Source organism: Augochlora pura, chromosome 3, assembly GCF_028453695.1.
Source record: "Augochlora pura isolate Apur16 chromosome 3, APUR_v2.2.1, whole genome shotgun sequence".
NCBI classification, from domain to species: Eukaryota; Metazoa; Arthropoda; class Insecta; order Hymenoptera; family Halictidae; genus Augochlora; species Augochlora pura.
This window is the reverse complement of record NC_135774.1, coordinates 26,139,358-26,211,446: the sequence shown is the minus strand read 5'-3', so window position 1 is coordinate 26,211,446 and position 72,089 is coordinate 26,139,358. Positions and strand designations below refer to the sequence as shown.

The 72,089-nt window shown below is 48.6% G+C and overlaps 1 protein-coding gene across 1 annotated transcript; it reads left to right on the top strand.

The window, feature by feature from the left end:
• Positions 1-50,887: 50,887 nt before the first annotated feature.
• Positions 50,888-71,725, top strand: Hmx (H6 family homeobox). Its single transcript, XM_078197386.1, has 3 exons — positions 50,888-51,465; positions 65,951-66,297; positions 70,409-71,725. The coding sequence occupies exons 1-3, from the start codon at positions 50,888-50,890 to the stop codon at positions 71,251-71,253; spliced, it is 1,770 nt and encodes a 589-aa protein (XP_078053512.1). The 3' UTR covers positions 71,254-71,725.
• The last annotated feature ends 364 nt before the right edge of the window (positions 71,726-72,089 follow it).

The window sequence follows — 72,089 nt, the reverse complement described above, 5'->3', positions numbered from 1 at the left end:
TTAATTTCTGCTTCTTACCGTCGTCTTTTTATTTGATATAAAGATTTAATTATAATGGCAGAGAAATGCCAATTTAGCAGTTATGGTATTTGAACAAAACGGTATGTGAATATAGACTACCGAACGGTCTTTGCATTTAGCTTGTTTTCGCGGATGAAAAATAGAGGAATATTCGCCGGGGTTCCTAGGGTTCGTTGGCAGCGCGCGCCCGGCCGAGCATTATCGCGCGATGTACAAAAGAGTGTCGGCCGATTGTTCGGGCCGGGTCGGGCCGTCGATCGTCCCGCACGTGGGTCGCCTCGATAGGGTAATCGGTTTACGCGGGGTTGACGTGCAGAAAACGAGCGCGTCTCTTCGAGGATATTGTCGGGGCGTTTAAATTCCGTTCGCGAAGCGGGGGGGGGGGGGGGGGGTGGGAAAAAAAGGGGGGGGGGGGGGGGGGGGGGTCGGGGGGGGGGGTTCGACGGGGGTAGTATATATATATAGTGAAGGGGTGAAGCCGGGGAATCCATCGTCCCAGCGGAAAGATAAATACGCGGTGATACGTAAACGAAGAATAACAAGCGGTCGATTGCAGGGCCGCGCGTAAAACCCCGGAGCGGGCCGGATATAATTAAAAAATTAAACGGACGGAGTAACCGTGTATAAACCCGTCGGAGCACCGCGTTCGCCGTTATTTCGCGTTTCAATCCAATATCCGCGATGATGTTTGAACGAGCCGCAATGACGAGTAACGAAATGCGCGTGCAACGAAAAACAAAAAAAAAAAAAGGAACGCCCGTTCGCGCGCGCGCGCGCGCGATCTCTCTCGCTCGTGTTACGTTTCTATGCGTATATGCGTGTGCAGGTGTGTCTTTCTGTGTGCATGTGTGCGTGTGCGTGCATGGGAGGGAGAGAAACGTCGAATCAACGTTGAAAGCACTGTACTTCCCTCCGAACGGACCGGGTAAACTTCGAACGTTTTCGCCGCCATTGTAACATATTCCGTTGGTCGCTGCGAAGAGAGGAATCGTTGTAAAACGAAGTAGATTTTATCGGGAAAACGCTCGTAGCTCTAAGGCGCGCGTGAAAATTAACGACTAAGTGTGACAGAGAGATGAAGAGAGGGAGACAGAGTTGGACAGCAGACAGATCGAAAGAGAGAGAGAGAGAGAGAGAGAGCGTGTGTGTGAGAGAGAGAAAAATGGTGAGAGCGAGAAACAGTGTGTATGTTCGTGCTAGACGATAGAGTGGATGAGCGCGAGAGGATTTAGCCAGCAATTTTTTGTGCTGAACGCAAAACTGAACCACGTCGGGACGCGATGAAACGTTCCTGTGTAAAATAAATACCGTACGTTACACTCGTAAGCCTTTGCCAGTAAATACACACTGATAATCCCTGAGCATACGCGCCGCCCGAGGAAAGATCGATCGTTTAGTTTGCAATATGGCGCCAATTATCCGAGGATACTGCCCTGTCGGCTCTCTGGTCGACCCGACGTTTCCCTTGGCGACTGAATCTTATCGCTGCGAAGCAAATCCTCCGCGGAACTTCGCTCGAAGTCGAACGAATTTTCTGCTCGATTGATTTTCCATTTTGAACCGTTGAAAGTTGCTGGAAAATATCGCTGGCTACTGCCGAATTGCAGAGGTTTAAAATCTTTTTTAAGAGAAGCCACTAAAATTATGTTCATGTTGTTTTCAATCGAAACAGCAGTAATAAACTAGAATTTTTCTGGATATAGCAAAGAGTTAATTCCTTTGCATTACAATTCTTTTTCACAGCCGCGACGATTAATTGTTTTAAATCTCTTCTTGAGAAATAAAATTTGTGCTTTAATAACGTCTGCTCTAATTTTACCAAATATCGACCGCATTTGATGGATTATATTTATCACGTTTCAAGTATAGCTTTCAACAAAATACCGTGATGTATCAAATCCACCAGTTGCGATAAAACTTCCGCAAATTCGCGGCCATATTGCAATCACCGCGAAACAAAACAAAGTGTTCGGCTGCGACGCAAGGGATTATCAACCCCCAAAGACAAAACCCATTGAGCCGTCTCCAAAAAAAATCTCCCGTCCGAGATTCCTGTTACCGAAGGAGCGCCCCTACGCCGGGGGAGCGGAATTAGGATTAGAAGCCTAATTGTGTTCGTGGACCGCTTTTTCTTTATCAGTACGCCGGGTCCGGGCGATTTTTCCGCGCGTCTGTTGCCCCGGCGTATCCGGCGCTACTTCGTGGAAGAAGGAAGCGAGCCATTAGCCCGTAGAATATTCCCCGCGGCTTTGAGCTCGCGGTCCCCGCACGGACACGCTCGGTCCGCCACGGAACAGCCTCTCGGTTGTTGTCCCGAAAGAGCGGGCTCGCGTTCAATCGACGGAAAATCGCTCGCGCCTCGCTTTGATGCTGAAATTAGAAGCCAACGGGCTCGCCGATCCCGTGAATTACCGCGAACAGAGCCACCGGTTTGTCCGAGGCAAGTAACACCGTTCTACTCCTACAATTAACCGTAACCTTCCCGGGAGCGGGAACGGTTTCGGCAGCGGCGGGGGCCAAGTGAAAAATTGTGGGTTTTTTGTGCGGGATAGAGGAGGCGGCGGCCCGTGCAATCCCGCAGAATCGCATCGGCCCCGCTGATGGATGACTTTTCGACAAGCGACGGGCAAAATATCGCTCGATGCGTTCCAGAAGAGCTGTCCCGTTGGATGTCGTCTGTCATCGTCAGCGGACGTCGGTCAACGTAATGAGCACGACGCTCCGGGATGACGCGGTCGACGTGTCAGCCGCAGAACGGTTAAGCTCGCGTTATCATTTTACTACGCCGAAAAATACCGCGATAATTGCTGGCCGCACCGGCGCAGCTTTTCTTTAATCTACGCTCTCTGAAAAATCGCGTGCCAGTTATCTGGTTAATGCGACGAAACTGCGCGCACAGAGTTTGCCGGATATTAATCTTTCGAGCATTTTTGGAATCGAAAATTGTAACGAATATCGATCTGTTGATCGTGTAAAATTTCTCGAACACCATTCGCGAACTGGATAGAATATTTTTATAGACGTTACTATTTTATTAAGAATATTTTCGTCAAATTATTGCCGTAAATGTAGAGAGATCCGTGGTGAAATATTGAAGATAAATCTCCGCTGTCAGACTCAAATAATTGTTAGCATCATTTTTCTGGTGACAGTATTATTTTTGAACGGGAACGTCGGACATTTTGACCCAGTGTGACAGCGGCGAGTTAAAGCGGAAGAAGAACTAGACGCAATCACAAAGTTGAATCATCACAGACTTTATATGAAGTCGACTATTCACATGACACCCTAGTTCGAAAGGGGTGAACACTAGAGATGACCCGAAACCTGATTTTTAAAGTTACGAAACTCGAATCCGACACTTTGTGACATTTCGAAACTCTCAGACTGCTCATATTTTTCCTTTTTTAAACCGAGTATCTATTTTGTCAGAAAATAAAATTTCGAGCAACTGAATTAATATGAGCTGAGTAAAAATAAATTGGATAAATAAATTCATCTGCATTTCGAGATTTTCAAATAATAAAACTAGCACAAAGTGTCGAGTTGCAAGAGATTTTTAAGTTTTCAGCGCACCATCTGTAATAGTTACGCGAATCGGTAGCGAGTCGCGAGTGAAAATGGAAAGCGGCCGTTAATTGGCTGTGCCGGTTAGATAAGGCGTCCGCCTAACATCGTCGGCCCATCCGAGCGGAGAAATTAGCCGGTCTTATCGTCCGTTCATCCGTAGACAATGAAAAACCGTGTCCCCGCTTTTAAGGACGCCCCGGTCGCCCGAATTCAGGCCTCCTTTCCTTTATCTGTCGACCCTTCGGAACGGGCGGCGTTATCAAGCCAGGAGTCAGGAGGAAGTTAGATCGACGCGAACGGTAATGCGAAAGGAGAGACGAGAAGAAAGAAGGATCGCCGTAGAGGCTGGGAAACGAAGAGCGGCGGTGGGATGGGAGGGGGAGAGTGGGGGGAGAGGAAAATGATCCGAGTGGAAGCAGAAGAGGTGGCTGTCGCTCGGCCGCCGGACGATTCTCTCGAATTAATTCTTAGGGGTGGATTTGGAAAGGGGCTGCCACCGCCGCCGCCTGTAAGGGGTGTGAGTGGAGCGAGTGGACCGTGAAATAACCAACCCCCGCGCGCGACACTCGCACAGCCCCACGCTCCACGGAAGGAAGCCTCCGACAGTGGCGTAACCTCGCCGCGAACGCCTCCGCGCCGCCCAAGATTCTTTCTCGAGGACGCTTAAGCCTCGACGGCGTGAACACCGGTACCTGTGCGCGAAACTCGCAGAGGATGGGGAGGATGGAGTCGCGGCGGGGAGGAGGGCCGGGCACAGGCCCGCTAATTAACGATCTGTCTCGGGGACTCTTAGTGCCGGCCCGGCCGGTGTCTCCTGACCGTGGCTCATTAGCGGCGCGAATTAACGATGACGTCGAGTGACGCAGCCGCCGGGAAAAATCCGGAAAATCAATGCCGGCGTGCGACACGCGCGATCCCCGACCGCTGTTCCTCGATACTGCACTCTGCCTGCCTGCCGGGGGTAAATTGCGATCGGGCAAATTGGGGGCTGGAGCTGAGATCCGTGCGTTTTGTCGGAGTATTTTCGCACGCGGGCGAGGCTTGCTTAACCCCCGAGTGGAGGGTTGTCTTTCGCGGTGTGATAGAATTTTTTAGTTCCGTTGGTGTATTGAGATTTCCTTGATGAAATCTTTCACTATTTAGCCAGTTAAAACTTCACACAAAATGTTGGCGTTTCCTCGTGACGAGTACCCTCGCCAAAAACAGCTAACTCATTAAGGAGGACATATATTTCCAGATACTTTATTAAATTACATATCTTACATACTTACAAAAGAGATTATAACAGCTAACAGGTTAATGGTGAACATTTTTACTGAAGTGCATCGACAAGTTTGCATCGAACACCAGCATCAAATTTCTATCGATTAAAATTAGTAAACGACGAACCAACTTTAGACATTTCATCACCAGAAGTTAACAGCTGATTTATTGCATCTACAATTTACAATTTTTTGCAAATTGTAAAAATTCACTCGATATCTAACAGAAGTTACCACAAACCGTAACCGTACAACCTTAAAACCAGCAAGATACAGTCTATCCAACGATATTTTTACATCCAAGAAGCAGCGTGATTCGCCAAAAATCACATTACAATTTGTGCCAGCAAGAATCATGCGGTCCGTAAAGGAAACACATCATAAAACGAGGCACCCCCCCACAAAGCTGACGAGACGGTTGTTTATCGAACGCGGGTCGCGTTTTCCTTTCGCAAGCCCCCGCAGTAATTAATGACGCTATGGACGTTCACAAAACGTGAAAGCGAGCCCGACTCATCTAAATTCTGATTGTGGCCGTCCCCGGTCGTAGTCACCTCGTCGTCTTCCCGGCGCGATGCTCGCGGGTCTGTAAATTCCGGTGAAAATCAGCAATTAGCCGCCGTTCGGCCTTGTATTCCCTTTGTGTCCCGGGGTTTCTGGGTTCGTACTTCCGGTGCAGCGAACTCGGTAACCGAGCTCGAACACAGAGAGAGAGAGCGAGAGAGATAAAGAGAGAGAGAGAGAGCAGTCCTCTCGGCGTTGTGCCGCGCCGGATTACCAGTTTGAGGTCGCGGAGTCGCACGCACCGAAAGCAGCAAGGCACGCCACTGCAGTCAGGCTGTTCCACTTAAGCGTGTAATAGCTCAATAGCTGTCGGTCCCGTGTCTGCGAGCACGCCGAGGGTCACCACTGCGTTTCGCGCATACACACCGCCAGCACAAACCCGTGTATTTATAGACCTGCGCGTCGACCGAAATACTTAACCCGAGAAAGATGTTGTCTGCAGCTCTATGCACCCCTCCCCCTACACCCCCGTCACCGGCACACGCGCGCACACCGACGAGCCGACCCGGCTATCCCATTCGCTGGTTAATTGTTAGCGGTTAATTAGTCGGGTGTTGATTCAATATGAGCGCGGACGCGACGGTGGCGGCGGCAGCGGCGCGGGTCGAGAGGACTAATTTTAATCTGTTAATTGGTCGATCGAACCGCAGGGAATAGACGACGCGGCTCTGATTGGAGCGTGTCGGTTTAGACCGGGGCTCCGCGATGCTCGCTCCGGTTGCTTAGGATTGCTTCGTTCTGAGGTATAGCGGATGTTGCGGTGGTTTCTGAGGTAGGATTTGAAGTGCTGCGCAGCGGTGAAACGAATTTCTTGATACTGGACAGTGTGCACACGATTGCTGGTGAATAATCTAGCGTTTTGATTAACTCGTCATGGGGTGAACGCTTTAAGAAATATTATGAACTAGATGAATATGTCCACAATGAATAAATCCTTAATTCAGGATAGAAACATCCCCCTAGCTATTGACAGGTTAAACGCCGCGTCAATCACCGGTGACTGACGGTATAAAATTTAAATAATTATATCTTTGTATATAAATCGATTGTAAACAGTTTGGCGATCATAGGAGAATGTACTTAAAATTTTAATGAGCGTTATTAAAAGATACGCAGATTTCGCAGAAAGTTATAATGCGGATTAAATAAGGTTGAAGACGAAACAGGTTCGACGCTTAACGTGTTAATTTACTTAGACTCTTCGTCGTCGTCCGTGAAATTAATTCTAAATTACATAGCTCGAGGATGAGGTTCCAGAGAAAGATGCCCGAGACGCTTGGAATCATACTGAAAAAGAAGAAACGGTGCCAGGAAACGACAGGTGATCAACAAAGTTCTCGACACGAGGTAGATCTTCTGGTCGGGATATCGGCGGGGTCCGGCGACGCAATCAGAAATTCTCCAATTAAAGAGCCGCAGCCCGTTTCAACCAAATAATCGAACAGGCATACAATTACCGCTTAATTGGTCCGACTCCGTCCCTCCGGCTGTCCAGATAATCGGCGTTCTACGGTAATTGCTCGCCGGGTCGGACGTTTGCGCTCAAAGTCCAGGTTGCCATTAACGCTTCACGCCGAATATCACCGGCGATTAAATCGGGCACCGGCGATTTGCGACGTATCGCGGCGAGATACCCGGGCCGCGCTCGGGTCCTCCGCATCGAAGACAGAAGACGGCTTTCTCTCGCTCTCGTCCCCGGGTCCTCTCTATGCCCCGTAATCCTCTCGGTGATCTCGTTAGAGGACAACCGACGAGGTACGAGACAGAAGCCGGGGGGAGGCCGTCGCTGGATGGCTGGCTGGCTGGCTGGTTGTGCACTCTCTCGGCTCGGTACCGCGCGCTCACGCGAAACAACCGGCGGAACGTGGCGGAACAAGGAAAGAGAGAAGCGCGGACGCGAAAGATAACGGCTCGCTGCCAATCGATCGATTCGCGGAGGCTTTTGTTCCGTCTACGGTCCCGCTATCCGATTTAACTACCGAGCCGACGGGATCCGGCCGGCTCCCCGTAAGAACCGACTTTATCTCGCGCCACGCTCGAGGTACAAGCTACCCATTCTGTGCGCAACTTGGAAAAATATCGGCCGGTTTACTATGCAATCCCTTATGTTTGCCGGTACGAGCTTCGTTAACGAGGGGCTTGCTGTCAGATCGAGCCATAAATAACGCTGTTTCGTCAGCCATTTATTTTATTCTTCTTTTATTCCTTTTCTTTTTTTATTCATTTTCCTTACTTTATTTATTTCATTTACTTCGAATCCTTAACTATTTAACGAAAGTGGAAAATTGTTTATTACAATGATTCATTACTATGAAGACGTAGGTAGATACGAATGATAGTTATCTAGCTGAATTATGACTGGATCTAATATTTGCACCGCGTGGAATTATTCAATGCGGTGAATAAGTTATGCCAGATTCCTCTACAAACAGCGTTCCTGCTACACACTGCAAAAGACAGTTTTCAAAACAAGTACATACCCTAAAAATCGAGAAAAGTCCAATATATTTGATTCTAGTAAAAGCTTTGACCGCGAAGGGATGGATTTCGCACTGCGAGGAGGAATCATTGAATCTCCCTAGACTTTGCTACTTGCGAAACACACACTCCGAAAGCTTGACGGATAATTTTAAAGAGAAGTTCATTACTTGCCTTACAGTTATTGATGTTAATTCCGGACCGATGATGAAGGTTCGCTTTCCTGCCATCGTGCTGTTTCAATTTCGCTCAGGTAAAGTTCTGGTAAAAACCGCGGAAGAGATCTATGAAAAGGAAGAAAAGCTAAATTAAATATCTCGATAAATATCTCGAACAATTATTTTTAAAGTGGTAGAGTTGCTCGTTTCGTAGAACAAGGTCCTCAACTCCGACAACAGTAACTTAAAGCCTATCTTCGGGTAGGTTGATCGTAGAACCGTTTGCGGTTCTCTCTAGCGATCAGTAGAAAGGGACAATCCTGATCAGCCCCGGAAAAAAAGGGGCCGCGACGCGTCCGCTCTCCAGACAGAAGGCGGATGGATGGACGATGTGAGTCGAGGATAATTGATCGGCGTTGATACGAGTTTGACCGACGTCGGTAGAAGCATGGCGCTCGGTTGCAGCCGTCGCCGTCTACGTGCACTTTCACCTTAGCAGCATCGGTAGCAGGCAGCAGTAGCAGTAACAGCGGCGCTATATGTCGGCGAGCGTTCCTGTATCTGGCTGCACGCACACAGAGCGATCAGCGTCAGGCAGAGGCAGAGGCAGGCAGGCAGGCAGGCAGGAACGGAATTCGGTTCGACCTCAACAGTGCAAACAGAAGCATTGATTTCACCGCTTTCAAACACCCCCTAGCAAAGCGTCAGTCGCTCGGGGTGGTCCCTGTCCCCGTTGTAGGTATGCGTGAGGGACCTGCGCGTTCAAACGCGGCCCACCGGTTCGGTGTGTGCTCGTGAACGAGGACAAGGATAGTCAGAGACTGTCGGCGTCTCCCTCTCGTCCTCTACGTCGAGCTCACTCTCTATATCTCTCTCTCTCTATCTCTCGCTCTTTCTCTCTCTTTCTCTTTCTCCTTGTCGCCGATGCGGTTCTAATAATAATGCTAATTGAAATCAGCACGCCCGCGAAAATCGACGGCGCCAGCCCTTCGGGTTTCCACGCTCGAGTAGCTGCCGACTCCGGATCACGTTGCCTTCGTCTTCTCCATCTAAGCCTGACTCGGAGTCGCCGAACGAAAATTTCCCGACGACTTAATGCGCGAATTAAGGTAATGGAAGGCGGCTCCCGTTGCGCCGCTATTGCCCTAAGAAACTACATTTAGCGGGCCGAGACGCGATTCTGCGAATAAATCGCGTTTCCTTTGATGTTTATGCCGAATCCTTGAATCCTGGATCCCGGCGAGAACCGAAAACTTTGGATCCTCGAAACGCGACTAAATTTTTGACACGAAAGTATTATACATTAGAATTTTGACGCGAGCGGTAACAGCAGCAACTTTATGTTGCTTTGTAAAACTAACAAGCGCGTATTTATCTAGATTTTTAACGATTTTTATTGTAATATATATCCGATGAAACATATTGATAGAAAATGACGCGTTTCGTAAATCTGACGTTAATATATACAAAAATAATCACCAAATATATAATAATCAATATAATAAATCACCAAACCTTTGGAATCTGCAAGCGGACAGCTCGAATGGTTATTATAACAAATTAAATGAAATTAAATGAAACAGCTCTATCGAATGAATATTATACACTTCAAACAGCAACAAATCGTTGTAAAATAAAAGAAAATATAAAAATGCTACAAACTTATTCCCCAATCCAATATAAAAAAATAAATGACATAAAAATTAATAGGGGATGATTTTCTACACAGTCCAAAAAATTGCAGCTATATTCTAAAGCTTCTAAAATAATTGACGAGTTTCACGCGGAATTTTCTTAATAAAACATTTGACTTAAGTGAATGAAGCTTCGATTGGATATGTTCATTAACATTTCATTGCCTTGAATTTTAATTCTAGAAATTAATATCGTAGATAATTCCTTGGAATAAACTCGGTATCCCCTAAAATATAATCTACATCACTGAACCAGTTGTTAACAAAGGAACACCCTCGTTCCATCTTCTACGGCAATCTACACATCGTACTTTTAACAATGCAAACCACAGAGGAGGAATTACAGCACAAGCGTCCGCCTAATTTCTGTCAAGAAGCCTCTTTTAGGCGAGTCTCCGCAAAACGCGTATCCTCCATTTTCTCATTAAAACACGGCAACGAAAGTAATCTCTCTCTGCTGCTGTTCCCGGCCGCGCAGCCTGCCGAACCAGAGTACAAATGAGCTGGGTGAAACCTGGTTAAATTTTGTTTAAAAAAATATAATCTCAGGAAGAGAAACGTTGTCAACTTTTCTGTCGCAACGCGTACGTAAACGTATACATGTATACATAAATATAAATATGCTGTCTGTGCGATGTAATATATTAGTATGGTGCATATGAAATATCGAATTTTTAAGCGAGTATATAAAACTGCATATCTTTTTTCAAATATCATTGATTTAATCAAAATGTGCCCCATTTGTTTCAATACACTTTTCCCATCGTGATTTTAAACCCTTGTATTATCGCTCCTTTCATGCTGCGACGATCAGCACTTGTTTATCCTTAATATTTTTAATAAAAGAGCCAGACAATTTTTCTTTCCTCTATTGTCTTTATTTACCTTCGTTTCTATACTTTGATTATAGAAGAATTTATTTTTATTCCGATGTAGAAGAAATTAATAAATATTCATATTTAGTAGAGCTTGCATAAAATCTTCTCCACGAGTCTGACTCGTTGTTATAGTGCAAGGGGTTAATTCATAGATCTGTCTGTCTTCAAGAAATCATGATCTTTCGGATCAATAAACTGTGGTATGGAATTTTTCAGACTGTTCAAACAATTGCGAAATCAAATGAAGTAAAATATAAAATTTTATAAAATATAGATCTTTCGCCAACACCGACTTTCACTATTTTAAACATTTAGGACAATTTTTTATGAGCTAAATAGTATATCTAATATCTGATTTACATTCTTTTGTTATAAAAAATTGTAAGAATAGATAAAATCCTGGCAAATGCAGCTTCGCACGACAGGGTGCAGCAATTATAAGGTAAACCCCAATTGAGCGGTAGGTTTATCATTGAATTAAACTCTGGTCATTTAGAGGTTGTGGTTTTCGTTAGCAATCGCTAGAAATGGACAGCCATGATTAGCCGTGGTAAAATAAATACTGGTAGTTGTTTCGTGCATTAACCTCTTAGGCACGATAGATATGATTTGCCATCCAAATTAATGGACATCCGAATTAGTGACAACTAAAATGATAAAACTAAAATGACAACTAAAATTCATAAAATGAATATCATGTTATTTTTTACACAAGAATTAAATTCAACGCGTACTGCTCACGTTGGAGGTTAGGAAAATACTCGAAGTAATAACTTGTTGGTCCGCATACGATAGGACCAACAAGCAACAATAACATTTACCATAGAGTTTATCATACCACGCGTTCGCAGTAAAGGATTAATACAGACTTCGCCTATCGATCTATCCAAGCAACTGTTCCATTATCCGAACAGCCCCCGATAAATCCGAGGTACCGCGACGCGGACCGATTAAAACCGGTTTCGGATGATCTCGGCGTATAAACGCATCGCTTGAACAATATTCCAGCTCATTTGTCGGCGGGGCGCTCGCGAGCGCGAGCGTGAGCGCGCGCGCGCTGGCTACTTCCGGTTAAAAACTCCGATGGCGTCGGGACACGGGGATCAGGGGATGTCGACAAGCCTGACCGGGTAGTACAATGAGCCATGGCCAGGCATCGCTCGGCCTTGTAACCAACCCGAGGCTCGCGTTCCGCGAAGAAGAGAGCAGTCAGGGTGGCAATAACCCGACCCGGCCCGCCGAGGGGGGTGGTTGGCGCGGCGGGTTCGGAGCTCGGGTGGTTCGCAGCGGGTAGGTAGGTGGACTGGAGCAGGATGGTGTCGAGCCGGCGGGTAGGGGGTGCGCGGGAACGCGGAGGGGGCCGGCGAAGCGAACGTTTAATAAAAGATGCGCAGAGATAGCGCCATTACCCCGGCTTGCATTATTTACCGGTGCGAGGCAACTCTCTGGCCGCGTTCCGCCGCAGTCGCGGCGTTAGGTAGGCGTGTCGTGTCCAAGTGTGTACACGGGCTCCACTTCGGCTGTGTGCGCCAGGATCCTAGCCTAGGTATGTATGCAGAAGCAGAACCCGCCGCCGCCGCCGACGCCGCCGCCGCCGTCGTCGTCGTCGTCGTGTTCATCCACAACGACGCGTCGTCTTGGTTACACCGCCGTTGGAAGAATCGGGCCAGGCTACGGATCGCCGTAAGATCATTTGTAACGGCCCGGGATCGTTGATTTCGCCGAACGATCGCCGCGTGACTGCCCTCTCAACTATTCGCCGCGAAACTTCTCCCTTTTCCGCCCCGAAACTTGCTGCAACAACATTTCATTCAATTATATTCACGCACGCTCCTCCAACACACACCGTCGCGGTAGTCGCTGTAAGCCGGGTCCAGGTAATCGAATAGTCGCCCAGATAAACCCATTTGCGTCATTAGCGTAACCTTTCTGAATTGGAACCGGGTTCAACGGCTTAACGGCGTCGGCTCCTCTGTTTGACAAAGAAAAGAAGAGGAGACAATTCATCAAAGCGGAGATCGCACAGCTCCGTTCTTCCCTGCGATGCAAATGGGTTAAGCGGCTCGCGAGATAGGATCGATGCTCATTCTAGTTTCTGTTTCCTACTTTTAGGAACATAATCATTACGGTCCTGATTTGTTAGGGTAATTCCTAATCAAACATCGCGCGCGCGCAATATATAAGTCAGACGACTGGCTAGAAACAAACAAGCCAAACAATTATAAAATAGTATAATTCCATTCAAATTGACTGTAATAATTAGAGACCGGATTTTATGCGTTTGCGACAGAATTGAGCAAGTCGATTGCAAAACAGTAATACTGTTAACCCTTTGCACTCGACTCTGAGGCGCCACTAAAAATTGTTATGTAACGTTCCAAGATCATTTTTATACCTAATCATCAGAGTTTATATTTAAAAACTATATCGAATAGTGAAACTATCGTAAGCATTTTCGTATGCCTAAAAGTGCACATTGTTGCATAAAATAAAAATACTATAACCTAGAGAAGTTATTCTAAAATTACAGTTAAAATTGTTTCGAGTGCAAAGGGTTAATTATTAAAGTAAACGATTAAAAGTGAAAGTGTGTATGTACAATACACTGAGAAAATACTATATATAGATATACGATACTATATATAGATATACGGAAAAATATATATATTAAGAAAAAATGGTAATTTAGTTATGAAAAACATTATTTGCGCAAAATTCAGCCGTGGCTAAGAGGTTAAGAATGATTGTATTTACCGTCGTGCGACAGTCGATTAGGACCTTGACGTAGGTGGGTAACGACCTTTGGAAGCCACCCCCGAGAGGGTTGTCGACCAGACTGCAGAATTTCGCTTTTTCAGCTCGTTCTCCATGCGCTGGCCGGAGCAAAGGGGTTGGAGCCGGGTTTAGAGGGTATCGGTGTCCTTCGGGATTATCGGAGGTGATGATAGTTGGGACTGTGCTCTAATTCCTATGAATTGTAGATCGGCTCCGGCGTGAAGGCACCGTTTCGGGAGTAATTGCTGGGTCTGTGGGACTGCGGGATTCATTATGCGATTTGATGACGCCCTCGTGCACAAGCGCTGTCTGAGATGGTTCTTCATCCGAACCCTTATGTCGATACTCTGAATCTTGCACGGTGTTCATTAACGTCTAGTCGGACCATTTATGTCTCGAATGGAAATGGATTTATAATTGCCTGGTAAAGTAGAAATCCATTGGAAATTTCACTGTCTGGTAATCATTTAGCTGCGTCGATATTATTTTAAAGGTAAATTTTGTTATGCGTTTTATCAACCACATTTGGTGTAGATTTTATGACAATTATTCTAAAATTATATTAAAGTGTGTGAAATGTATGAATATGTTTCATAAGCATTTCAACTTAAATCGTAGGAGAAGTACTTTTGTTGCAAGATTTACAATTGCCATCTCTTTATTATAGTGAAAGGGTTAACACTTAGCTGTTTAAATTTTCAGTACGTTGCGTTGATTTCTTCATTTTACACACATTGCGTTATTTTTTTCTTCGTGCCATTAGTTGTAACACTATCTGCATGTTGTTCCTACGGCGTCGTTTTGATTTTAGGTTGTATTTCTAAATAATTTTATAACGAAAAAAAAGAGCTACGATATGTTTGTCATTTTTGTCAGGTTCCACTGTATAAAGGTGAATGTTTTACAGCATATAAATCGCTTAAAAAATACTAAACGCTTTAATAAATACTGTTATGAAATAATTTATATCCATACATTCATGTTTATTCAATTCCCCTGAAAAAATCCCCGGAAACTAGGAAAGACAGAGCAGATTCGTCCGTTAAGTGTTAATAAAGACAGAAGTGAGCAGCAATCTAGCTTCGTCGTTTCTCTCGGCACATTCACCAAACAAAACGCCGTATTGTCTTCGACTTATAACGTGAAAAACCGCAACCCATAACATGAAACATAGCCACCATCCGCTAGACAAAAGATGAAGCAGCCGAAAAGGGTGGTTCGACAAAGAAAATATCAATTTTAAACTGGTTTTTAACCCTGGTAATTAGCTCGCAACCTTTCCCCCGGCACCGAAATTCTCTGGACCGTGGTTGCGAGAGTTCCTTAGGTCTCTGGCGGAGCCGGTGGTCCCGTTTCCTCGTCGAGCTGAGAGAGAAAGAGAGAAAAGGAAAGTAGAAGAGAGAGAGAGAGAGGGGGAGAGAGAGCCACCCCCGCGCGCCGGTCGGAGAAACCGTCGTAACGAGGAGCATTACTCCGGGGGATGGAAAACACCGTTAATTACCTCCCGGTGGGCCGTTCGTTATCCGTCGGACCCTGCCCTCCTGGCCGGCGGTGTGCGGTTCGCCTAAATTGCCTTCTCACTTCCTGGGCGAAGATCGCCGCGATTACGCCGGATCGGACCCCGTTGTTTCTCTTCTCTGCACTTTGTTTGTTGTTTCGCCGGCACGAGGAGGAGAGCGGCACGGAGGATCGAACCTACGCGCGGATCTCGGAGGGGCTGGCGGGACGGTTAGGTGGTCGCGCGGGTGGGTGGCCGAGGGGCCGGTCGGGGGCGGCCAAGAGAAACAACCGGAGGAGAGCGAGAAAGATACGGGGGGTCGGAGGGGGTGGCTGGTCCTGACAACGCGGCGGGGAGGAGAAGTGTAAGCGTACTCGAGAGAGAACGCGCGGGGGGTGGAAATTCGGAAGGAAGGAACCAAGGGGAGGAAGAGGAAGAGGAAGGGGGGAGGAGGGAAATTCGGGGAGGAAGTAACGACAGAACCGGGGTGGGTGAGGGAAGAGATACGGCCCACGTCAAGGGCAACCAGAGCCGAAACCACCCCTCGGTGACGAAAGAGAAGGACTCCGGGGCCGGGATGAAGAGAGCGAACGGGGTTTCGAGTGGAAAGCCGAAAGGCGAACTTGACATTTATATCGGGGATTCTCGGCTTTACACCGGGAAGAACCCTTTCGAGATACCCCGGAACGAGTGGTGGGGGGATGGAAACTACGGCAAAGATCCTTCCTTATGGGCTGCCTTCTCCGCCGCTTTCTCGCTGGGCCCTCTAACTCAGGCAAATTATGTCCGGACAGTTCGCAGTCGAGGGAGCTTCAATCGAGCGTGGCCAGGCCTGGTGTAGCCGTGGAAAGTTTCCGTGTCGATGGCGGTCCTTGGAACCGTGTACTCGAGGATAATACGAGAGTCTTGCAATTTGCTGTACTTGAATCCCGGTTTACGCGTTGAACGCTGTTTATTTTCTCATGCAACTCGTGTGGTAGCTAATTTCGTGGAGAAATTTTTAGAGGGTTTAATCTGTGATAGTCGAAAGTGAGAAAAGTATTGTTGACTAACAGTTTTGTTCGGTAGAGAATGCTTAATCAGAGAACTAGGTGGTATTTTCTAGAAAGACAGTTTATGTTGAGAAAACAATTGTGTGTTCGACAGTGTCTTCTGAAATAGATAAAGTTGCATTCGTTTTTATTTGCACAGGATATGTTATATGACACAGGATTAATACCTACCGTGAGAAATATAATTTTCAACTGATAATATGTTAACAGTTGATAAGAAGAAACAATGTTTTGCTAGTGGATGGTAGCCAGAAGCAATCGATGATAGCGTACCGATGCAGGATAAGGGAAGACAAAATTTATATGTATTAATAATTATCGAGTGTGCGTTGATATAATTCTGAGCTTTTAATTTTATCTTTTGCTACCAGTTTTTCCTATTGTAGTTTATTTCGTTTTGCAAGAATTGCATCTTTACATAACCTCATAATTCGAATAAACCGCGAGAAATGATATGGTGCTGCCGTAGTGACAGAACGTCCAAACTGTTGGACAACGTTACCAACTGATTGAGTAAGAAGTATAGAAGAACTGTAGCTGCGAGATCTGTATAGCGCCACTTGGTACAGTAGCAGAACATTGAAACTGCTCACTAAAATTACCAACAGTCGAATTTGGCGAACAGTTTACGCTTTTTGCCGCTGCACTAATTGGCGCTGTACAAATCTCGTAACTGTAGTTCCAAAATCTTCTACTAGTAGCAGCACTAGCGCCTCATTTTACCAACTTCGTCAATCATGTTGCCCAACAGTTGAGTGTTTCGTCACTACAGATTTTGGCTCTATACGAATTTTGGTAATTTTAGTTCCAAATGCTGCCACAAGTAACAACACTATTTTCTTTTCAGCGGTCTATTTAAATCCTATTGATGCGCCCGAAAGCATCCCTGCAAATATATCAAACAAATTAAGGAGAAAAGAGATTAGAAGTGGATGAGAGAAGAATATACGTAATTATAAAGAATAACAAGGGAAGAGTTTGTAATAAATAGGTTTGCTACGCGAGAAATTTCTATCGGTAGTCGAAAAACCACATAAAATAATCGAGTAGTTTAGAAATTAAAAAAAAGAACAGTGCCCTAAATCAGAGTACTGTAAAATAGAAGTTCACTCATGAAATTAACATGAATTTTATGACTTATGTTACAGATAATACCTCTTAACAATTTTTTAAATATTAGTAAAATTGATAAAGATTATTAGAAAACGTGGCGTGATAATTTTTAGAGGCGCCTGAGAGTCGCCATTCGACCACAAATGGTTAATTTTGCTTTTTTGAAGCTGAAAACTGCTATTATTATCTTATCAATAGAACAACGTTTTACCTTCCAGAGGCATTTTACCACCAATCAATAACGCGCCGTATATGGGTAACAACCCCAAAGGATCGGAACCCCCATTCGCTGCCGTATAATACGAATTTCGTATCGAGTTACCAATCCCGCCGTGCAGCGGCGCTAGCAGACTTACCCCCGCGCGTTTCCATCTCACCCCCGAAAAAAGGGGCGCAGCCGGGACCGCGGAAATTCCGGGGAGCGTTAAATTTTGAGCGCAGACACACGTCACGAAGACAAATTTTTCCGCGACACTTGCCGCCGCCAGGATTTATTTCCGTCGATAAATTACGCGGGGGGGGGGGGGGGGGGGCGGGGGGCTCGGAATTACAAACTGTCTGGACAAAGCTCACGGCAGCGGCGCGTTCAGAAAAATAAACTGTTCGCGCGGAAGTAGCTTAACAGCGGGGGAGGGTTGAAAAATTGTCGTGAATTTACGGAGGCGCGGCCGGCAAAAATTGTGACCGGTTTCGATCGGATCGAACACGGCAGCAGGGGGGGAGAGGAAGGGGGGATGTAGCGTTTGATTCGGCCGGCAACGAATCGACGGGACGCGTTAGCTTCAATCTTCCGCTTTATTCTAATGCGTCCGTTTGAGCGGCGCCCACCCCTTTCATCCACCGCCGAGGCTCGCTCGACCTTCCCCACCCCCTCCCGCGTTCTTAGTCCCGCAAATTGGCTACGGGCATTCTTTTCTTTATCATTGAAAAGTTTCTATTATACGAGAATTTTCCCGTTCCGCGCAATACCGTCGTGAATAGGCGATGTCTCCGATAATAAAAGAATGAAACGGGACAGCGGGAAACCGTATAGAGTTGCATAACAAGAGACCAGTATCACGGAAAATCACGAATGGGAACAACAAATGCATTTGGCGTGCCTCCTAATGAGGTCGTTTAGCACACGCGGTCTCTCTCCTCGTCGGTCTCTGGAGGACCGTATTAATGAATCGAGGGGGCGACCGGGGGACCGGGAACACGTTGGGACTCGGCGCGGGGGCGGGGGCGGGGTCGGGAGTGAGGGCGAACGGTGGAATTGGTGCATTGCGTCGCTAGAAGTGCACACACAAGCTCCCGGCAAAGTGAGCGCATTAAAGGCGCACCGTTTTCACGTGCAATTAGCTTCCTCATCGGCGGCGGATCGATGCAAGGAGAAAAGGAAAATCGCGCGCCTCTTTTCGACCTCCGAACGAGGCCCCCCGATCCGCTTCCCCCCCACACACCCGCGCGCCGCTTCCCGAACAAGTAATCTGCGTCAAAGCCGGTTTTCGCGTGCCTCGGTCCCGTCATTGTCGTCGTTTCCTCAGTCGACGATCCTGAATGCGTCATTGAAATTGTTCCGAAAGTAATATCGCCGCGCCGCGACTCCACGAACCTCTTCCAGGGGGTGGTGGGGAGGGGGGGAAGAACGTAAATAAAAGCGTTCCGCGTTTAACGTGTTCACCCCCCGCATCGCGAACTGGTTGGTAACGTCGACGACTAGAAATATATGAAACGGCGCGCATAAATCACAGGATCGCGTTTGTTCGGAATTTTTGTGATTTTTTATACGGTACGCATTCGGTTCGAGAAAATTATTCGATCGCGCAGAGAATTTTACTGTGGAACGGAGGATGGAGAAACTGAAGCTGGAGATGGTGTTAGGAAATCGAACAGCTAGACTAAGAGATGAGTTATCGCCTCCAGTATCCTATTCCCATAAATAGAATCGGATAGTTAGTTCCGCCTAACAGTGTCCAATTGTCGCGCGATCGAGAGCGCGGCTGTATCGATGCTCGATTACAAAAACCGAGATTGGGAGGGGCGGGGGTTGAAACAAAAAAAAAAACGAAACACCGCGGTTTCGCTGGTGCGAGCTGACGAAAGTCGATACTCGTCGCGAAACCGCCCCGGTGGAATGTGTCCGCCTCTCTGTCTCTCCCTCTCTCTCTCTCTTTCTCTGTCTCTCTCTCTCTCTCTCTCTCTCTCCGAGAGGGTGGTGTACCGAGGGTGTGGGGCGTGCGGCGGAAGGACCGCGTCGAAGAGGACATCCTCGCCAGAAATCCTCATTCGCGGACGGCTAATGGGGCCGACAACGTCGCCCCCAATTTGTCAAGTCGCGAAAGTCAGCGGAACGTGTCGCGCGCTCGGCCAAGTATCATCGTCGGCGTATCCATCCGGGCAGGGAAATTTCCTGAAAAATATTCGCTCCCCGATGGGGCGAGAAGTCAACGGGTGGCTGGAGACAGATGGTCGGGGTGGCCCAGGGAAGAGGCGAGACGGCCAGATGCAGGCCGCGGGAGGACCGAGAGGGAGCGACCAACGGAGGACGAGTCGAAAGGTTGGCGGGGGAGGGTGGAGGAACAGTGAGTACACCGGCCACATTGGCAGCAACAGTGGCAGCCAGCAGCCACCCCACAGATACTACAGAGCTGTTGGACAAGCTGTAGCCTTCACAACCGAATTAGAATGAATCGACCCTTGCCTCCGTCTCCCTTCTCGGCCTTCTCTCCCGCGGTTTTATTCTCTTTACGCGCCGCTTTTACCCTGCCCACCGCCGCCACCCTCTCTCCCTCTCTCTCTCTCTCTATCTCTCTTTTTCTCTCCGTCCACCTCCCAGCAAACCTCTCCGCCCCGACGTCGACCGACCTCTTTCGCCTTCGCCTTCGTCGTCCTCCCTACCCTTTTCCAGCCCGATAATCTTCGTTTCTCCTTCCCAAATCGGGCCCTCCTCCCTTCCTTCGGAATCCTTCCTTCCCGTTCTTTCTGAAACGCTTCAGCACCACCCTCGTACAAACTCCGTCGGCCTGGCTTCTGGTAACTGTCTTTCCTTCCTTCTTCCACCCCACCCCCCTTCGCTCAGTCAGCGGCCAACCCCCGTCGCTATTTCTTCTCCTTCGGCCTCCGCTCCTTCCCTCCCTGCCCCCTGCCCCCCGGTCCCCCTCGCCCCCTACCACCCACCCAGCCGAGTCGCCATCCCCCTACGCCGCGTCCGCTGAATATCTTGCTCCTTCAGCCGAGTTATATAAAGTTTTTACGATTTTTCGAGCTCTGCCTCAAGAGTCACCCTCTCCACCCGCCCCCGCCCCCCTCCCCCCTTGCCTGGCAACCACCCCAAACGGGCCTCGAGCCTACCACCGCCGAACCACCCGACCTCGTCCTCCTGAGGCGAGCCGCAGTGCGCGCGCGACCCGAGGGATAATCCCGTGTATCTTTCGGATAAGAGACCTATAAATTTGTTTGCCCTGTCACACGTTCCCGGGCACCCTCGCCCGACTGCCTGCCAGCCAGCCAGCCAGCCAGCCAGAAGCATTAAGGCGGCAAGCTCCAATCTGTTGGTTTACCGGCGATATGGCTGCCGCCGCGGATCCCGGGGACTTCTATTCCGGCGAACACGGCTGACGGAAAGGGGGAATCGCGCGCGATGATGCCCTCCGACCCGCCCGCCCCCCTAGAAGTCTACGCTCGTTCGGGCGGCTCTCTATCCGGAGGGGCTTTGCCGGGGATTCTTATGAATTCCGAGCCACCCCGCCATCTTGTCGCGACACACACAGCATCCTTCCACGATGGTTACGGATTCGATTACAGGGACCACCGGACCCTGCACCCTGGAGAACGCTAGATGAGGTTCCGCCGCCGCCAGTTTAGGGACGGCTCCGACGAATTGGATGGCGCCGTTACCACGTGGCCCATGGTTTTCGGAAATGGGGGATTTGATTCCGTGTTTTAGGCAGACCTCTTCCAGACGCGAACCGATAGAGGATCGTGTTTCGTTGGATCACGTGTCTGCAGAAATTGGTCGATATATTCGGTGACAAACTGATCAGAAAATTAATCGACGACCGAGGGAAATTTAGTAGAGTGTTTATTTAACCTCTTAAGCACGACGCGCCGCTATAAGCGCTATAGCTTCTTAATAGAAATCTCCATCACGAGTCTGACTCGTTAAAGTACGGCAAAGGGTTAACGTTTTACATTTATGATCATATCTAACCCTTAGTTGTTGCGTCTATAATATTATTATTATAATATATTCTAATATTATTATATATTTTCTTAGTGTTCGCAAAATGCGGTGTATTTGTATCTACCCCCGGATATTTTTGTAAGCCCGGGGGAACATGATTTGATAAATAAATTATCGTATCTGTCAACGGTCTCGCGTAGACGTTTCTATTTATTATATTTAAAAAAAGAAAATCAAAATCAATTGTGTAATAAAAACGTTCTTTCTTTTTTACAGTTTTTCTTACAATTACAAATTGTGAATGAAGATCATGAATAAGAAACGTGAATAGAAATTGTGAATAAGAATTATAAATAAGATTTATGAATAAAAAGGAATAAGATTTACGAATAAGAATGAATAAGTAATTAGTAGCGGTCTCACGGACCGGCAACAGTAGTTAAGGATTAAATGACTAGAATAACAAACTTTCGAGATCTTGTAACTTACCCTATTGTCTGCCGAATTTCCCGATGAACAGCGCGAAGTCTTGACTGCGATTAAAATATCGCTAATCCAGTTATGGTATACATTTACAAATATGGTGTACGTTTGGTGTCAAAAACTGGGCATTTTCGTCGGTTCCCCGGGAAAAACCGTGGCGTTTTCCGCGAGTCGCGGAGGCGACGGAGCGTCTCAAAGCATTCCGCGGGACCGGGGTAGCGCGCGCGGGGGTAGGCGCTGTTTATGTCGATACAGGTACAATGTAGCCTCGCGCTGCTCGTTTCCCTCGGAGTTCCTCCAATCTATCGAACTTCTATCCCGGCGACTTTCCATTCTGCGCGGAAAACATTCCCAGGGAAATTTCAGAGCGACCAAAAGCCAGCCCCGGTGACAAGTAGCGCCATAAATAGAGCCGATACGACGGATACGTCGCCGTTCCCGTTCGTTCCGGCCGTGCCTTTGCCAGCCATGCCGATATCTTTCTCTGCTTTACACCGGAGTCTGATCCCCAGCCCTCCTCCCTCACGTGCAAAATCACCGACCATCAACGGATGGATATCACCGGGGCTCCTCTCCCTCTCTCTGTCTCTCTCTCTCCCTCTCTCTCTCTCTCTCTCTCTCTCTCTCTTTCTCTCGTTTGCTCTATCCCCTGTCTTCTTCGTTTCCCTCCTGGCGCTGTTTCAGCCACACGTCGACGAGCTTCGTAAATAAACGCGCACTAAATAAAAATTACAACCCCGGAGCAACGGGATCGACCGTATCCCAGCAGGAAACGTCTGAAGCGTATCTGGAACACCGTCGGGTATCGGCGATTTCGAGTAATTTTCTGTTCAAAATTCCTCATACGTAAGCTGCGTTAATCAAAATCGAAAAAGAGAACGACAGAGCCCGCGTACCAGCCGCTCGCGTCGATGGGAATCGCTCGCCGACCGTTTGACAGCCAATTAGCAGCGACTTTTTCAGAGCTTTATTATTACTCGACTGTCGGGGTAGATATCCGTCGGAGTCGGTTTCAGAGCGCGGAAATCCGAGAAAAAAAAATCGCTCTTCTCGATTCGAAATTCGAATAGATCGTAGATAACGTTGTCCGATATAGAACCAGCGCTACGAGAAGATACACTAAACAGCAACGACGCTCAAAGAATCGAAGATGAAAAAAACCATTCATTCGACGTGATTTTATTTTACGTTTGATGTCGCTCGTGAACGACAAAGATTTAACTTGAACAGGCTACGCGCGTCCGTCTCTGTGAAGCTGCCTGCAATTTTTAGCAGCGCGTCGAACGCATTTCCGGTTGCAAAACATCGCAGCGCGACCGTGGAAAACCATTTTGTGCACAAAGGGGATGATTTAACCATTTCATCGATTTTTCGCGATAATTAGGCAGCGGAAAATGCGCGCGCGGACCCGCCCGCCGCCTGTTTATTATGCCGTAGCCAAATAAACGTTGTTTTGTTTTCGCGTTTCGGCAAACGTGGAAAAGAAGCGGCGGCGTTGTTTTTTCCGTGCTGTCCGCGTGCACGCTCTCTCTCTCTCTTTCTCTCTCTCTCGGCCACGGTATGCGTGCGTGCTTTATAACATCGCACGCGTTTTCGGTTGCACGATTTACAAACCGTCCAACGAGCGATCATGTAACTCGCGCGCGGTACTCTTTCTCTGTTTTTAAAAACGTGAAGTATTGTAAAGTGACCTTGTTATTGACGATTGGTCGGAAACGTTAAACTGGCCGCCGGCCAGCAATTATTGCGCCACTATCACGCGGTAAAATGTTTCACGCGGGGCATCCGCGAGCGATCGTCCGTGTCCCGCGTGCCCGAAATGGAACGTTCGCCGCCGCCGCCGCCGCCGCGTATCAACGTCCTGTCAGCCGACAATTAATCTCGCCGAAGAGGACGTTAATACGAAGCGATTTTGAATTGCTCGGGGAAATATTCCCTCCGAAAATATGGCCGATCGATACACGCCGCGAATAAACATCCGACTTGGACGACGCCGTTCCCTGGATTGTAGCACCCAAGCTTGGGGCGCTGGAGTGAACTCGCAAAAGTTGAAATTTTAGTTCTCGTTCCCTTCGTATACTTTGGTTGCAGTCTAATCTTCTTAGCACTTTACCAACCGATAGCCTATAAATCGACTTTTACCCCCGATTGGTAGCCTGCGAATCGGTTGTCATGATAATCAATAATTAGATATTTATTATTAACATAAATGTGTTAAACTGTACTATCGTAAGCTTTAATATTATTATACAATTTTTACAGTTATTAGATTTCTTTCGCAATTAATAAAATTAAAAAAATCAGAATAGAAACATAACCTTAACATTGAGCTAAATTTTCACGACCAAATGACCGGTCGGTAAAGTGTTAAAAATCGTAAATCGCGGGGATAGAAAATCAACGGAACACATCCACAGAATTACAGAAAACTCTATAATCGAACGGACTCCAAACTTGGAGGCGCTGAAAATAATTATCAAACATGAAAATATTATTCCCTGCATGCTTTATATTTTCTGTTTCTAGTCTAAACTCTTCAAAAATCATCTAAAAATCATCGTTCGATCAAAATGCGAGCGGAACAAAAAAAAATATCCGCCAAACCCGGAAGCAGATTTTTAGCTTCCATAAAGCCGCATGATGGAGCGCGGCGGCGCCGTCAAAATTTGATCTGCAACAAAACACAATGATTTGGTCGAACAGCTGGGCCGTTTGGGGACAATTAAACGAATCGCGGAACGTTCCATCGGGCAGGCTTCGCGACTTCACCGAAGCGGTGATCCCGCAATTTCGACATCAAAAGCAAGCAGCGGCGGCGGCAGCGGCGGCGGCGGCCAGTGTTATCGCAGAGAAAGTAGCTAAACCACAGTGCTTCCGCCGCATTTCACCGTGAACGCCCGAGAGCCAGATAAAGAAGTCAGCGTTGCATTAACGAGCGATTTGGCGAGCGATTTGCGAGGCCGGCCGCCATTTACTCCGAAGTCCATTCCCCGCGCGAAGCGACGCGTTGCCAGTGGCCCCCGATGGACACGGATAGCGGCGTTTACAATTTAATCGATGATAAATGCCGACATATAGTCCTGCGCTCTCTCCCTCTCTCTCTCTCTCTCGCGCACGCTTTCTCTCTCTCTCTCTCGTTCTCTCTCGCCCCCTACGCCCTTCTAGCCGCCGGTGTCCCCCGGGCAGGCAACCACTTGGCGCTCGGTTGCTTCCTATTAGAGGCGTCTCTATACATTTCCAGTATGGTCCATTTGGGGCGCGACTCATGGTCCCATCTCTTCCGAGGGCGGCGTTGTACGACGACATGTGGGCTCACCGAAGCAAAACCACCACGGGAACCGTCGGTGTCGTAGGTGCGAGACAGCATCCATCCATCTATCTGTAACCCGGCGTAAAGCCCGGTACAATATCCCTTCGGGGACTTCTTTTCGTCCTTTTAATGGCTCACCCGTGGGTATCCTCTCGATATCCACCCCCGTATTACGCGGTCCGCCGCTTTTTCGATGCCAGACGATGATCACTCGACTCTGACGTCGATCGATCAACCCGAGATTTTTATCGGACGATCAGGGGGGGGGGGGGGGCGCCCCCTTTCTCGTCCGGGCCCCGTATTTTGACTGGGGCCACTTTACGCTTTTGTCAATTTTTTCTAGACTTTTCGACGGCAACGCTGAAAAAAATGCAGGACCGTTCCCGTTCTATAGGGCATTTTTTTGAGCTGGACGTTATCGCGGCAGACGGTGATGTTGTTTATGATGCCAGAATTGATCCTCGAAGCACTGGGGTCGAAGCTAAGCCTTTTAAGCTGCCTTCTAAGGATTATCGTATTCTTGAGATACCTACAATCTAGTAGGCGCTATCATCAACTGGCTCCATCTATAAAATAATTTTCGGATACATCGAGGAAACTATTTTTATACGACACGATGCTTTCGTCGTTTAACCCCTTGTACTACCGCTCCTTTCATGCTGCGACGATTAGCACTTGTTCGTACTTAATAATTTTCCTAATAGGGCCAGACAATTTTTCTTTCCTGCATTGTCTTTATTTACCTTCATTTCTATACTTTGATAACAGAATTTATTTTTACTTCGATGTAGAAGAAATTGTATGTACCTTGCATAAAATCTTCACCAGGAGACTAAGTCGTTATTGTACTGCAAGGGGTTAAGAATGTTCGATTCCAAAATGGACGATACACAGGTACCAAAAACTGCGTCATGCACCATCGAAAATGTTCAAGCGGGCAGTGCCCGGATTCGAATCGGAGTAGGCTACGACTTCATTGGACGATCGGTAGGTACCGGAAATTGTCGCGTTTCCGCCATTTCCCGGGCAACGCGTTCGAATTCTCCGTAATGGAAGAAGTGAAGCGCGGCTGGTATCCATTACCAGCGATAATAACCTGTCGATGCCGGACAGGAATTATGAAAATTTCTGGCCCGTGTAAACGATATCCGGCGCGACACGGGGAATCGGGAGCGTATTCCGAAAAACGTGTTTTACATCGGGTTGCACGGACGCGGCGCCGAGTAGCCGGCCGCCGATGCCCGGGGAAAATTCCGAAATTATATCGGCTCGCGGCTCGTTGGGTGAACGATCGCCGGGTAATGACGGTAAATGTTTTAAGTGTGTAAAGGGTCTCGCTTCAATATCGTTTAAGCCGGCCCATAGTACTAAAGTGCAGTTTACCGCTGCAGTCTGCCTGTGCGCGCATAGAGAGGTCAGTTTCACGCTGGAGCTAACCGCTTTCCTCTCTCTCTCTCTCTCTCTCCCTCTTCTATCCGCCGGTGCACACCTATGGATGTACAGGGCGGTCCACCTAAAGGCGTCGAATAAGATATATTTAAATAACACCCGTTTCTGGAAAAATACTCACGGACGTGAACTATGTTTCGATAACAGTTACTTTAAGTAGAAATGGACGACCATGATCAGACGTGTCCCTTAATTCTTATTAACCCCTTGCACTATTATAACGAGTCAGGCTCGTGTTACAGATTCCACGCGAGATCTACTAAATATGAACATTATTCATTTCTTCTATATTAAAATAAAGATAAATTCTTTTATTATCAAAGCTTAGAAACAAAAGTACATAAAGACAATAAAAGGAACAGAAATTTTATTAAAAAATATTAAGGATAAATAAGTGCTGATCAACACAGCGTGAAAGGAATCGTGCAAGGGATCAAACAGCTTGATTCGAGGATTCCAAAGATTTTCCGATTCGATTTTCATAAAAAAAAGCTTCGAATCACAAAATCTTGTTCTCTATTTCCAATTGTCTCAGAGGATGCTTCCTATATTTTATAACTTTTAGTAACAAAAATGTAATCATATCAACAAGTTTTACGAAGCATTAAAATTGAATAACTAGCTGAAACAAATATACCAATTTTCGTTGGTATATTCGCGTAATTCCAGCAGTGGCAGACACTTTCGGTGAACCAGCCTGTAGACCGTCTGGTGGTTTCTGTACGTGGTGGTTTCGGGCGTTCTTGTTGCCAACTAACCCAGACCGACGTAAACTGCGTTCCGGGCTTTATACGGCCACTGTCTAATAAGTGTATCTCGTAAAGGAGTGAAAAGGGGAGGCGAGGTCTTCCGCGCTCGGCCAATCGGCGGATAGTTTGGATAAAGCGTCTCTGGGAACGCCGGCCAACGCCGCGGAAAATGTTTTTTATCCGCGGATCGCGTTACCCGCGCGCATCCACTCGCCAGATGTTTTTCTCTCGCTTCCGTATCGCTCGTTACCGCGACCGTAGAGAGAGCGGGAGAGAGAGAGCGAGAAGAAGAAGAAAGAGAGAGGGAGAGAGGAAAAGGGAACGGCGCGGGGAGGAGGTCCATGTCCTTAGATAAGAGGGTGGAATTGCCGGGCAAGGCGGATGCTAAATTTTTAAGCGGCAGTCTCTCTGGAACGATACACGTTTTTGCGGGACCAGGTAAATTACAAATGTCGCCCCACCCACGGAACGCGACGGTTTCCAGAGGCGGAAACGGAAGATGGTGAACACGGAAAAACTCGCAAGGTAAATGGAAGAAGCTCCAAAATTTTCCTCTCGCGAGCTTGGCATGGCAAAACTGATTCGTTCGATTCAGAAAACTAGTTATCATTTACGGGATGATTACTTCTGCCTCTTGACTCGCGCATTCGATGATACTCGGGGGCTGTTTAAATAAGGGTGGCAGATGTAGACATATTTGTCGCAAGAGGGTGGTTTATACAAGGGGATCGTTCCATTTGATTTATCCTTAAACAAACAATATGATCTGTGTGCTGGCTGGTGTAAAAGCGACGTTTGGGTAGACACGTACTTTGTTTTCATTCCGTCCCCCGACGTAGGGGTCAAGAGTGATTCTTTGCCGATTTTTCGAACTACGACGCTTCCTTCACTGCAACGCGAATACACGCTGTCCACGCAAGAGTAAAAGCATCGCTTAAAATGGAGAAGGAAGGCTCGTGGGGGGGCTTCGCATAACAAGAGCCGCAAACAAATCACAATCTTCTCAAAATAATTGGTCCGCGCGAATCGGCGGATGTTTCATCGAAATTTCCTGGCCCGAATTAGCGAAGTTGTTACCGATCGCGTGGCCGAGGTTCTCATCGGGCTGAAATGGTCGCGTGGCCACGAGGGTACTTCTAATTACCGATAATAGCGGTAAAGAGAACGGTCAAAGTGTGATAGGGTGGTGGCGGACGAAGGGGGGGCTAGAACGAGACAGAGAGCAGCGGCAAAGGGTCAGAAACCAGAAGGACGGAGCGAGAAGGAGTGTGAGAGCGAGAGAGAGGGAGGACACGGAGGGGGTCGAGGGTGCGGCGCGTGGACGGGGGTGGTTTCGATGGGGCCCATCGAAGAACCCTTCAGTTATTCGAAACAACAAAGACCCGCCGGCACCCTCTCTACCGTATCCGCTTCCCCGGCAATCATTTACTCTTGCTGGAGGCCATCGCTCGTCACAATGGCCAAGTTATCCATCCACTCCGGCTACTTGCCCGGGAAACGACCACCGCCCGGGGCTGGCACTCGTCTTCTCCATCGCCTCCGCTCGGTTTCCGCGCCACCGACACAGAAGGAAACAAACACACGCCTACCCAACAGCCACCTACACCTCCGGTCGGCTTGACGGCCGAAGCGTACGCGCGGCGGCGGCGGCGGCGACGTCGTTCCGCTCCGCGCCGCTCCGTTCCTCTCAGCGCCGCCGCTCCTATCCGCTTCGCTCCGGCGACGTCCTCCGTCGAGTTACTTTGCGCCGCGGAGATTGTTCCGTGTACACCCGACGCTAAACGTCCCCGATCCCTTGCCCCTCCCTGCCGACGCTTCTAACGATCGTCGCGCTACCATTTTTCTCTCTCTCTCTCTCTCTCTCTCACTTACGACCTTCTCTTTTTTCCGCCTCATCCTCCTGTTCCGCGTCCTCCTACGCCTATTACTCTCCGCTCATTCAACGTACTCGCGCGATCATCTCCCTACTGTCTTTCTTTCATACGCCTCCTTTTGTCCCGGGCCGAGAGCGTCATGCAACACGCTCGGTTTGCATTGATTTCCGCCGGAACGGCAGCGTTTCGGACCCAGCCCCGCTCCTCGGCCCTTCGACCAGGGTTTTCGGAACCTGGGGATGATGCCTGGCTTGCTTTCCGCGGAGAACCGTCTCCGTACAAGCTGCAACCTCGTTCTTTTCTTCCTGGTATTACTGTGTTACTATATTCTTGAGTTCAGACTTTCTCCACGTTTGCACATCTGTCTGCATTAAATGTAGAAATTGCTGCAGTAGATCGTCAAATTTTATAGGTAGGTTTGGCGTCGGAGCTAGGTATCTTTTTTCTCGTTTTTCATTCTTTACATTAAAAACTTAGCGTGCGATACGGTGTAAATAGGTGAGCTGAACCGACTGCATTTTTACTCTGTGATCTTGGAGGTTCCTATTGTGGATGCTTGCGAGTGTAGTACTCTGTACAGTGACTCTACTGTAGCGGTATCACAGTTGCACTAATATTATTTAAAAGTAATGCGTCCGTGAACATTGACGGAAAAGTAAATTGTTAGCGCCACCGAAATTTTGTGATAGTGTTACCATAGTCGGTCTATCTTTCCTGCTTGCACCGTGTTATGAAGTAATTGCATAAGGGATGCTTCAACCGGTGTAAACAGATTCGTAATTCTCTCCGCAATATGCTGTGCTATATGTGTTACGAATACGGCCAATTGCATTAGATAGCTTCCACCAGGTAAATACTCAGCACTGGCATATTGCGCTACATTTTCCACGGAATTTTCCGACTAGGTTCCGTATGCTACGTAAATGCGCTGTGCTAGGAAGAATGCGCAGACATTAGGATTCCACGAGACCAGGACAATTCTATCTTCTTGGATATCGGCAACGATTTCAGCATAATAGCACAACTACCCCTGTCATACGAACTAGAATACCCAACAATGATCTGTCCCAGCTTCAGTCCAGTAACGACGACAAAAATCCTCATCCGCGACCGAGCCAATGCGAAACGAGACAAATCCGCCACGAAGAGTTGGACAGCAAGACAGAAAGAACTGGAGAGGCCGGAGTCGTGACCGGTGCACTTGATAATCGCGTCGCCGGAGTAGACAACTATGCCGGGGCAAGCCGTACTGAAGGCCGGTATCTCCGAATGGCCGGAGCTTGTCCAGGAAAACTATGTTCTCCCTTTTCGATCATCCCTTTTTTTATTCCCCCGAAGAACCGTTCTCCTACAACCTGTACCACGCATTAAGCCTTTTGTCAGTGATATCCGCTCGGAAGTGGCCGGAAGCGGACGCTCTCGATGCTCGTTCACGGCGAATCGGGATCGATACGCGCGGATGATAGAGAGGAGATACCGGGACGTTTCGTATGATGGCCTAAAAGAGCCGCGGGTAGGTGTAACTCGCGGGGTTCCAAGGAGCTTTGCCAACCGTATAAGGTTTCGAACATTCGAACAGGACAAAGCGCGCATGGACGGACCTCTGTCGCGCGTAAACACCGAACAGTTATCGCGAAGTTGGCGTCGGGTTTCCTCGCTGCCCGGGACGTGTTTCCTGTTTAACGAACACCGACCGAGGGCCAAATAAATAATCCGCGGACAAACGAGCGCGCAAAAATGCTGCGGCGATGCGGCGACGGGGTAATCAGTTCGCGCCGCAACGCTGCGACGTTTCATTTTTCATCCCCGCGGCGACGACGCCCCCGCTACTCTACCATTGTTCCTCGATCCGCCTTGGATCGCTCGGCCCTCTGAACCACTGTTATTCGCTGTTGTCTCCACCCCGTCGCGATTTAAAACCGACTCGGAAAACGGAATTTCATTCGCCGAAGGAGCTCCGTATCAAACGGGGTGGGTTTCGGTAATCCTTTGATCCAACGTCAGATTTAATGTAATAAGCATCTATGTTATACTGTTAATTAGATAACAGGCTGTTTCGGAGCATTTTTACATAATTTTGATCCTAGAATTTATAGACCGATTGAAATAGTTTCGTAGAACGAATTCTAAGGGTGGTTTTGTACAAAATGAATAAGCGAATTGATTGATCTCTTGAAATATTTTTAAGTTGTTAAGAAATGGTTGCCTAAGCTATTGCGTTTTTAGAATTACACTTTCATCGGTTGCTTTAAGCACGGAGTTAAAAAAGTAGTCTATACTTCTGAAATTACTTACGAAATAAGCAATAAATAACTCATTGCGCGTTTAAAAGATTTATTCTGACTTCGTTAGCTTTTCATGGGGAAAAGTTCATCAACCTCCTCGATTGCCGGACTCCTCGGCTCGGTGTTCCCACGGATTAGTTAATTGAAGGAAGCGCCGGGTGATCCGTCCGTGTCCTCCGATGCGGAGAAAGCGAGACATTTCAATAACTTTTTTGACTATCTCCGATCGAAACTCGTTTAATACCGATTCGCCCGCGATTCTATCCGATATTACATTTTGCTCCGAAAAAGCTTCCGCGCACAAAGGGTTACCATGCCGAACGTACACAATACATCAGTCATGAAATTCCCTTACTGGAAAAAAAAAAATACTGTTTCTATAGCCGGCGAACGTTAATATTCGAGATGAAAGCTCGACAGGTTTCCCCCAAAGAATACGAATGCCTGCCGGCCGAGTGTCACGCGACGATTATCCGCGAATTGCATTAGTACATTCGCCCGGCTTAATTGCATGACAGTTATTATCGATAAGTGATCTAGTTTGACCACCGAGCACGCCGTAATTGGAGTGCTAACGTGAAAGCCGCGTATTAGAATACTCTAACCTGATTCCGTGCGATGGAAAAAATGTTTTACAGTTGTAGTTTCAAGGAATTGAGATACTCGTGTCGCTTGCTCGGTGGCAATCAAATAAAAATAATATTTTTGCGATGGAGCCACAATGTGTCGGACGTTATTGAAATATTTTTACTTGGAAATAGAACAAAGTTTTCAGATGCTTATTATTAAACCTGTCATTTTTATAAAGTTTAATTTAATATAACAGAAATTTATTATGCCGACTTATTAACCTTCGAGGACTTAGCGCAAATATTTGTTTGGAAAGCTGCAAATATTTGTGCAGACGTTAAATTTAGTGGATTTATTGTTTTAGGGAAAATAAAAGACTAATATATCTTTGAATATAATGGAACGTAATATAAGACTTATTATATACGTGATTATATATCTTATTTATTAATCCGAACGACAAAGCAGCAACGTTAAAACAAATATCTACCCCGCGAAAGTCTTTGAGAATTAAGATTATTGAAGAGGGAAAGAAAGTTTCGCGCGACTCCTGCCCCATGCAATTAATGCAAGAAACTTTGCACAAGAATCCGCCGTCCAATTATCACATTATTCTTTCGTTAAAAATCATGATTTTTCTACTTCGTCTTCTCCGCAGCCAACCTCTAAATGTACTTCATATAAAAATTCTACCGGCGTAGCTCCTCCTCAAATAAAACTAGCAGATATTTAGCTAACAAAATTTACCATTGAAGCTATTCAAACTTAAATATCAGGCGAACGTTCGAAATGAGCATCGAGCTAATTTTTAGCTAAAATTCCCCTTTGTCTCTATTATCAACTCGCGAGTTCCGCGCCGTGGAAAAGAGTGCGCACGGGAAAGCGCATCGGGAGCTATCCATCCGAAAATTCGATTCTCGCGAGTGCGTTAATATTCGAGATGCAGGGCCCCGCGCGATTCGAGAGCAAAGAGTCGCGGAGCGTTTTCGGGCGTGCTCGCGGAATCGCGTTACGGTACGGGCGCGGAGCAGAGCGGATCGGCGTCCGGCTTCTATCCCGCAAATACGCTCGATGTGTTGTGTTATCGGCGGCGCAGCTGGTCCAGCCGCCGCAAAGGCCAGGAATACTTTGAAGCAGCAGCAGCGAGTCTTTGATCAGAATCTATCAAAAGGATTGGTTGCTCCATTGTGGTCCGCGTTCCGCGTCGGTATTACTTGCTATTGCGATCAGAAACGCGGCGGCAGCGGCGGAGAGGCGCGGCGTGGCGCGGAGAGGAGCGGAGAGGAGCGGAACGGCGCACAGCGTTCCCCGGCCTACGAATATTAACGTTCCGCGGGATGCGGCCCCCGGTCACAATGCGGCAGCCAATCTCTCTGATAGTAGGCACGAGAAACCTTTCCCGATCCGATATCAGGCTAACTAGTTATCGGGCCTCGGGTTTTCTGCCTTAACTCGCCTCTACTTTGCGCTCGTTCGCCCTCGGCTGCTGCTCTCCGCCCCGCGAGCTCCGCCGCCGCTGCCGCCGCCGCCCCACTCTGCCGAGAGTCAAAGCGGAAAATTGCAAAGTGTCCCTCCGCCCTCCTTTAATGAAGCCCGGGTCTCCTGGCCTCGATGCACTTATCGCAATTGCATTCTCCGTTATGCCACTGAATCAACCACCCACCGCGATGCTTCCGATCCGAGCAAGAACGAAAGCGTTCGCCGATACGAACTTTATTTCCTTCCTTTTCGACCGTGCGTGCGCCCGCGATTCTTTCGCCATTTTATCCATCCGTTCGTCCTTCAAACCCGTAGCAAGCTCGTTCTCGATATTATCGTACTGCTCTTTATTTTCTTGGCTACAAAAGACGTTGCGATTTCGATTTTAGGAGTCCCACTTCTTCACCATTTTATTTTTGAATAATTGCATATTTATAGGCGTTTGGGGTTGAAACATGAACGAGATTTGTATTTCATGGCAATTTGAATATAAATAATCTAATTAGTTTTAACATGTTTTCTTGGTTACAGCATGTCCAAATCTGTAACATAAAAATACTATTAAGTCGATAAAAACTTTTACTACTTAGATTTCCTTTTTATGGTAAAGACCTAATTGGTTGATCCTGTCTAATAGAGTACATTCATCATGCTCACTCTTATACAATAAGTTTATACAGATGGTCTGAAGATGCTCAGTAACCTAAATACAGTTCGGTCAGACGTAGAACTAAAAATAAAACCTCGCGTTTCAAAAAGATTCTCATTCTTTCAGCCCACAAGAGACTCTACTGATCCCAAAAATTTATCAACACTCTACGTATGTTCTCCAACCGTGTTTCAGTAAAAAGTCAAAATCACCGGTCCGCCATAAAATCGGTGTTTCCGATTCAAGACAGGTACGCAAACAAGGCCGCCGAATTCCGATGACGAGGCCGCCGGAAGCGTTGGCGCTTAGTCTGGCAGCGCTAGGCAGGTTTAAAGAAAAGGGAAACAGAGGAGCGATGACCCGGAAGCCGACGGAGCGCCCATGTTTATCCAAAAAATCGCGGATATCACCGGGTAACACCAGCGGAACAAAAGGAAAGGAAAAGAGGCGAAAAGGGTGCAGAGGATTCGGCGTCGGGAGGGAAAGAGCGCGCGCGAGAGAGAGAGAGAGAGAGAGAGAAAGAGGAAGAGAGGGGTTGGAGAACCAGCTCGGTTCGCGTTATAAAGAGCACGGAAACGCGACGCAGATGGGAATGTGGATTGTAGAGAGAAGGTAGAGCAAGAATCGAAACTCGGGGACTTTGAGATCCAGTCGATAAGGCTATTAGCATTTAGACGAGCTGTCGCCGGCGTCGTTTCACCCTCCTCGCCACCCCCCCCCCCCCCCCCCCCCCCCCCCCCCCCGCGCCCCGGGTGCACCGGGTGTCCCTCCAGCACGGCCCCTCTCTCACCCACCCCCTCCCCCATACTTTCTCTCCGCCCTTTTTACCCGCGTCCTCTTTCCCTCTTTTCCACCCGACGCGGCTCGGCTCGGCGCGGCGCGGCTCGGCTCGGCACGGCGTGGCGCGGCAGCTGAAATGCATACCGATGTATCACCGTCCCTCCGCCATTCCACCCTCCGGGGGCCCTCGAAATCCGCTCGCGTGTGCACACACAGCCGCGCTCGGCGCGGCCGGCCCTCGAGTATTAGTGTTTCGCACACGAGGGAACCGCAGCAGTGACTCCACCACCTTCTATTACCGGTGGATCGCGGCGGGTAAATGCCAGAAGAAGAGGGACGAGGAGGAAGGACGGAGAGAAGGCGACGGCCCAGGATCGGAACAGGAGGCAGGACGGTCAGGGAGAGGATGGTTTAACGCAGAAACCACCCTCGCGGGAAGGTGGCGCGTCTGTTGTATCCGGTCGCGAGTGCGGTCCAGGCCGAGGGACGCGTGTACGCGCGAACACGCGCGCGCGCTCGCCGCGCCGCACCGCGTCGGACGCTCTCGGAACACGCTCGCGGACGAAAGCTGGCTGGTCCATCTCTCCGGCAGAAGATACTTATTAAAGGCATCTCTGCCGCAAGCACGCCCGTTGCCGTGGAAACCTGACTCGACCACGCGTGTACGTGTACAAGCGCCCCAACCGGTGCGAGCGTGTGCGCACGATATGACGCGACCGTGTGCCTAGACACGTGGATACCTGGATACGCATACGTGTGCTCGCTTGCTTGCGCGCGCGCGCGAACGAGCGAGCGAGCGAGCGAGAGCATGATCACACGTCGAGGAGCCCGTACGGAGGGAACAGTCGACGCCAGAGAAGAGGGAGGAGGACAACGACGCGTACACACCGAGGAAGAGTCATGCATGTATGCCAGCACGGCGTTTCAACGTTCCTGGTAGGGGTGAAACAACCCTCTAATAGCCGGGGCGGCGCCTATACCCAACCCTAATAGCCCTATCTCGCCCTCGTCTCCGTCTCTCCGCCTGTCCGTCTCTCCCTCCGGCTCCTAGAGGAACGAAGCGTCCTTTCCTCTTCCCCTCTCCCCCCCTCTCTCTCTCTCTCTCTTTCTCTCTCTCTTTGCCGCCTTTCTCCTTCTTCCGTAATTTCCTCTGGCATCGTCTACGTCCTCTTGCTCTTCTTCTCATTTTCTCTCGTCTTAGGTTCCTCTCTCTCCACCCCCGTTGGCCACGATTCGCCGCCAGGGTCCCCGCGTGTCCTTTCCTTCTTCCGCCTCGCGACGGTGTGCTCCACCACCGTCCCCGGCTCCTCGGTCTTCTCCGCCCGCAAACCCCGCTGATACCTCCGTCGCCGCTCGCTGTTTGTTTATCCGATGCCTTTTCACTCTCTATTAGTCTCTCGCGCGCTCCTACATTTTCTGATTAGCCGGATGTCGCGCGTATACACGCTTTACCTACCGCACCCGATTCCGCGCGCCGGCTTTTCTTTGAACCGGAGGCAACCAGAGAGCCATCCGATCGATCGCGTCACTCCCCCGCTCCCACCCTTCCAAAGCACGCTACGCCTCCCTTCCAGACCGTCTCTCACCCCCTTCTGTCCTCGCGCTCTCTTGCTCTATTTCTCTTTCTCTCTCTCTCCCTCTTTCTCTGTTTCTCTCTCACCATCTCTCTCTCTCTCTCTTTCTCTCTCTCACTTACCCCACAGAACCATGTCCCTCCACGTTTGTCTCCTCCCGATTCCCGTTCTCTTTCTCCCTCTCCCCGTTCCGCGTCCTCTCCATCCTCGTCCTCTCCCTCCGTTCTCTTCCGTCCGTCCCTTTTTTCCTCTTTTCGGGCGCGCGAGCCTGTATGCCCGTTCTCGCTCTCGAGCCGCCCCGCTCCTCCGCACGGCGATTCGCGTTTTCGTTTCCGCAATGAACGGTCCTTTGGCAACGGTCAACCGTGCTCGCCGCCAGAATAGACCGGCCACTGACCGCCATCGAGAATGTCTTTATCTCGCGCGGCGACCCCCGACAGCCTCCGACAAGCCGACTCTGGAAAGGAGAAAATTTGATCGCGCGCCTTTTAACCGGCCGCGCGCGTAGCACACGGGAATGGTAAATTGTGCCGTTGTTTCTTCCTTCTCGGGGAATTTTGTTTCGACCCTCTAGAAGTACGATAGCGAATTTCAAGAAATAGATTTCGGGTGGCGGACGCCGGATCGTTTTGTTCTTTTAACGTTTCAGTTCTCAGGGATCGAAGAGTATCGGATTGGTAGCGAGCTTATAGAAATCGGCGGCCATGATACCGTCGCTATTTTAATCGGTGAATTTACTTTTTCATGCGAAACCTTTAAGATAAGCTACTGATTAGTTAATTTTCGTAACAACGATCTAATCGCTTCGTTTACGAGAGTCTACAAGAGACTCGAGTACGCATGTGCTGGCACATAATCAGTCAGTTTTGTCCCCGCCCATACACGTGGCGTTCTGTCATTGGCCGCAGCGACAAGTACCTCGTTCACCAAGGTTCTCAGCTCGAACATCTTTGGTACATCATATGCAAGCTTTATTAATGTGCCCGGACAGCCTCCGGATGAGATCGACAAGAAGAGAGCCGAAGAATCCAGGTCGAAAGATCGGAGAGGATCGTAGGAAGCAGCCGATCGCGAAAATTCCTCGGAAAATAGTGGCGGTCCGTTAATCGGCAGAAACCTCGAGCTCGATTTAGCCCCTCAGACCGGGTCCGCGGGTTGGAATTTTCCGAATCGAGCGGGCGCCGCGCCGAGCGAGACGGCGAAGGGGTTGGGGGCGGCGGGGCGACGGGGACAGGGGCAGGCCCGTAGAAAATCGAACGAGTAGGCGTCGGGACGACGATTCGCCGGAGCGTCGACGAAGCGCTCTTGCACCTTTCTCTCCCGGCGTTTTTTTTTTTCACGTGCGGTTTCATTTAGCCGGGCGGCAATATCACGGAGACCCAGTCGTAGCTTCGTGTAGCCGCTTTCCAAGCTCCGCGACCGGTCCCCACCCCTCCCTCCGCCCGCCGCTCCCGACCCCCCCAGGTTTTCCTGTCTCCTCCTTCCTTTCATGCCTCCTCTTTGTTCCACTCTTTCTTTCTTTCGCGCGCGTAATCATCGCGAGCGCAAGACTCCATTTCAGCCCTCCCCAAAGAAGTCGGCCGCCCCTCCTGCCCCCCCGACCGCCCCCTTTCTGCTCCTAGAGTTCCACACCCACCCGCCCACCCCCGCGCGCACCGACTTCTCCGACGTCCCTGTTTCTTGCTCGGTTTGCCAGAAACGGCCCGAAACTCAAATCCACCGGGGACTGTCTTTCGCGCGCGCGTTAACCACAAACACGGGCGCGCGCCCGCGCGCGTGTACGTGCACACGCGTTTGCATGCGGAGGGAGACGCCGTTCTAAAGTTTCCGCACGACCAACGCCGGCTCCCGCAGTTCCGCGGATTAATACGGAATGGAACCGGGAACATTTGACCGCTCCGGGAACCGAGAAGAAATGGAGGAGACTCGGCGGCGACCCGGCCGTTTCTCCTTTTTCATCACTCGGATTGCGCTTCTTGTTAATGCCTCTCTGTCGCGGGGGTTTTGATCACGAAGTCAGTTAGATTTCCCGGCAGCTCTTCTGCCACAGTGGATTTTGCTCTCGCGGCGAAAAAGAGAACACTGGCCTTTTTCGGTTTATTTTTGGAGAATTTTCTCGGGAGAATTTAGGGGTTGAAAGACTGCTAGGCTGATGGGACATGATCCTTGGGGTGTTTAATTAAGTAGCAATTTATTAGAGAATTATTTTGGGAATGTAGAAAAATTTGTTCATCAAAAATAGTTCGAACTCATCGATCGTCAGATTGCAACAGTTGCACGCCGAAGTAGACGACAATATCGATTAGGTTAAAAAAGTTCATCGATCTCGCGTGTCTAATTGTATGGAAATGCCGTTTTATAATGTATTACGTTCCACCTTCTTAATGTGCTTTACAGAGAGACAAACTGAACAGAACCACATAGTAACTAAAATATTTGCTGATCAGCAATATTTCAACTTGTATTTCGCGAAAATAAACCCACCCCTTTTGTAGACACCCATATAACGTAGCAACGACGTTCCACAACCCTTAAAGCACCGCAATACAATTTCCATATAAAAGATCGTGATTTCAATTTCCCAGGGCCATTGCGAATTTCAAAAGGCCGGTTCGCGTTCAAGCGAGTGTGCGTGTACCCCCGGCGCACAAACAGAAACAGCGAGACGGAAACGCATTGCGGGGGTGTGCGTCGAAGCCTCAAGTCTCGCGGGTCGAAACTACGACTTTTCGTGGGATCCTCGTGGCCCAACGGTCTCGGTCCGAGGAATTTTTCCGGCTTCGGCCGGGTCCGGCTCAAGAACAGTCGAAAATACACCTGGAAAATGTATGCGTAAAAAAGACAATGGCGGTGGGAGGCCGGAGACGCGTGGCAACTTCACAGACGCGGTTAATTTGCTGGAAATCGCTGCCGACTTTCCGCCGCAATTATTACCACGAGCGGGATTTCAAATTTCGCAGACTACGGTCTGCGAGCGAGCCGACAATTCGGCAAATGCGTTCGAAACAGATAAATGCAATTCGTAAAATTGATAGAAACACAATTGAGGAAAATTAGTTTCAGCGCCGTTACAGTGATCGGAAAAAATTCATTTACGCATACAACACATTCACCGACGATGATTTCTCGTTTAATTTAATTTGCTTAGCGTAAACGGGCCAAATGCTCTTTCAATTGTTCTATAAGAATAAGAATAGAAATGAAAACGAAAACAGTATGATAACAGGGTACAAAGCAAACACAAATTGAATATCTTAGATAGTGATTATATAATTCTTTAGAAATTTCAATTTGTAAACCGATTGTTAAATAGCAGCACCTCGATCGCCTATGAACAGGTTAATTACGAATACTCGCGTAGAAAAAGATGTATAAGCATCCCCCAGCCGGCGACACAATAATTAACGATCTCGGTAATACGTTTCCGATGGGTAAAGCGGAAAAATATTTAAAGACCGTAGACAAGCCGCGCGGTGAACGATTAAAATAATCTTCCATCGGAGAGGATTTAAGGAAAGCTCTGTTAAAAATCTTGAAGCGCTGATTAAAAGAATTTGCCGGCGCGGATAAAACAATCCTGTCCCGTTACCGACCGGCATTCGAATTAATATTAATAATCCAAGCGCGCGCGAGAGAGAGAGAGAGTATCGAGCGAAAATTCCCGAACGCTTCCCGAGCGAAACAAAAAGAGGCGAAATAAAAAAGAAAGGGAATCATCTTGAATGAAGCAGATCAATCTGAGCCATTGCGCGCCGGCTGCGTCGGCGGTGCGGCGTCGGGCTGCGCGCGTGTGTGTGCGTGTGCGTGCCGCTTTTATTCGACGTTTTTTATTGGTTTTAGGAAATGCAGGTGCTTGTATTATGGATGCGGCGTAATGTTTTCCCTTCTCGCGGAACGAATATCGAAGATTGAGTTTTCCCTTTTTCTTTCGGCCGGGCTTTTTGCTCGCGGCGCGCCGAAACGCCCAGTGCTTTTTCAAACTCGTTCGATGGCCGACCGGCCGGTAGGCGGGATTTTCCGTTTAAATGGCTTTTTAATTAATCGGGAGATACGCCATTCGTTACCGAGGGGAATCGCGAATAATTATTACTCGTTTATATTGACGAATAAGAAGCGACCGAGGATACCGAGCACCATCATCGCAGTTTTCGTTGTTCAAATGGATCGGGCGAGCGAGCGCGCGCGCGCGACCGTGCTCCCGTGCCGTATCGAGAATTTCGATGATAGGGAAGGCTCGCTTTTACGCGGAATGATATCGCGTTCATAATATGTCGGCCAATTTCTGTTTCCTTTTGTATTAACATTACTGTTGCGTATCGTAACGAGCCCGCGCGCGCCGGCCAGCCTATTTGGCGCAAAGTATTGTTTACTTAATTGCACGCCCATAAACGGACCGCCGCGTGTTTTTAATTAAATACGTCTTTTTTCATCGAACGGCCCGGCCTCCGGACGTTTATTAAAATAATCATAATGCACCCGACTGCAAATAAATCCGCGTACATTATATTCCCCGGACGGAATAACAATGTCTTTTTGTTTAAAACAATGTATTTTTTTTTTTCGTTGCCCGCGCCGTTCCTATCATTCGATCTTTCCCGCGGAATATTAAATTCCAAGACTCGACCGGGTTTTATGAACATTAATCATCCAAACGATTACATTAATTAATGGTAACAAGGCTGTCCGAAAATTCAATACATTTTTGTTTATTTTACGGCTGTAATCACCAGACTTTGCGTTCCTGGAGGAAACAAAAAGTTGATGAAATCCAGAATACGTGCAGTGATAAATTATCGGCACTGACAGATGATGTTGTTCGATATAATTTGTTGTTTACACCCATGTGTGACAGTCAGAATGTCTGGGAACCAGAAATATTAAGATTAGTCAAAGAGTGTACAAAATAATTGCCTCTGCATAATGAACGTAACTTTTTGCAGCTAGATTGCAGAATTTATGCACTTATGGCAGAAACGATTAAGGACGCTCTTAACTCTTAGAGTACGAAGGGTTGGCCACCCCAAACGATAAACTTACCTCATGATTATAAATAAATTAATAATAGAAAGCCACTGATAAGTTTTTATACGGAATTTAAAATAGAACTCGGCTACTTAAAGGGAAGAAGAGATAAAGGAATTATTAAAGAAAAACTAATCTGGGGGACTTAAAGACCCCACTCCGTACTTTAAGGGTTAAATAATTTTCATCGCTCTCGATTTGAAAAAAAAAAGATTTTATATCCTCTATAACTGATGTAAGACATCTTCATAGTGCATAAAAATGGTGCTAGTAAAATATTGACGGTAGAAAATCGGTATAAACAAACGCATCGCGGTAACAACCGTAGAATTAATAAAACCCTCGGAGCTTCCCTTAAATTTCTCAGACGGGTAATTGACCCCTCAGCTGTTCAGAAACTCCGGGACAATTACTTCAATTTCCTTAACAAAGATACCGCTGGAAAGAGAGATGCTCGGAGAAGAGCAGTCCTTAACTCACCGCTGTCCCTCGGCCGGTGGTGGTGGCAAAGCACCATGCCGGGGCTATTTACGAAAGTTACCTAATTTGACCGGCACGATTGTCCTTAGGGGATACACTCGCCCTCGTCCATTAACACTACCCCCGGCGCACGTCCCCGAAATTTAGATCGCATCCCCGGCGTCGCCAGTCAAAACGTGGAAACGCCATTATTGACCGCAACATCGGCGTCACCCCTCTCGTCGGTGTCGTAGCCACGATTTTAATTTATACTCCTTCGAGCACAGCAACACCCCCTCCGCCCGACCGTGTCCCGTGGCTCTTTTCGAACTGTCCCTCGACCGTCCCCTTTTCTGACCGCAGACGAGCCGACCGATAAATACTGATAACTTTCGGAAACCGGCCATAGTGTCGCGTGGATGTCGATGGTTTTATGTTATTCGTCGACGTCCAAGAACTTTCGCAATAATGCGAAACTTCTTCTTCAAACGGCGATGGGTCTAAGGGGGTGGCGAAGGGGTGAATCGCTGCGGCGACCACGGAACGTCCCGTGCCATTGCAGACATTTTTATTATCCTCCACGCACTCTCGTATTCTGTCAGTACAGGGCATAGATTTTATTTTAGGGGCTCGGTTTCGTTGCGTGCGAGAGTCTAGAAATGTTTGTTGTTTGTTAAGAATAGTTCTCGAGGGTCTACTGTCCGTATTTATGGTAATGCTGTAAAAATGTTCATCTGTGTTTTCAAAAATTGTTATGGAGTCTTATTGTTACCTTGTCTTATAATAGACAGTAAACTTTATGCACTTGCCACGAGATTGAATACGTGAAATACGAAACTGCAGGCTCACTAGAAGATCGAAAAACGTTGTTAAAAATCTTTCTGTTCGCTTAGTAAATTGTGAAGATTAAAGTATTAGGTCGTGTAATACGAACTTCGGATTTTTGGTCAGCCTAAAGTCTAGTCTTTCGTAACATTTTCGGAATCTCAGTGGCTCTATCGTTATTCCATCAAACAGCTTTTCATTCGCAGTACTTCTGACACCTTCAGCGTTAGAAAATGATGTTCGATATAACTCGCGTTTAATTTCTTCTCCCTCCGTCGATTCGAAGGAAGAAGGAACGTCACGTGATCGAACACTGATAACGCGACGCCTCCGCGGCCGTAAAAAGCGGAAGGCGACGGTGACCGAGAAGATCGATCAGCTCAACAGCCATGACATAAAGCCCGTTTAATGAGGGATACACGGTGGAACAGGTCTAAATAAAGAGTGAAGAGACAGAGAGAGCGAGAGAGAGAGAGAGAGAGAGAGAAGGAGAGAGAGAGAGTAAGAGAGAGGAAACAGAGGGACAAGCTTAAGGGGAGTAGGAAAGAAAGTGGAATCGCAGGAGGAGCGGTTAGATAACAAGCGATTAACGGCGGTCGCAGCTTAAAACCGTGGAGGAAGGGCGGGACATAATGGCGACGAAGGTAAACGAGGAGCCCCGAAGGTCGTGGAACAAGGCAGCGAGAAGAAAAGCCTCGGGTGAGCTGGTTGGCTGCCGGCTTTTAATACCTTACATTAAACCCGGCGAGTAAGCGACTAATTACTTGACGCCGTTCACAGTAAACGCGAATTAAAAGAACCCGTAGCTCATTTTCGTGGATGCTTTGTCTCCGTGAGCTCTCATCCCCCTCTGGCCGTCCCTACCGCAGAGATGCAGCCCCCGCTCGCGCCACTTTCGCCCGGGCTAATCTTCATGCGAAGACCGATCGTAGCCCGAAGCACGAATCTCGGCAAAAGGAATCCAAGCTTCCAATTTTCTTGTGAATGCCCGCGCAAATTCTGCCGCGGCCCGCCGCAGATTAAATGCTGGATCGGATCGGTTTGACGATCTAGGACCAGATGGAGATAATCATCGCGCGTCGGTATTCGGAGTCCTAAACTGGAAAGCATTCGGTCATTTTTAGAAGATGATATTTTTTGGTCGAGAATTATTATAATATTAGATTGCGGATTTGATGCATTTGCGAACAAATTGAGCGTGTGCAATTTAAAATGGCGAAAAGATTATACGGAATTGAAAGGGACAAAAAATTATTTTCTGTAAATTGTAATGATTGAAAAAAGGAATAACTTCTTGTTGGGTTTCTACTGCATCCAATGAGTACAGGAGATTTTTATTTTGCATGAAGATCCGCAATGAAGTTACTTCTGGACTACGATAGCTAATTTATGTGAATATGTTACTATTGCAAGAAGAATTTCTGGAAAACACTGAATGAAAAGTGTAATTAGTTGAGAAGATTTTAAACTCCCTTTATACAGAGCATTTTATTTTACAGTATTGACATATTTTCCCACAGGTTAGATTCTGAAAACTGTAAAGAAAAATTAAAAATAAACGAACTTTATTTTGCTAGTTTCATATGTTTCAATAATTCGTGTGTTTTAATAGGTAATAACGCAATTTGTATGCAACACTACTGTACGAATCAGCGATGATTTCGACCACCACTGAAACTGAACATTCAACTATCCAAACATTCGCGCCTCCTAATTGATTATATCGTATTTCCATTAACCTTTCGATAAACTAAAAATTGTCTTCAGTCTATTGTAAATATAGAATTTAAATTTCAAGAGCTGCAATTTATCGTCCCTGCAATTTTGCAAGTTCCCTGTTCATTTCCATCACAATATCCAAAATCCGTTGTCCAATTATTACAGTATTAACGCGGCGTTCACCGAAATGCGCTAGTGTACAGATTACAAGGGGGTTAATCTCAATCCGATCGGTCACGGGCGCATCCGTTACAGATTCCCTCTTAGTCCACGATCGAAGGAGAGAGCCCGCCCCGGAAGCTCACCGCAGGCTCGACTCCAGAATTCCGTGTAAAACGGCCGGTCTCGCTGGTTTCAAGTATCCAGCGACCGCGAGGACTTAAAAACCGCCCTCCCAGAAGACTCGCGGGGCAGTCGTGCGCGAGATCGATTCGGGAATCGATCTCCAGGTGCGGGCCGACACGGTGCGGCTCGGCTCGGCTCGGCTCGGCGCACGGTCTAATTACTCGGCAAAGCAGATTCACGTTCCCCCGGGGGCATAAAGGCCGGACGAAACGATAATACAAATCGGCCGTGCAAAAACGGGCCGCGATCATTGTTGCGGCGAATGGTAAGAGTATAAATTTCACAGCAGGTCGGCGGCAACCGATTCGCCGGCAGCCGACGCCGCGCCGCGCCGCGTTGCGTCCGACGAGGAAGAAAAGCGAGCGGCCGAATTGGAGGGAGACGGAATCGCGAGGATACCGATCTCCCCGCGCGTCCGACGGAGACCGAGTGCTAACAGCCGAGGGTGACGGAGAGAGAGGGAGCACAAGCTGCAAGAGGATGGTCGCAATATTCCGGCGAAACTCACGCAGTTCGCGGATGAGTGAGTAGTTCTCTCAGCAGTATAATGGGACCCCCTGCGGTAGCTTACCTGCATCATCGACTAATCACGCCGGATAATAGGGAACAATGGCGCCCCGTGAAAAGTGAAGCATACCCACCACTTACCTCCCTTTTCACTCGTCTCTGTCTTCCTCCGGTATCTTCTTACCCCTCCTCGCTGGCCAGATGCGTCTCTCTCTCGATCTCGAAAAGATCGTTCCCGCGAGCCAGACTATCCCTCTCCCTCTTTCTCTCTCCTTCTCTTTTTCTCTCCACGTTTCTCTCACCCCCGACACCCTTCACCGTCCATCCCCTACCACGCGAAGGATATAATCCTCTTACGCACCGGGCACAAAGTAAAATACAGACAACACAAGGCGGCCCGGCCGGTTCCGTACCCAGTATTACGCGTAGCCACCACGAAAAAGTGTTCCGGGGCCCATGGACCGGCGAAATTCCGGCCGACTTGCACCCTCCCGCGAAATCTCTTAAGCGGCTGCCGATTTCCGAACACTTAGGAAAGCGCTGTTCACGCAACTGAACAAGGCTGTCCGCAATGTATCGATTTGAATCGGCGATCTGCGAGGACGCAGCCCTTTGTCAACATTCGAAGATTATGGGGGATCCGCCTCGGTAGAGAAGGCATTGTGCCGAATTGTAATTATTTTTCGAATTTCCATAGTCTTTGGTAGTCGAAATACATTTAATTTCGTACTTAAATTTATGAAAAAATTTTTGTAATAGCTAAATGGCTATAGTCTAGCTTAAAATTGTGTCTTAACCGTTTGCACTCGGCGCCATCATGGATGTTACCTACCAGCGCTTATGAACATTTATATTATTATATAGTATACGATGTATATGTACATAATATTGTTATAATAATATTCGATTTATATGAGTTTGTAGACATCGAGAAATAGTTGCAAATCGCTAATAAACTTTAATGTTTAGTCATAGACTAGAATTACGATGCTCCCTGAGAGCGGACAACCGAGTGCACAGGGTAATGTAATTTTTACATGTCGAAATGTTTAAGAGACAAGTTAAATAAATGATAAAGTTACTGAAAGTTGTCTCAAAAATGAGTTTGGTCAGCACACTCCTTGTTACCTACAATGAGGAAAATGACTAAATTTAATTACCACTCTGAAATTGAATTATGTACAGTTACAATGTGGCAATCGACGTATTGGTGTACCACATGCTTCAATATTTACCCAAACCAACCAATTAATTTGATACCAAAACTAAACGATCAAAGAATCCATTCTCACAATTTACTTCACCGCCCAGGTAGATACATAACCCAAAGGACGTACGAATTGAGAGCAGCCGGATAAGCAGTCTTTGATAGCCGAAAAAAAATGGCCAATAGTCCCCTCGAATCGCTGGAGCGACCCCAAACAAGCTGACACCCCGCGGTCCAACAAACAATCCGGCAATAGGCTCATTAGAATTAGCTGGAACTAGTTCGGTATCTTCTGCCGGCTTCGCATTCTTGTTCCTACCCTCACCTCGGAGCGTTCCTCGAGGGGTTGGCCAACGGTTTCTCGTTACCTCGGCAAGGGCTGGCAGAGGGAGACACGTAAATACCGGCGCATGTAGGGCCGTCTGCTTTGTAGAATTTTTCTACCGTTCTTCAGCGGCGATCTCGCGCGAGGAACCGACGCGTTTGACCCTTCTGCCGGTCGTCCGTGTAATCATTTTCCTACTTTCGCGTCACTTCTCCCCCCCCCACCCGCCCCCGCACGCTTCCCGCCAACGAAATCCAGCCCGCTTTTCTGAGAGCTTTTGTGGCCTTCCGGCTGGCTCCGCGAGCGGACCGGCCCATTATGCTACGCACCTCCCGCGTTTTGTCAACTTGACTCTGAAAAGAACGCTGGAACGGCCCCTTCGGACTCGTTAGCCCTGCCGGAGGACCATGGATCTCTGTTCGAGGGCGACTCGGAGAACACCGTTCACTATGGTGTCTTTTGCCCGGCACCGAGATCAAACCTACCCCCGAATTCCAATCAAAGATTCGTCGAGATTGGCGGCAGACACTGGATGAAATAATTTAAGAAAGTTCCTCCTCAGTGCATAATACATCTCGTCTTGGAACAGACACATTTATTGCAACGGACTCCGTAAAATCCTAGAACCCAAAATGGTTGAAATGGCATCTTAACTAACGATTCATGACATGTCCATATGTGGTGCAATTTCGTGACTACTAGTCTCGCAGGGCTTTACGTTCTTGTGTACGTCTTGCACGTCCCTGTGCTTTCCAATAAATTCTATGAAATCCGTTTTCAGAAACTTAACTCAGAGAGTCGTGCATCACTGGAAGCATCTTCTCCATCGAATAAAATCCTAGAGAGCGTTCAGAAACAATCTGCTCAAGTTCGAAAATTAAAGTACTAAACAAAAAGTTGATATTTCATCGAATTTTGTATTTTCTCATTCTTCTATTAAGTTTATTTAAAAAATAAAATTTAATATGTCTTATACGAAAAAAAATACAATAACCGACTCCACTACCCTTCTCTTGAGTGAAATACTTGTACACGGAAATTTTCGAACCGCATTTAAGTAAATATTTTTCCCCGGGTTCCTAGCATTCAGTACAGGATTGTAAAACCAGGGTGTCATTAAATAATTTCCGCGGCGCGTCATTGTCCCAGCGCAGTGAGCCGAGAGAGGAGCTCGGTCCCGCGTACGACAATGCTCGTTGCCGTCAAACAGAGGCCTATGAATAAGATCGTTCAAAGATCCGTGGCCAGAAGACAGCGACGAGGCCACCCTTCGCGATGGCACGAATCGCCGGATCCCCGCCGGGAGAACAAAGAAAAAAGGGAAACCAGACCGAGCGGGGTATCACGATGGAATCGCACGGTCCACTCTTAATTTCCGTCACCGGTCGCGTATTTAAGCTGGCGCGCGGGGGTTGTCGGTGCCGGGACACGGCGGGCTGCAGCGGAGCCGGGCGGGAGTGGTCGGGGTTCCTGGCTCGGAACGAGAAGCTCACCCCCGCGGCCGGCTACGTGCTCGGGGTATTTGCACGCGCGAATACGCGGCTCTGATACACCGACGCGCATAATGCATGTGGTTATAGAGAGCGAGAAAGGAGGGCCGGATGGGAAGAAAAAGAGGGAGTTGCTCGAGGTGGGCAAAGCAAGAGAGCCGGAGAGAGATAGAGAGAAAGAGAGAGCGAGAGAGCGAGAGAGCGAGAGAGCGAGAGAGAGAGAGAGAGAGAGAGAGAGAGTGAGAGTGAGTGAGAGGAGAGAGGGAGACAGAACGCAAGAGGTGGAGAAGAAGAGAGAGAAGCAGTAGATTAGGTGGGTACATCGCGCGACTGCGGCGAGGACGTTGGTATAGAATACGGATATAGGTGGTAGCAACTGCCATCGTATCACGGTGGTGGGTAGAGAGAGAGGAATCGAGAGGAAGAGAGAGAGGGGGCGAGAGAGAAGCGCAGCTAGGCGAGAGGGAGCGAGCGAGAAGCAAGACCGGCGAGGCAAGCTGAAATGGAAGGACGGAGCGAGAAAGGGGTGCGAGGGGCTGCGGAGGGCGTCGAGGGGGGTAGGCTATAAAGGCTAATTGGTTAAAAGCTCACCGCTGGCTGCAGGCTTAAATCAAGATCTTGGAGTGTTATAATGGATAAGTAACACGGCCAGGCACTGCCACCAGCAGCGGAGTTGTGTGTTATCCCCACCCTGGCGTAGGTAGCCTCGGTAAAGCACCGCAGCCACCCCCATTCGCGCGATCCGCAGGATCGTCGAGGGCGAGTATCTTCCGAGTTAAGGACGACGCGGCTCACCCGATTGGCCCGCGCCTACGGCTACCCCCGTGCAACCCCCGAGCCGGCCGCACTCCGCCACGAGTCATCGATCGCGCCACCACCCTATGAGGAGTCGCGAGAACCATCCCCCACGGAAACCCATTTGCTCCGCCCCGCCCCCTGCCCCTCCAACAACGACACCCCTTCCGGCAACTTGCGGCTTAGCCGTCCTACGTTACCCCTCCACAGGCGAGCAACCACCGACACCCTTCTCTCTGTCCACCGTTGGCGTTCATCCCTCTCGCGCCGACCAACTCCCGGTTCGTCTGTCTCCTTCGGCAGTCTATAGACCGACTACTACCCCGCGACTCTCGAAGCGTGACGCCACGCTCTTTCCTGCTTCCGTCGACCCTGTCTCGGTCTCCTCTTTCTCGCTCCAACCCCGCTACCCTCTGCCATCGGCTCTCTCTCCCTCCCTCTCGTCTTCTCTCTCTCTCTCCCTCCCTCTCGTCTTCTCTCTCTCTCTCTCCCTCTCTCTCTCCTCCTCTCTCCGTTCGCCGTTCGCCGGCTGTCTTCGTCCGATCGCGGCGCGCGTTCCGGCTGCGTACGCGAATGTTCGAGTAAGGCCCTCGTTCGTGTGACCTGTGGTTTCTCCGGCGTTTTCCTACCCTTAGTGCGAGCACAGTGCCCATCCGCAGTCCATCACTCGCCACGACACGCAAACACCGCGCTAGCACAGCATACCGCGCATCGAAACGCATTTGCGCATTTGCCGGCGATTTACGCGCAGTCATCGCCGTCGACCGTCGGTGTCCACCCCCGAGTCCACTCTCCGTGTATGTTTGTTTCACCCCCTATCGACGCCGAGGAAACCAGTGACACTTTACCCCGGTACGAGCCCCGATTCGAATCTCATTTCGAATTCACGATTCGACCGTCGGTGCTGACTCCGGGATCGAGATCATGTTTGGTATCGCGGTGAACGAGGACCCGGCCGAGTGATTAACGATCCAGTGGAAGGGAAAGTGACTCGAGGAAGTGACTGCCGGTGTTGCTCTTCGCGGTTTTACACGCACGGCAGGCAACGTTTCCGTGGACAGTCGAACCGGAGAAAGAGAAAGAGACAGAAAGGGAGAGGAGAGAGTGAGAGAGAGAGAGAGTGAGTGAGAGAGGGGCGAAGGAGGAAATCGTAGAAGGAGAAGCTAGAGAGGAGAAGAGGAGAAACGACGGTGGCAACGGCGACTACGTGTCGGATCGGTAAGCGGTGGTAGGAGGTGCTGGCACACGGAGAGAACGAAGAAGGGGAGGCCGGTTGAAGGACGAAAGAGAGAGAGAGGGGTGTCGCGCGAGAGGGTGGCTCTCTGGGAAGGGTGGGCCCTCCAAGTGTCTTGTCTCCTATCATCCTGTCGTCCAGGGTATCGCTTACGAATGTCGCGCGATCGAGCGATCCGTCTCCGATCCACGACGACAAGGGACCTCCGGCCGACGGAGGCGTCGCGAGCTGCCCGCTAGCCAGCCGACGCGCGACGTTCGAGTGCCGTTAACCGAGAGTAGACATCGGCATGCGACGGGAGGGACTGGGATCGTCGTCGTCGTCGTTCCGCGTGTCGGATAGACCTTGGACCGTCGGGTCGTCGACGGAGCAGCGATTCTGACCAGCCGGCGGCTCCAGGGAGCAGATCGTGTTCAGTGACGAGTGTGTTGCTACCGGTGAGCGAACAGTCGAGGGAGCCATCGTGCCGTGCTCGAGGATCCCGGACCGTTGGACGGAACGCGTGACGGGACGCGCGACCGCGTCAACCATGTCGGGCGAGACCGAGATCGAGGTGTCCGTGGTGTCCGAGGAGGACCTGGAGCTCGAGGGCTCCAGGAGCAGCTCGACGCCCGCCGAGCTGCTGCTCCAGGAGAAGAACGGGAAGACCGGCTGCGGGCTCAACAACCATCACTCGTTCGGCTTCGACATGGGCAAGCCGCCGCTCAGGCCCGCCTGCAACCCCCAGTACACGTCCTTCAGCATCTCCAGCATCCTGGGCAGGCCAGAGTCGCCGCCGGTCGACTCCACGTCCACCGTCTCCGGCGAGAGACAGTCGTCCGACGTCGACAGGGCCTCGCCGCCGACGCAGAACTCCCAGAGGATCGGATCCGCCTGCGACAGCCCCAACAGAGGCCTGTCCTCGCCCACGCCGTTGAGATACGCCGCCAATCAACGGAGTACCGCCGTCGGACACGCCATCGAGACCAGGAACAATTCGACCAGTATCGGTATCGGGTGTGCTACCAGTGCTACCAGCCCGGCGTCCACGTTCTCGCCGCCCAGCGACTCCGCCGCCAATCCGCTCCTGGGACATCAAGCTTCCGCCGACCTGGCCATGCTCTCGAGGTACCCTTTCATTTTATATCGATCCGATTCTGACAGCTGCGACGGGAGCTTCGGGGTTGCCACTGTCGCACGCGTTCGCCAACCAGTGACAAAAACAACCAGTTCGTCGGCATTGATTCCGAATATCGGAGACCGAGGACCATCTTCCATATTTTCGGACCGTTTCTGTGCCAACTCTGAAGCTCTCGATGGTTTAGGTAGCTCTCGGGCATCTGGAACGGTTTAATTGGTTTAGTTTTGTAGTACTGAAGACGTTTGTTGCTGGGTCCTAGTGTTTGGTTACTTCAAAGACTCTTGCCTCGATTATTATAAGATGAATGGCACTTGTGACGATGAAATTCGCCAAAGTATAGTACGATCTTTGAACAGGATTAGTTGAGAACGTATTGTGTCAAGTACAAAACACTCTGATCCCCCTAAACGGACTCTATCTGTCTTCTATCTTGTAAATATGACGTTGCGCCCTTAGAATAAAGATCGAAGTGATTGTTGAGGTGTCATGTTACGTACTAGTTGAATGTAGCACACCAATATCGCAACCACAAAGTCATTTTCCAACCAACGGATAAGGAACAAGCAATCTAAATACGATAGCTAGATCTTAGCTAGATCTAGATAGCTTTGTATCGACTGCAATGAACTTGTTTCTGTGCATCGTTCAATTTAAGATGCAACTGTTGTCAACGCTGAAACAATTCTCAGAACAATACCTTTGAGAGTCTATGTTCATATTACTGTGATTACTCTTTGCGAGGATGTGTATTACGTTGTCAACTCTCATGGAACGATTCATTTTCAGATAATAGTTACGCATCGTTAAAACGATTCAAAAGATCGGGCAATGTTTGTTGGAAAGCAGTAAGACAGAAGGCGGATAAAGGGCAGCTGTTACAATTACGCTCCGCGCCACGCGGATTTTCGCGTGATCGCTCGCGTGAAAACCAGGAATCGTTTTGAGATTCTGATGAATCATTCAATAGCGTATCGGCATTGTTCCTCGGCGCGTATTATTAGCGGTTCGTCGTGACGCTGCGCGAAAGCTACAATGAACTATGGACGCTCGCTGCCGTCGCCCGTGAAATGATTACTCCGCGTGTTACAAAATTTACAATAACTTTTTAGATCGTTTGAGAGTTGTTGAACCGTTCTAACTAACAACTGTTAACACACACGCGGTGGTCGTGCGGGGAGGGGAGGGGGAGGGGGGCAGTAGATCCGATAGTTTGCGCGAGAATCTGGCGAATTGTTATCGCGCGGCGGTACTATTTACCGTTGCCTCCCTATAGAGGTAGCATAATTTATCTGATAGAACTAGAATTTCACGCTAACCCCATCGCCACTATCCCGACCGAGGTATCAATGTTTACTAATAAGGAATTAACGCGTACCATCAGTTTTATATCCCTGTTGCAATTTGCGTTCGGCCAATGCGCAATAACTATTTCATCGGCGATGACGCGTTGCCGAGTTTAATCAAATAGCATCGCAGTTAGAATACCGCGGGCGATACTAACGTTTAAACCTTTGTACAATTCAAACTCCATTCGATGGCTATCAATATTTCGAACCTTTTTGTCGACGATGTGAAATGATCCTGCGCGATTGGGTAAGGCTTTTGTTTGGCGATGTTCGAAAATCAAATAAGCGACGCTTTTTTTTTGTAAAATCCGCAACGTTAGAACACCGCTTTTTTGCATACGGCTGATTTTTTAATTCTACCATTGGCTACCAACCTTTCCAGACTCCATCGAACTATTTTAGACCACCATATAACATTGAACAAAAATTGATTTTTAATGTTTCGAGTAAACATTTGTAAAACGAACTTAGCCGAAACGTCTGAAATTCGTCGGACACAGACTGTAGCTGGCCTAAACTTCAAATAGAAACGAATCCCTCCCGCGTAACATTATCAAAGCTCGGCCGTAGCTACGAAAGGAGTCAGCTTTCCGTCGGACAACGGCCGATCCGAAATTAGAAGGGCGAGAGACACGCGCGACAAAGCGAAAGACGCCGGTGCTCGGACCGCAGATGAAATTTTCGTGGGCGTGAGTGCTCTCGGATCAAGATACACGAGGGTGCACGCGGGGGCGCGTAGGGGGGGGGGGGGTTGATAAAGTAGCAGGGAACCGGGCAGAGCTCGTGCGGTGAGGATTATATTATGTGGGAATGGACCGAGGGGTCCGTAATGGGCCTATTAGGCTGTCTCATTTAATAACAACCGTAGCAACAACCACCCTCTCTTGCGTTACTTACGTTGCTCGGGGCCGGGTCGGCCGGCTCTCTTCGTATCGGGCGTGTATCCGCGAGGAACCCCGAGCCACGCTTTTGCGCCGCAAGGGGCTGGCGACGGGAGGGTTCGAGATGATTTTATCAGATTTACACCCCCTTCCGATTGACGGCACCCGCTCGCAACCGGCTGCTCGACGCTACCCGGCTCGATGCCTCCAATTGCTTGTTTTCCACCCGTTTACCATTTGATTAAGTTCCACTCGTATGCACCATTACTCGACGCGGGGAAACGATTTTCGTGGGGCACCGACGAGCGAGGGAGGGGGGGCCAGCGGGGGCGGCTCATCGTTCTGTCACGAGGCATCAAAACACCATCGGGGAGTACGGATTTTTGTTGCTGATCGGATTAGGGGGTGACGAGCACTGAGCTGCCATGATTTACAGAATGTAAGAGAGTGTCATTTCACGTCGTTTATTCGTTACGAAAGTGGATTGATGTCTAGCCGAATGAAAAATAATAGCATAGAGTATCTCGTCTTCAAATTATAGAATTTGTTTCATGGACTTGCATAATTTATTTAGACGATACCTAGCTGCGTTTAGAATTTGTTGTTCGATTTTCGAGACAAACGCATGATCGAATTATACTTTATCTAGGCAGCTGCTAGCAGTATCAAGTAAAACAAAGTCCAATTTATATTCATCATCTCTGAAACGCTGATAATGCTACATAAGATTACACAGTCGAAACACGCAACAATCCGAAAAGTCTTTGTATTCCAAGGACTTAAAATGGACCTGTAAGTCGCCAATCCAGGATCACGTTAGCTACGAAAATATGTCCCCATGAACGGAACACCGTAAATATTTTTGTATCAGTAGCGAATCTCGGAAACCAATCGGATTCGCAAGAAGATGTTCAAGCTGATAAAGCAGAATCTAAAAGTAGCAGGTCCGAGACCGGCCGGAAGTAAGAAAATTCCAAGACGATCGGGCCAGCTCCCGGCGTTCGCCGAAACAAGCCCCAAAAGTTTGAAGGCAGAGGAGGATCGGATGTCAGGGCATACTCGCGCGGAAAGTAGGAAAGAATCAATTAGGCGGCGGGGTGCATAATACATCAGCGGATGGAAACACCGGCGTAGTCGAAGTTAAGGAGCCTAAGACTCCCGAGAGAAATGGGCACCTGTCCCGCCCATTTCGCAGCGGCGGGGACGAGGGCGGTAGCTTCTTGGCCCCCCTTTGCGTCTTCCGCGTGGAGGAAGCGAGCAACTTCTAGGTTTGATTTATTATTAAATTGGTGCCTACGGTATCCAGGAACGGAGTCTTGGTTTTGCCAAGGTCGGCTAAGTACACGAAAAGCTTGCACCGCGGAAATCTCCTCCAGCGTCTCGGCGCTTAACGCCCCCACCCCCCCCCCCCTGCCCCTCGACAACACGGGCTCCTCTTAAACTGATACGGTAATAGCATTTCCTGGGAGAAGAGATTTCAGCAGAAAGGATTCCCGTGTAGAATATTATCCGAATTAGGCGCTCCACGAATTTACCTCGGCGCACGGCTACGCTCTGCGCGGGACCACCAACCCCCTGGCATGGGCGCGGAAGTGTCTTAAGCAGCAAAGTCCGCGATACCGTCGCCCCAAAATGGTTTCGCGGATGGGGACCAGGCGAAACGCCTCTTCTCACGCTCCCATGTATTTACTTCGATATTCTGCTACCGGCGGTAGTCATTGCCTTTCTAACATTCATGCTTTGTTAATTTAAAGTAGTCAAGCTCAAAGTATTCTGATCAGGAAGGCTCATTTTGAGTAACCCAGCGCTGTCACACTTTTTATGCGAAACATTTGTGTCATTCTGGGTCACCCGGATCCAGCTCGGTCTTCAAATAATTGTTACTAAAAGAATAGCAATACTACTGAAACCCAACTGTTTTAAAAAATTATTTGAACATTTAAAAAGATTGTTTCCCTTATTAGAACTTGATCTCTCACTTTCAAGTATATTGAACTAACTGCTAACGTCATTCTTCTCATGACAATATTATTTTACGAAAAATGAAATGCGGGGCATTTGACGATGATACTTTCCATTGCTTGGGCTTTCTAATCAGAAAATACGCCAGAAATATTACTCTTCGAGGATGCAATTATTGTTATTTTTCTCTTATCATTTAAACAATTTTATGTAGTAAAGAAATCACTACTATTTCACTATTTATTTGACGAATCACAAAAACAGAGTGGAAAACTCAGAATCATATTTATGATGGAATATTTGTATGACCGATTATTGCTAACTCGCTCCCCTTGCAAGTTGCATTCGTGTAAATTGGAGATCGTCCAAAAAAAATCTCCAAGTAGACAGGATAATCCGACAGTATAGGACTAAATGTTTGTGCTTATTCAGGTCTCCATCGTCCAACGATTGTTACGACGATTTCATCTTCGACCGGGCTGTGTGTCTGTACGCTCGCTGTGCAAAATTTGTCACGTAGGGTACAGGACGGTCCAAAAGCCGCGACAGAAAATAATTCATTGGACAATCGAAGGTATCGGTGTCGGAGGAAGGGAATTACAGTGGCCGCAATTCCGCGGCCGAGCAAACCGATAAATTCCGATCTTCGATAAACTCCGCGAGCTGCGGCAGCGACGGTACGGAATAATTCAACGATCCAGTGTTGAATTATCGTCTGACGCCTCGGAAGTCGGTGGCGGAGCAGGACAAAGCCGTATTAAAATTGATAATATTCCGCGGATGACGGAACCGGTCGTACCGTTGACGCGACTCCGTAAATTAATCAGCACGGGCGCGCGGTACGCGAGCAGAAACCGCCTTGCTTCTCTCTCTCTCCTCGCCGTTTATTCGCGGCATTTTCTCGAGCCGGTCCAATCTAATTACCGCGTGTTTAGCTGGGGAAACGGGGCGCGACAAATGTAACGGGATTCGCGTTTGCAAAAAGATAGAGAGATGGAAACCGAGAACGAGAGAGTGAAAAAAAATGGGAGAGAAAGAGAGAGAGAGAGAGAGAGAGGGCGATGCGAGAGAAAACGAAGCGAGACGAAAGGAAAAAAGAATCGTCGCGGTCGTTATTGAAACGCGAGATACAGGAAGAGATCGTAAGAATATATTTCTTTTTTCCTCCCGTGTCCTTCTCCTTTCTGTTGCCAGTACATTTTTCCTGTTCGTCCCGGTTCCCTCTCTGTCGCTGTTCCGCGGGCGCGGAATCGTGAAAGTCGGCGGCGCGGGCCCCTTTTTCGCATCGGGGTACAACAATATTCAGTAACGTGACCGCGGGCACATGACGTCTATGCGGTAAAAGATGTGGCCGGGATAATCCGCGACAGAGTCGGCCTCGTTAATTACAGCCCCGATGAATGATTCGTTAATTAGCGTGGGATCGCGCTCGAACTTTCAAAGAAAGCTACGATAAAGCCTATTGTGTATGATCGCCCGTTCGAGGGCGATATGGATGTTCAACGTCGGAAACAAATGTGGAATGAACGGTAGCTGGGAATAGACCACGAATAATAATCGCGTCGAAACACTGTTTCTCCTCTCTTCTCCTTCTGCCTCTCGTCTCTCAACCCCCCACCTCCCTACTAGCACCCTCGACGTTTCTGCTGTCCTCCCTCGTTCTCCTTGTCCTCGTCCTCTTCGCATGACTCTTCGATTCGCCATTTTCTCGTCTGCCTCGGCGATGACGCCTTCATTCAGTCAACAAATCAAAACTTTGACTGAACTCTGACGGCTCTGGGGTGGTCTTGATGTACTCTGATCATTCGCCCTACAGGCTATATTCTTTTCAATCTTGAAATCTTCACGCTTGCTTGTGCAATATCACCGCGAGCTTCCGAGCGTTTGAAAAATTAGTGAACGATGGATGAATTTTTCTAACAGCATCCATTTTAGAATTAATATTACTTGAAATAAATCTTCGTGGATTCGTTTCGGTATCAACCTACGATAATAAGTCATTTGTTCAACCAGCAAATTAGCTCTTCGAAGGCTGACGATTTAAGGGTGGTTTTTAACGATCTCTGATTTTCGTAATATTAAAACATGTTCCCAGTGGATTCTTTATTTTCCTAAATTCTTGTTTGCATTCCTAAATCCTGGAAGACGAGAGAAAATTGAAGGGGATGCTTTCCCGCAGCAGCCATTTCGTAAAATTTCCTTGAAAGATGTCTTACAAGGAAACGGTTTTCCGTCGATGTACTTTTTATTTCTGTTCGCCGAACAGCAGCCGGACGGTGTAGTTTCGAAATAATTCATGCGACAGTTTTTCAAATTGCGGGGGTGGTTTCGCTCGGGGAGAGGTTCGCCTCGGACACGATGTCCCGTTTGTGACGCCGTTCGAGAGGGTCTCGTAGCACGCGACAACTCTTTAATTGGCGAAGAAATCCTCGCGACGACGTCTCTGTAATTAATTCCCGGGGCCGGAGGGGGTTAAGCCGCGAGTGTGTCCTGGTCGAGTTGTAAAGCCTGCAAGCGTCGCGCTAAAGCAATTAAGTTGTTTCCTTGAAATCCAACGAAATGAAGTTGTCTCCTGTGTAGGCGCAAACATAAATCCTCCACTTGGCCTGTAACAGGCCAGCGAGCGGAACGAAGCCAAGTAGTGGATTTAGCCGAGTACTTTGAAAGCCAATAACTCATTGTTGGGTCATCGTAATGACACTTCATGGAGTCAGTACGTAACCGTGAACGATTCTACGATCGATGAGAGTAAAACCGATCGAAATCGAAGACGGGGAATTCACGAAGATCGTTTCGAATAGTTCTAGATTGCCAATATCCCAAAATGCTACCATGAGAAATAGGACTAAATGAGTCACCTCGAACAATCCTTTATGTTCTCTTCCTCCTGTAACTTAAGAAATATAACATAACTATTTAGAGCAACTCTTGACAATTACCCCAAGTATCCGAGATTACCAAAATTGCCCATCATTATTATAAATTAACAAAATTAGCAAAAAATCACGGCGAGAAGCAGAAGAGTGTAATCGACACCGCAAACCACCCGTTGCTGCGTCTCCACGAGCCGAACAGCCAGCCGAAACGCAACCCCTCTTCCTTAGACGGAATTAGCACCTCGCAGAGATTACCTCCGACCATTCGAACTTACCAAATTACAGAGAAATCACCACGAGAAGCCCGGAGTGGCCGGCCCGAAATCTGGGGGTCCGTTGGATGGCCCGGGGGTCTCGGCGGTGCACGGCTCCCCGTAATCGACTTCTGGTTCGTGTCTAGAGTGGCGACCCCCCCGTGTAACGTTACACGACAAAACGTATCGTGTTACGAGCGATCGTTAACCACGGCATAAAGAGTTCATATCCGAGAATGGCACTTATTTGCCCGCGCGCGCCGGCAACCGGCCCACGGAAAGGTGGAATAATAATCAATACGTAGGAAGAACGATGAAAAAAAAGAAGCGGTATAATATATCCCCGTTGAAGGGTTCTAGGTGTGTGCAACGGGTGGCCAGGGTGAAGAAGAGAAAGCGGCGTTGAAGGGGCGGGGGGCAGGGAATAAAGAAGGGGAAGTTTAACGGACAAATTGGCCGAGGATCCCGGAGAGAGCGAAAAGAATCCACGGTTGACCGTCGCGCGGATAAATCGATACACACGGCTGTGCACGTCGGTTGACGTTCGATTCGAGGCCCCATATTCACCGTCGCGTTTCACCAAAGCCCTCTGTATCCGATTATGCGGGCACTGGCGACGACGGGGGTGAGCGACGCGCGGGGGAGGGTTCTGCGAGGGTGGCGAGAGGGAGAGGTTGAACGTAATCAACGAGTTTCCTCTCGCGGACACTCGATCGGGCCAATTGGATCGTGCGCGGCACAGAGAGCGCGCCCACGGTCGCCGGCTCGATGAAAAGGGAACGTGCTGCCAGCTCTCCCTCACTCTCTCTCTCTCTCTCTCTCTCTCTCTCTCTCTCTCTTTTCGCTCTCTGTTTCTTTCTGTCTCTCTCTCTCTCTATCCATCTCCATCTCTCTCTCCCTCTGCCTCTCTACCTCTCTCCCTCTCTCGACCCCTGAAGAGGATCCTCTCTCGAAGTAGAAGAGTCGAGGGGTCCTCGAGGAATCGATCGAGCGAGGAAGAAGCTAGAGCGAGAAAATTGCGCCCGTAGAATGCCGGAGAAGAAAGCCAGGCCGGCTCTCATCCCGTCTTCATCCCCCGGACCTCATCCTCCTCCTCCTCCTCCTCCTCAACCCCGTACCCCGGTGGGGCCCACTTCGGCCATTCATTCCGTTGGCTACCTAAGAAGACGTAAGCCGCGCAAGAATTAGGCAGCAAAAAGGTGGAGCACGCTTCTCTCCAGCCGAGTGTTTGGGTGTTTATACCTGCCTCGAAGAAAAGAGACGGGGCGCCCCACACCCCCCCACTGGATGCTTACAAACAGGCGGTTGTCAGATTTCTTTTATCTTTCCCGGGGCATCTGCGAGAGCCCGGCCTCTCCCCCCTTCTTCACGGCCTGCTTCTCTTCTTTTCTTATCCGGAGCAGCTATCCGCTACAGGATCCTCTGCGACCGGCGATATCGATGCCCGCGCGACAGACGAAAGGTGAGCTGTAATTAGCGACACGCATTAGCCGGCGATCGAGATACTCCGTTATCCGAAGATCGATGGAACCCCGACCCTGATCATCCGTGGATCCGGATTAAGATCGAACCGATTTCACGGGCTTGTTTTCCTCGGGGTTATAGGATCCCGAGGTTTCCACTGTTTCCGAGGTGTCCGTATTGTCTGAGTGAATTTTTGGAGATCGTCCAGTGATATGTACCTCTGTTTTCAATTTGCTTTGTCTAGGAAGTTGTGTCTTCGGTTCAGTTCCTTGTCCGAGGAGGTAATGGTGCCGGTTACTTTAGGACAACCAATTGCTGCGGCTTCTGTTATAATATAAAATCTATTTACTTTATTAGTCTGTTTATTGTTTAATAAATACTGGCACAGCAATTTGTAATCACAGACTACTACTGCGAGGATAAAATGGGAGGAACATGTGCAAACTGACCACTAATCCCCGTCAGGCCCAAAAATGGCAGAATTCAAATTCCTTATTTTCTAATAATCGTCGAAACTGCAATCGCCTCCTTGTGAAATAATTATTGTACCATGATAAAAGCGATCTTGTTTTTTTTAAAAAGGAAACTTTGTTTCTTAAGTCTTATTTGTTTTCAGTACACGATTGTTCCACTGTTAATTTTGAAACTTCGATACCTCGTGCAATAAATTATTAGCGTTCTTAAATCGAATACCAAATACTCCCAAATTACTTCCACAAAAACGTGCGTTTCTGTATTAACAAGGAAAGTTTTTGGTCGAATGGATCAGAGTTACGAAATATCGTTTTGCTATTACGGAGTTCGAGTCCGCGGCTAGGATAATAATTAATGCCTAGAATCTGCTCGTTCGAATCAGCTCAACGGCGAGGCAAGTTGCTCGCTTCCGCGGCCGTTCTGCCTTTACCTATACCTGTCCCCCACCGTCATTGATTAAGCGAGCAGCGTCGAGCATCGATAATCAATGCACTTAGCGGGTGTTTGTTGACTCGGCGCGGCTCGAATCCGTGCCACGAGAAATTTGGGAAGCCTGCGACTGGTTGCCCGTTCACCTTCGCCGGACTGGAAATTGTATGCGGCGAGAAACTCAATATGCTCTGGCCGAGTGGGGTGTCTCCGATTTGCTCGATTAGGTGGGAAGAAACGCTAGTGATCTGCAAACTACGCTGCTCCAATTTCCACAATTTTCACTCTGCAAAAATTGATACAATTATCTGTCGAATTTTGTGTCAAACTTCAGAAATATTAAAAACAAAACTCGATACTCTACGGTAAAATAAGATGTGTACGATTCGCTCTATTAGCTGTAAAGAAACATTAACTGGTCAGCAAACTACGCTGCCCTAATCTCCATAATTCTCATTGTACGAAAATTTGTAGAATTATTTATTGAAATCCAGCTACATGCATATCAAGAAGCAGCTGATCGTATTTTCAACGCAAAACGAACCTCCGCCTTCCTCTGACTCACAGATGAACAGAATATCAATTTCAGCATAATTCGATCGGCAAAATATTAATGCGAGGGTGGCTTAAACAGCAGCGAGGGTTAATTAAGTTAGCGCCGGACGAGTCCTTTTACACCCGTCGCGACAGAAGACTCGAGCGAACTTCTCCATTCAGAAGCTCGATAAAAATTTAAACTCTCCGTCCGCTGTATTTTGCAACACCGGCGAACTTAATAATATTATAATAAGAAAGTCGGCGGTTTTAAAGAGGCGAGGACGGTTTGCGGAAGTTCCCGGTCGATGCTCTTAATTAAGCTGCTCCTTTACTCCGAAATAAAGTTACGGAACAACTAACTGGCAAACTTGCGCAAGCGATCGAGTGTAAACAACAAGCTGTAATTAAAAATACGGCGAAGGGAGTGGAACTTCTTGAAGAGCCGAACTTCCCCCGTAGCGAGTACGGAGGATGGTAACGCGTACCCGCCCTCGGCCACGTAACCATGCTCGCAGCTCCCGATTATACCCGCCATTTTAGCTGGTCGCGCCGATCGTTAAGACCCGGATCCACCGGCAAGCGAAACTATGCTTTGCTATGCTAAGCTCGCATATATTCGCTGATGGATTCAAACCGTTTTCACCAGAAACTAAACACATACAAGCTTAGCGTGGCTTAACTTAGCCGAGCTGATGGATCTGAGCACCCGTTTGTGATCAAAGACCATTGTTCAACGGATGATAAAATCATAAAGGCATGGAGATACAAATTAGCGACGCAACTGGATTAGAGATAACAAACCCATGTTCGAAATCAATCACCCTTATCCTCCAGTTTGCCACTGTGCATTGTTGGACTGCGTACGTTGCGTTGGTAAATCGTGTTTAATCTTTAAAGGATCGATATATTGGCTAGGCTAATGACAATAAGTTTGCGAGAAAAACACCTCGTGTGTACATATAATAATTTTTTAGAAAAAAGAGAACAGAATTGCCAACTTGTAAGAGGAAGCAGATTAATACTACTGCATCTCCATTGCTCTGTGATCATGACAAGAATAAAGTACCACAAGTAATAGCAATGGCAATTCTATTATTGCCAACAAGTTTCATCAAAGGGTGATTAATTCTGACATTCATCTTCCAAGGTCAGCCACTGATAGCTTATCGTAACCCTTGTATTTTGGTCCTCGTACTAAATTGCATGAGTTTTAGTTACCGGTCGAACGGTGTTTCGTGGAAATGCAGATGCAGTTTGAGGTGGCGCGACTTAACGCGAGCAGCGATTTGCGGTGACGATTTGGTCCGGCGGAAATGTAGGTAGGTAGGTAGCCGGGTTCCTCCGCGGCCAATACCGAAAGGTGGTAGAGAGCCAGAAGCCGAGGCTTCCGAAGCCGTACGACTTTCCCCCGTGTTCCCCGGCTCACTTCCCTTGCACTCCGGCTGCGACGATCTGATCGCTCGATGCACTTTTCTCTTCAACATGCGACGATCCGCGCCGATTCCGCGTGCGCTTGTTCGACGCCCCGACACCGTCGTTACAGGGAAGTTACTTAAGCGCTGAGCGTCGTCCGCCAGTATTGCTTGTCCACGAGAGAACGCTTCGAGCATTGCCATAACGCGCTGCTATTGTTATCCACAATTATTTCCGACAGCCGATCGCAATCGTAATTGTTAGATCTCAATGTCTTATTGCTAAACTTTATATGTCTCGTTTATTCGTTCTTGTGGTAAATGCATAAAATCTGCAGCTTAATTATCTTCAGTTACCCTAATTAATTTTCATGGTGCACGATATTTGTTAGAAACGTTCGGTTTAAGAAACTTTGGGCTACTTCAATAATAATTCCTACAATATAAAAATAATATAGGAATAACATTTGAATGCTGACGCTAGATACGACGAAAATAAAGGTAGGATCTGATACGCTCACAATAATAGAACTCTTTCTCGAGTCGGTATTCTCCACAAAAAAAAAGCGAAATATTTATTCCATTCTTCTCCATTCTTACCCGTTGAAACACGATTGACGAACGAAAAGGAAAGCAGCTTGTCGGGGCGGGATATTCCGAGTTGGAGAAACATTTTGATCGCGCGGTCACACAGCACGATGATTTGCGAGGGGGTGGGGTGGTGTGTAGCGGGTGGCATCGATCAAAGGTTCGATCAACGGCCGTCCCCGAAAATCCGCGGCGAGCCGGCCACTTGCCAGTATTTTTCGCGAGTTTTCCGGATCGTTTGGAGCGCGGGCCCCGTAAAAGCGGGAACGGTTCCGCGGAAAATGTTTGCCGGGGAGCCGTTTAAAGCCGCGCTCTAAATAAAACACCGCCGCTGCTGCTGCTGCTGCTAAAAAAAAAAGTTGGATTAAAACAGCAGCGGCCGCGTTTCGCCGAGCGCGGCGGGGGCAGAGGGGGCTCTGAATGCGGGCGGCCGTCGAGTTTACAACTGGAACGGTGGCCGTGTCCGAGGCGTCGGGCGCGATTCAGCCGAACCTGTCTTTCCTCCGAAAAAAACCCGGCAAATGTTTCCAAACCCATTTTATCCAGTCTGCAGCCGCGTAGAAGTGAATCCCATTCTCTTCACCCGCCCCCTCGTTTCTCCCCTCTACGTTTCTCTCAACCCCCGGCGGTGTGTATTGAGAGGAGAGAGCAGGAGCGTGGCTGCACTCTTCCGTGGGCCCCCCCTCCCCCCCCCCTCCTCCTCCTCCTCCTCCTCTCGCTGCTTCGCTGGCCCCCTTGCCAGCCCCCCTGCCTCCTCCCCCCCCCCCTTCTCCGGCATCCAGCAGCCGGAAGCCATTAATATCTCCCCGGGCTACTTGGCCCTCGAGCTCAAAGGAATTTCGAGAGTTATGCCTATTAAGAGCGACGCTTGCGTCGCAACAATGACACTCGGCCCCGCTCGTTTAGCCTCGTTATTAAGAGCGAAAATCCGCTTATGGCTGCAGTCTCCGACGAGGATCACCGCCCCCGCCTGGCCGTACCTGCGGCCGCGCGTCGATTCCTCGCCCTACCCAAGGTACACACCGTTTGTGCAAACCGTCTTCTCAATGAGAAACGATCGCCGAAGGTGTTCGCCTAAATCTGTTTACAGCCCCCCGAACGGATTACGAACAATCGAGGCGGCTGGAATTTGGACGAGTGGCGCGGGACAATTGTTGTACGCAATCTTAGAGAGATGTCCGGGCCGCCGTGTATTCATCGGGACGTTTGCGATATTGTAAAGTCGGGCAACGGCGTCGTTGCCGGCGATAATGGGTCCGAAGAACGGTGGACGGTTCTCTGTTTGATGCTTGTCCAATACTACTTATTCACTTGAGAACGATGCTTCCGCAGAAGCAACCACGGAGATCTGAAACTAACTATTCCGCAGTCTACTGTGCTGCGGCTGCTTTTGAACGGGCGATTCTCTGGAAGAAGAAAACTTGCCAAAGTTCAGTGGACGCCGAAGTTGCGACTACTCTCGATAATTGCTCCCATCAGGGCTGCGTTAAAGATTTCATAGCTGGCAGGCAGTCTTATTTTTAAGCTGATAGGATGTATCGCCGAAGGAATCGAGTACGCTGTAGAATGTAAAACTGCTCTCTATTCTATCGTTTCATAGCTACCACTTTTGAACAGGTATCCTATCGAGAAGCTCTCAAAACTCTGACGGATGTAGAAGTGGTGACTAACTCTAGATAATAGCTTTCACGAGTGCCACACAAAGGGTTCTACGGACCCTGCTCTCTGAAGTACCACTAGAATCAGGCAAACTTTACAAGTGCAAAACTTGATACACGCCTTCCATATACCTTCGCAGACTCCAAAATTTTAACCGAACGTGTCCTTTGGCTGAACTTTTCTGAAGTAACAAGAACGTAAACCTCTTACGAGTGCTATAGATATACGTAAGAACGAAACAATATCACTATCAACCTATAACCCATCAGGAGGATACGTGGGGAGTTCATGGAGGCCCAATAACAAGTGACATTTATTGATAAAAATATACGAATATCAAGTGACAAGATAATAGTATAATATAAATACAGGAACTGTTTTATTATCAATTATCTAATATTCTTAGATAACAGGAAAAGTACGAAACACTATGGAACAAATAACGTGAACACCCCACCAGATTCTCTATCCAAAGCGATATAAACGATTTACAAATGAGACAGTCATACAATCCACCCTTAAATGATCAAGTTTTCCACCATCTGTGAGCAGAGTTCAGAGAGATTAATCGAATCATCCTCAATTTTCAGACTAGGCCTGATGTCGTCGTTGATAGCGGGCCGCTACCCCGTCGGGATCGGTGTTGGCGGCGTCTTCTTCCCGTCGACGTTGCAACACCTGCACCAGCAACAACAACACCAGCATCATTCCCGGCTAGCAGCAGCGTCGTCGGCGTTGAGCAACGCGGTGCAAGTCACCGGCCAATCGGACATCGTCGACGCCGACGGGATCCGCGGCGTCCTGCCCGGCGGCGCCGGTTGGCCGTTTCCATGGAGGCCGACGCACGGTTTGCAGACGCTCGAGCATCCGTCGCCCAGCGACGTCGTCGGCACCCTCAGCCGCGTCAGTCCCGCATCCGCGAGCTTTCCGCAAAGGGGTGAGTTTGCCGGCGCGCCGTGAATCGGCCTTCTACGGCCCCCCTGAATCGCGTCCCCGCCCGAAATTCCGACGATTTTGATTCTGTTTTGCCGACCGCGGCGTTCCGCCTCCTCCTTTCCCCGGCTCCTCGCCGCTTTGATTGGGTTGTTCGTCCACGGTATTTTCAACCCCTTGCGGTTTCATTATGCCGGCTGGGCGTCGCTGTTTCCGGCGTTCCGGCTCATTTAAATGTTCTCGCATCTCTGCTCTTGCCGGGAGAGACACGAGAATCGAATTTTTCCGTGGTATTTTCCTGGTATGCGCCGTGCTCGAATTGCAGTGCTTCGCGGTTGCGGAGCTCGTCGGGTTACTAGAAACGGCCGATCAGCCCTTGGAAACCGTCGAGTTTCGTGTTTGTTAGCTTCGCGGTGCTGCGATCAGACCTTGGAAACTGTCGTCAAAGCTGCGAGCACGCTTCCCTAGGTTTAGAACGAGGTGTGTGTGGTAGAACAGCTCCATTTTTTTGTGAAGCAGACAGCAGAATTCGTGCTTTTGCAGAATATGAAATTAGCAGGGAAAGAGAGAGAGAGAGGAATTACCCTGAAATTGCCTGGGGAAAGGTCATGTAATTTCCTGAAGCACGGATTCGAACTTGATCTATTTTCCGCGATCCACGCAGACAGCGCGGCAAGCCTAATGAGGGCGTAATTATGTCGGAAACCCAGTCAAATCGTAAATTTAGGCTAGTCGAGCATAATAGATCTATAAACATTCGCGCGGCGATTGGCGTGAGTGAAAATTACTGGGAGTAAATTGTACAATATTCGTCGGACGAGGATAACGATGGTAGTCTATCGGCGCAGAGCGATTCAAAACGCAGAACAATTAACGCAATTGGTTTATTGTTATAACTACATCGATCAAGCTTGCGTGAACACAATGAATTTCGAACCGTAGATAATTTCCCAGATCAAGTTCAACTAATACAATACGCTCGAACGCTGGTGCCTCGTGAAAGGAACTGCGAACGACTTGTTCGCCCCAGCGAAACAGAGATCAATTTCACGTCTCCAACCACCACTACAGCGACTTCGTTACTTTGCTGGCGGTTTTACGGTGGGGTCTGTGGCCTTGAATAACATGCACCTACTGTTGCAATTAATTACTCTATACATCGAAGTGTAAACCACGTTTAGAATAAAAATGTCGATTAATAATCGAGCTAATAAGATCACGCTGGAAAGACCATAATGAAATCACCTCTCGCAGCAACTTTGTACACTCTGCGTCTTCATTCTCTAAAAAGGATGTGTCATTGATGGAAATATATAAATATAAAAATATATAACGACGATACGATTTAGAACGAAGTTTAATGGTCGATATAATAATGAAATTGGTTAATAAAAGAGACGAAATTACTTTCCGTACAATCCAACAGATACTACGAAATTACTTCGTAAGTGACACACGATATTGTTGATTCAATCAATGAATAAGAATTGGATGAAATACAGTCTTCAGTGAAGCTCCAGTGGATCGTCGATGGAATTGTATTAACGAAGGAGATCGTGTTTTATCGAGTCAGTGCCATGAGAACGATCGTCTCGTTTGATTTCGCTACACGCCAGGAAAAAAGCGAGCGGCCGAGGGATGTTTTCATGCGAATACGTGGAAGGGCGATGATAGGGCCGCGCGTCGCAAGACGAAAGAGAGAGATAGAGAGAGAGAGAGAGAGAGAGAGAGAGAGTGAGAGACCGCGAAGAGAACGAAGCGGCGCGGAGCGGATCGGGGTGGAAAGGGCAAGGCGAGGGTCTGTGCACGTTATACACGTAAGTGTGTAAACGCGAGCGTGGACGGCGAGCAGTACGGCTTCCACGGCTTCCACCACGACAAACCAACGTCGATCGCCTTACCCGCCGATCGTTTTACTCCTGCCACTTCGCCAAAATACTTGGCTGCCTGCTAGTTCGCCGCCCGCCTCGCACTTAGAGGGTAAACTATTGCAGCCGGAGTTGCGGGGATAGTTCGTCACTTTGTCTAGGGAGAGAATTCCCTCTGCCTGTTTGTCAACTTCACGCTGCCACCGGTGTGTGGCTCACGATGTTTGCTGCTGTTTGCGTCTGACATCGACCCTCCGGAAGCTTCATAAATGTGCTCGGATCTCTTCTAGAAATTCAGCTTACTCGACCACCTCATCGTTGCTCGCGTCTTTGCTCCGGCAGTCGCAAAGTTGAGGTTCCCACAGATGCACGAAACTCTGGTAATTTTCAATGTATTAGCTGTACAAATCGTTCTTTTTCTAAATCAAAAATTTAATTAGAATAATATACAGTATACTTCCTCGCTTTCTATAACATTTTTCGGACAACTGTTGGTTGCTTGAGTCGAGGGAACTGCATTGCTTCGTTGCGACGAATTCATCGCCACATTTTTGTACATCTTGAATTTGGTTGAGTCCACCGTCCGATATATGGTGCTGTAGCGATCGGAACAAGCAATAATCAGCACTTCCAATATCCGGCATAGTAACTATTCAGCTCAGTATTGCGATGGTTCAGGTTCATAATTTAGCTGACAATGGCACGCTCGCTTCTTCGTCGAACGAGTTCGCCGATCTCATTCAGCGTTTGTGAAGTTCCAAAGTCCGCATTCTGGACTGATCTAAATCGCTTCAGCCGGCATTGTGCGATCGGCAACTTCTCTAAAAAGCCTTCAGTGGCCTGCTTATGCCCGTCAATTGCGTTTCATTCACCAGCTGTTTGTTGCCGTTGGTGAGCGAAACTTCGGCATCGATTGATTCCGCATGGAAATGTAACAAAATGGTGAACGGTCAGTTGGAAATCCAGTCTGGCAGGGTAACAGCAGTTTTCTATGTCGCGTCGGCGCAATTGATAGGCCGCGAGACAATAGACTCGCCGAATACAAGAATTTACAACGAATTACAACGGTCGCGGTAGGGGAGGGCGGCGCGGATCCCGCGTGGAAGGCGTGAAGAACCGGCGTGGAAACCGCAAATATTTCATCGAGTGATGGAACACGTTTCCGTCCGGCGCGCAATCCGAAGCAATTATGTCGAAATGGATAGATAGATTATTAATTAGCGGACTATCAATAGACTACATATACATTAAACGTAACGCCGCGGGAGATGAATAGCTAGCCGTTAATTTATCGAATCTGCGGTCCTCTCCGCATCGGCGCCGCACGAGGTGAAATTTATTTATCGGCGCCCGAAAGAGGTCTCCGGCGCTGATCCCATCGGCGAGCCGCAAGGAACGCATTAAAGCGCCGACTAATTAATGCATTTAGCACGGCCGACAGTTCCGCAGCATCCAGCAGACCAAGTAAATGCCCGCGATTTGCGGAATCACGGCTATGCCTTTGCACTGTCGCTCGCTAACTACCCCGCTAAGACGGGCGTCATCCGATTATGTCTGCGCTTCGCAATCGAATAAACCCGTTAATCCGCCTTATCAATTTCTCCCGGTACCGCGCGATTACGAATGTATGTGCTAGTATTAGTTTATGATCAACGTCGTATTAGTTCAAATATGACGTAAGTATCTATTCAAAAATATTGGCAAAGTTAATCCCTCTAAAACGATGGAAAAAATATGCATTCTAAACCACACAGTACCTTGACAGAATCTCGATAATTGCTTCCTGAGTCTGGGTGGTGGGAAACAACATTGCTTCAGGATCTTCTAAGCCGCAAGCTTTTCTTTAACCCTAGTACGCCCACCTTGAATTATCAGGAATCCTATAATATCCTATAGTATATATAATATATATTTTATTATATTTCGAAAATAATACATAATATTTCAATTATCAAGATTTTAATTCGGTCGCTTGCAGCGCTACAATGTTATTTATACCGAAAAATATAAGGAGGTGATCTTAAGGTTAAACCTGATGAAAAAAATGGACCCAGACGGGCCTAAATAAACCTAAGTATTTGTATAGCATAATCATTGAGACCGCCTTCTATATGTATAACGAAAGGAATAGAGCTCCTCCACAGAACCTCGATACTTGCACTTCCAACGAGTTTCGGTGCAATTATCGAGGCGCACCGAGGGTGTGCAACGTCTAGCTGATCTAACGAACTCGTTGACTCTGCGCAGATGACCTTGATGACGAGAACGGGGAGGACCGTCTCCATCGGACGCGGAGTCCGTCGACGGGCGACGAAGGGCACGACGACCTTGGCGACCAGGACGACTGTGCGGACGGAGACGGCGAGGGGGAGTCGACGAACTCGACGAGCCTACACGGGGGGAACGGGTCGGGGAATGGCGGAGGCGGTGGTGGCGGAGGTGGAGGCGGTAACGGACAGAACAGCGTGCAGGTCGGTGTGGACGGTCGCGATTCGGGCAGCATGAAGCGGAAGAAGAAGACGCGCACGGTGTTCTCGCGGTCGCAAGTGTTCCAGCTGGAAAGCACGTTCGACATGAAACGCTACCTGTCCTCGTCGGAGCGGGCCGGGCTGGCCGCCTCGCTGCGGCTAACCGAGACCCAGGTGAAGATCTGGTTCCAGAACCGGCGGAACAAATGGAAAAGGCAGCTGGCCGCCGAGCTGGAGGCGGCAAACATGGCACACGCGGCCCAGAGACTGGTCAGGGTGCCGATTCTCTACCACGAGGCCTCCGCCGGGACCGGAAGCTCCGGCGGCGTCTCGGTGTCGGTGGCCGCGCCGCCGACGGTCACCGCGCCAGCCTCGGTCGCCACGTCGGCGCTCTCGCACTCGGTCGGCGTCGGCGTCGGCGTCGGTGTCGGTGTCGGCGTCGGCACCTCCTGCCCCCCAACCACCGCCCAGCCGATCTTCTACTCCCATCACCATCAGCACCACCATCATCATCCGGCTCACGTGCAGGCGCACACTCTCCTGCCCCACCAGGTACACCCGCAACCTCCGCCACCCCCGCCGCCGCCGCCTAACGGACAACCACCCCAATCCTCCTCGCAATAACACCGTCCGGCTCACGAGACCGTCGGCACGCCGCCGCGACCAACCATCACCGCCGAGAGAAACGTCGCGATTGCGCGACTATTACCCACGATCGTGCTCTCCGGGTGAGCCAACGATGACCGCTGGACGGCCCTCGATGATCCACTCAATGAACCGGCCTCGATGATCCTTGTAAGATCGCACACAGTTTTCGAACACGAGTCTCCTTTGTTGGCAAGATCGCCGAGACGCTAGCTAGTAGTGGACACTCGTCTGTACTGGCTAACGAAACGGTGAAAACTGTATTTTTCTTTTCTGCGGTTTCCGTGGAGCTGCGACGATTGACTTTAGACTGCAGAATTTTCTAAACCTCGTATCTAGACTGTAGATGTTATGCACTTGTCACAAGATTGCAAGACGCTAGAATCATTTAAAGAATATTATTAGTTCCTGTATATTACAAACGATGCAGACAATTTCCATTTCGCATAAACGTCTACACGTCTTTACGAAATGAAGAGACTACAAAAGAATCCTAATAACCCGCTAGTCGGGAAATGTTCGGGAAAATACATACAATTAAGCTCTGCCTAACTTTGATTTCTTTCGTCAACGAAGAGGTTTTGAACTTTCGCAGTCTATTAGTTATCCGTCGGGAGCAATCCATTTGCAGCATACCGATGCTTCGTAGTCTAACTGTGAATATCGTGCATGTGCAAAAAGACATTCGATTTTCAATTGAATCCTGGATAACCGGTAACGAATTAAGTATACAAGAAGATATGTTGGTTTTTTAGAATTAGCAAGTTGTGTTTGATCATCGGCCGCGAGTGGGTCTTCGAGGTTCCCCAGAAGCC

Coding starts and splice junctions, on each gene's coding strand:
- Hmx (XM_078197386.1), top strand. CDS start 50,888: ATGTCGGGCGAGACCGAGATCGAGGTGTCCGTGGTGTCCGAGGAGGAC. Junction 51,466..65,950: donor GACCTGGCCATGCTCTCGAG/GTACCCTTTCAT, acceptor CTCAATTTTCAG/ACTAGGCCTGATGTCGTCGT. Junction 66,298..70,408: donor CGCGAGCTTTCCGCAAAGGG/GTGAGTTTGCCG, acceptor GACTCTGCGCAG/ATGACCTTGATGACGAGAAC.